We start from the raw sequence: 72,089 nt of genomic DNA on the forward strand, positions 1-72,089 counted from the left end.
TCAACATCTAAACACATTCTTGAGGATATGTGATACTGTAAAGTCCAATGGGGTACACCCTGACACCAACAAGCTACTCTTATTCCCTTTCTCATTTAGAGACAAGGCATCAAAGTGGCTAGAAGCATTCCCCAATGAGAGCATAACCACATGGGAAGATGTTGTGAACAAATTTCTAGCAAGATTTTACCCTCCAAAGAGGATCAACAGGCTAAGAGCTGAGGTGCAAACCTTTAAACAGCTAGATGGTGAAACACTCTATGAGGCCTGGGAGAGGTTCAAGGATATAACGAGAAAATGCCCACCAGAAATGTTTAATAAATGAGTGCAGCTTCACATTTTCTATGAAGGACTAACCTATGAATCAAAGAAGGCTATGGACCACTCTTCAGGTGGTTCACTTAACAAGAAGAAGACCATTAAGGAAGCCATAGATATCATTGAAACTGTAGCTGAGAATGACTACTTCTATGCTTCAGAAAGGGGCCAAAAGAAGGGGGTGCTGGAACTTAACTCTGTAGATGCCTTGTTGGCACAAAACAATGCAATTGCAGCATAACTAGCAGCTTTGACTAAGAAGATGAAGAACAATCAAGTTACAGTGGTTCAAGCTCAAGCACCACCCCAAGAAGGAGATGCACCAGAAGTCGAATGTGAGTAAGCAAACTATGTACACAACCCCTCTCGACCAACATATGACCCTAACTCCAAGACATACAACCCAGGATAGAAGAACCACCCAAATTTTGGGTGGGGAAACCAACAAGGTCACAACCAAGATCATAACAAGCCATACCAAGCCAATCAATACCAAAATCACAACCCCAACCATCAATCAAACAACAACAGACTCTACCACAATCCACCTCACTCATCATACCCTTCCACCCAGCAAACACACCACCATCAAGACACATTAACCTCAACTTCACAACCATGCGAGATTAGAGGTAACTTTGAGAGAGTAGAGGTTGCAATAGCACAGCTATCATCACAACTCAGAGGGCTATTTCCACCCTTTTGGAAAGACAGGAGCGGAGCAGAGAACAAGGTAGCTAACCACCTCTCAAGAATTCCGCAAGAAAAAGAAGAGAATCATCAAGTTGTAGTAAATGAAAGCTTCCCTGATGAGCAGTTGATGATGATCCAAGTGGCCCCTTGGTTTGCAAACATAGCTAACTTCAAGGCTATTGGGGAACTACCAACCAACATCAATAAACACATAAGGAGAAAGCTAATCAAGGATGCCAAACACTGCATCTGGGATGACCCCTATTTGTTCAAGAAGTGTGCAGATGGAATCTTGAAAAGGTGTATCTCCCATGAAGAAGGGCAGGAAGTACTGTGGCAGTGCCATGGATTCGCTTATAGAGGCCACTTCAGTGGAGAAAGAATAGTAGCAAAGGTGCTTTAATCCGGATTTTACTGGACAACAATGTTCAAGGATGCTAAGGAATTGGTGTCAAGATGTGATAAGTGCCAAAGAGCTAGTAATCTAACCAAGAGAAATGAGATGCCACAACAATTCATACTAGAGCTTGAACTATTTGATGTATGGGGGATATACTTTATGGGACCTTTCCCAACCTCCTACTCAAGCAGTTACATATTTATGGCTGTTGATTATGTCTCAAGATGGGTAGAAGCCATAGCCACTGCGACAAATGACAACAAGGTTGTAATAAGCTTCTTGAGAAGGAACATCTTCAGCAGATTTGGTGTTTCTAGAGCCCTCATTAGTAATGGAGGGACACACTTCTGCAACAAACAACTTGAGACACTCCTTCTCAGGTATGGAGTCAAGCATAAGGTGGCAACTCCATACCATCCTCAGACCAACAGGCAAGCAGAGATTTCCAACAGGGAGCTCAAACGAATTCTTGAAATAACTATTGGAAGCTCAAGGAAGGATTGGTCTAAGAAGCTGGATGATGCATTATGGGCCTACAAGACAGCCTACAAGACACCCAATAGGATGTCCCCATACCAGCTGCTATGTGGTAAGGCTTGTCACTTACCAGTTGAGCTTGAGCATAGAGCATTTTGGGCTCTAAAACTACTGAACTTTGATGAGCAAGCTGCTGGAGAAAGGTGACTAAGGCAACTCAACGAGCTGGAGGAATTTAGGAACCAAGCATATGAGAATGCAAAGATTTACAAAGAGAACACAAAAAGGTGGCATAATCAGAGGATAGCAAGGAGAGAGTTCACTGAAGGACAAAGGGTGCTGCTGTACAACTCAAGACTCAAGTTTTTCCCTGGGAAACTTAAGTCTCGATGGTCAGGACCCTTCACCATACTCAGGGTGTTTCCCTATGGTCAAGTGGAACTCATGGAGGACAAAACACAAAGAACTTTCACTGTCAATGGCCATAGACTCAAACACTACTTGGGAGGCTCCTCAGAGGAGCAGAGAGTGAGCTATAAGCTCAACTAAAGATGGAGGAGTTTCGAGATAGTGACAATAAAGAAGCGCTAGTTGGGAGGCACCCCAACACTTTATATCCTTTTGATTTATTGCTTTCATAAAAGCAGATTGTGAATATTAGCTTAGGAAATTTAATTTCAGCTTTGATAGTTAAGATAGCTTTATGAATTATTTTGTCTCCTATTTTTTGAAAGTGCAACTTGATGAGGGCATTTACTCATGATAGGTGATTGAGCTAAGAATTAGCTAGAAAGCTAAGTTTGGTGTGACCACTCACCTACTTAATCTAGGCTTACAACCAATTGGATAAACTAATTTTTGAAGAGTAAGCCCAGAGATTAAGTTTGGTATGGCCACCACCATATGAGGATCACTTAACAAGCCCAATACCACTCAATTTGAAAGCATTTAATATATTGGTGGAGGCTTGAATGTGAATTTTGATGTGTTCAGGGGAGATTAGAAGCAAAAGGATGTGAAAGAATTGGAATTACTTCTTCCCCATGAACAAATTAAAAACCCAATGATGAACCCAATTTATTGAGATGCAAATGAATTAAGTTTAGTGTCCCAAGGGACATCCATCAGTTGCAAATCCATTCACTAGCATTAAAAAGGAATATGGAGGATTATTTTGTCATTACGAATGGGGTCTCAGTTTCGTTTTCAGGAGATTGAATGGGGCCCACTTGATTGATAGAAAAAGAGGTCAAAGTGTACTTGCACTTTAGAACTCAGCACATACGGGAAGCAAAGTGAGATAAGGATTGGCGCCTCTTCCCACGCTAGGCGCCACTCCCCAAGTAGGAAAATATTAAACCCATTTCCACTTCCCACCATTTGAACCACACCCTTCACCCCTATAAATCCCCTCACTTTCCTATTTCCCTCCACCTTCAAACCCCATTCCATACACAAAAGAAAATCTCACAAACCTTTTTTTCTCTCTTCTCTTTTCTCTTTTCATCCCCTTTCTCTCTATCTTTTTACTTGATTGGGACAATCAAGTCCTAAGTTTGGTGTTGGAGCAAAACTTTTGTTTTTCTTGGATTTCTTTGCAACACTCTATTACTATCTCAGAACCTTCAAACACTCTCTCTCTAACCAATGGCACCACCAAAATCCTCAGTCTCAAAGAAAAGAAAGACCAAAGAGCCAACTTCCGGTTCCTCAAGCTCAACCTTCAATGAATATAAATTCCTCTCCGCATTCAACCAAAACTAATTCTATGGTTGGGTGAGTGAGAGGCAGATCATCCCAGAGGTTGGTTTTCAACTGGGAAGGAATGAGCACCCTGAAATTAACATCGAAATAAACAACAGGGGCTGTGCACTCTTCTACAACCCACCAATGAAAGTGGTAGAAGGCTTGGTAAGGGAATTTTATGCCAACACCGTGCGACAGCTAGAGCAACCTTATGGGTACATTAGCTATGTGAGGGGGAAATCTATTGACTATAGTCCCTCTAACAAAGAAAGGGTGCTGATGGTGAAGAGGACAAACTCTACTCGGAGTTATGAGGAGAGGATTAAGCAACCAGACCCAGGATTTGATGAAATCCTGAACGAAATTTGTGTACTAAATGTGTAGTGGATCAATGACAAAGATGGGAAACCCAACCGGTTGAGAAGAAGGGACTTGAGCCCCCAAACTAGAGGGTGGCTGGACTTTGTGAGAAGATCTTTGATCCCTATATTCAACACCTCAGAGGTGACCAAGGAGAGAGCTGTGCTCATATACAGCATTATGAAGGGAGAAAATGTAAATGTTGGGGAGTTGATTGCCAACAACATCAACAAAATACTGAAGAGCACTAATGAAAGCACAAGGCTGGCATTCCCTAGCATCATACAAGAGCTATATGATGAAGCTGGAGTTGAGAAAGTTATTGATGAGGTGCTGGTGAAGCAAGACAAGCCTATAACTGCCAAGAAAATGGCCAAGGTGTTGGCTGTCAACCCACTTTAGAGGGCCAGGGAGCATAGAGCCCATGCACATGTGCCACAACAACACAACAACAACAACAACAAGAAGAGGCAGAGGAACAACCATATTTCCTAGCACTTTAACCACCACAATACCAACAATATCAACAATTTACTGAAGGAGTAAACTAGGAGCAGCTGCAAGGAGACGTGCATCAAATGAAGGGAGATTTGCATCAATTGAGGGAAGATGTCAACCAATTTCAAAATAGCCACAGGGAGCAATGGAACTAAGTGAATGAGAACATACAAAACTTCCAAGGGAGCTTTGAGCAAGCAAGGAAGGAGCAACAAGAGCAGTTCGACTGGGGAGAGGTGCGAAGTGCACTCGACAAAGTAATAGAGCAGAACAAATGGCAGCAGAGGAACCTTACTGAGTTCAGGCATCCGTATGATGCCCGGACCATTTCAAGGAGGCAATATGATATCAACACACAAGCGAAGCTAAATTACTTGTGTAATGTTGTGGCCGATCTTAACCCCGGATACCCAACATTCATGCAAGGACTGGAGGAATTGAGTGCTAGACAAGAGGAGATCCTAGCTAAGCAGAAGGAGGATGAAAGAAATTATATGGTAAGGCTGGGATTCTAGAAGCCCAAGGACAAGAAAGAACAAGAAGGATCTTCCCAAAAGGGTGAAGGTGACTCCTCCCCCTCCAAGAAGAAAGACAAAGGCAAAGGGCCAATGAACTTAAGCTGAAGCTGCACATGGTTGTTAAGTCCCATGGTTGACATTTCCTAGTTTCTGAACTATGTTTAAGTTTCTCTCTGCTTTACTTTATGTTCGAGAATAATTGGTAATGCTAGGATAGTTTATGTTTTATGTTTAGTTCTTTATTACTTGAAGTCTTTTGTGAGTCCTTTGATATGCAAGAAAGAAAATGCAATGTTAACTTTAGTCTTTTTCAGCATCAATAAAGTATAGTTTGTCTCCATAAGAGTTGTTGTGAGTTGAGCAAGAACAAGAGTAAATAAGACTAAGACCAAGAAAGCTCATTCAAAGAACTAAGAAACAAAAAACTAAGTGTAGAACTTTGAATGAACTAAAAAGAAAATGAGTCATGAAAGGCAACTAGTCCTAGAAGGCATGACAAGTAGATGTTGAGGGGTGTTCCTTGAAAATCTATACCAAGAAGTAGTAAGCAACAAAGACCCAAGGCTCTGAGCATCAACTACTAGGAAAGAAAGAAAAACATTGAAAAAAAAACTCAAAAGAGTTAGAGACCCTAGTAGATGCTTGTGGTGAAGATGTGTCAAGAAGAGGCCTTGGCAAGTAAATTCTCAAAGGTCAACACCTAGTACCCTAAAACCAACTGGCTTGGGAGTGTTAATTGAAAGCCTAACTAAAGGGTTGTCTTGAGACAAAACACTTAGAGTCATGGTCAACGAACAGAAAAGAAGCACAACCAAAGAAAAAAAGAGAATGAGTTAACTCTTACTTCAAGGTGACAATCAATGAAAAGGACCCTTGAGGCACATACTTGTAAGAACCCTCAAGGATCTAGGGACTCTTTGTGACATTCAGAACATTCATGCACATGTTGAACACTTAGTCCTATTCTTAGTTATATTTGTATCTATTCAAAGTCAAGTCTCAATTCATAAAAAGACCACTCATAATGATTTGCTTGGGACAAGCAAAGCTTAAGTTTGGTGTTGTGATGACTTACATCATCTACCCTTTTTCTTGCAAAAAAAGGACCATCATAGAGGTATAATCTCATTTGATCATTGCAATACATTCCTTAATTGATGAATATCATAGTACATTGCTTTGAAATGAGTTTGTGTAAAATTTCAGGTGAAAAAGACATAAAAAATGGGAAGAAAACAACAAAACAAGTGGGGCGTGTGAAGCAGGCGTGCCATTAGCAACAAAGCATGGCACGCCAGAAGCTGGGCGTGGCACACCAACTCATTACCTAGAAGAGTCATCACTAGGGTGTGCCACTTTGTATCGAAGGCATTGCACGCCAGTTCCAGAATTTACTCAAGCGTGCCACTTGAGGACCAAGGCGTGGCACGCCAAGCCTAAGAGACCCACAATTGAATGGGCTTGCCACTTGAGCAACATGGCGTGGCACGCTGGTACAAGAATCCAGAGAAGGGGTTGAAGGCTAATGAGATCTAGGCGTGCCACTTGAGCAACCAGGCGTGGCACACCAGTGAACAAGAAGGCAAAGCAAAAGCTGGGCGTGCCACTTAGTGTCGAAGGCGTGGCATGCCAGCTCAAGAGTCCCACTAAGGTGTTCCACTTGAATGTCCAGGCGTGGCACGCCAATACACAGAGAATACCCAAACCAAAGCTAAGCATCCCACTTGGTGTCGAAGGCGTGGCACGCCAGCTCACATATCTCACTTGGGCACGCCACTTACATGATCAGGCGTGGCATGCAAGCACTTAAGGAGGCCAAACAAAGCTGGGCGTGCCACTTGGGTATCGAAGTCATGGCACGCCAACTCAATTATCCCACTTTGGCGTGCCGCATGAATGTCCAAGTGTGGCACGCCAACTCTTGAAACCAAGGCAAGTGAAGGGGTGTGGCACGCCAGTCCCATGGCGTGGCACGCTGGTAGTGTTTTCCAGAGAAGGAGATAAAGGGCCAAATGAACTGGGCGTGCCACTTGGATGATGAATCGTGTCACGCCAGCAAGAAGATGAAGCATTTAAAGGTGCGTGGCACGCCAGATCCCGGGCGTGCCACACTGGTACAAGTTTCCAGAATCATGAAGATATGGGAAAAGGCCTGGGCATGCTACTTCGGCTCGAAGGCGTGGCACACCAAGCTACTTGAGGATTTTAAAGAGGCCTGGGCGTGCCACTTGGTATCAAAGGCGTGGCATGCCAGGGATGTGATGGAGGAAGGCGTGCCACTTGAATGGTGAGGCATGGCGCGCCAAGATTGAAATAAAGGGAGCGTGACACGCCAGAGGAGCGCCAGTCACATGCTAGCTGGAAGATCACGTTTGTTGAGTTTCTTTTCCCTCCAAGTTGTAATTTTCCTTTTCACCTTTGTATTTTTCTCTATTTCTAGATCTAGGAGTAGTATAAATACCCCCTGGAAGTAGTAGAAGAAGAGAGTTAGTCATCTCAGCTGGGGATTGTGGAGTTCTAGTTTTTCACTTTTCACACTTCATCTCTTCCATCTATTGTACTTTCTTTCTGAGCTATGAGTAGCTAAATTTCCTCTCATTGAGAGAGGGAGCTCTATTGTACTTGATGGATTAATGACAGTGAATTTGTTCTTCTCTTCATCTTCTCTTTGATTTGCTAGAAGGAATTTCATTTTTCATTCTTAGTGTTCAATCATCTTGGAAAAGAGGTTGAATGCAAAATGGGTTTCATGAGAACCTTGGAAAAAGAAACATGAAACCATGCTAGAAATCCCTTCTCACACTTGAGTAAGATCTGGGTTTTGGTGTTTGGATATGGTGACATATAATCCTCCCTCTACCTAGACCTACAAGGATGTATGGTATAATCAGGGACCAAGCATATCTCTCTTCATGAGCACTTAGACCAAGGAATTGGCTATTGATCAAGATATGAGAGATTGAGTCACCAAGAGATTGGGGCTCAATCAATCATGATTGCCAAGAGGTCAATGAGTTGCATGATTGAAGAGGATATAAGCTGGATTTAATCCAAAGAGACAATATCTCCTGATCTCAATGAATTTCCCCATTCTTATCTCTCCCATTCTTTTATAGCTTTCATTTACATTCTGCAAATTTTCACTCCCTTTTACATTCTTGTCATTTCTATTTCTGCACCTTATTGCTTTCCTTTATTCTTTCACCATTTATGTTTCTACCATTTATAATTCCGTACTCACAACTTATTCTGTTTAAGCTTGACTAATTCACCAATTAATTAAAATCGTTTAAATCTACCAATCTCTGTGGATACGATCCCACTCCACTGTGCGTTATTACTTGACGATAATTTTGGTGTGCTTGCCAAGGAGCAGATTCATCAATTTTATTGGGAGGGGAGTGAATCTAGACTCATCACCATCCCATCATCACCCCCATGGAAGAGGACCTACATTCATCAATTCAAGAGCAACACGATCCCAATTATGCTACTGACATAGAACAAGAGAGAAGGGATCGTCTTAGGGACGCAATGGATCGGTTGCACGCAGCCTTATTTCCACAGACGCAAGAGGAGACCCAAAGGGTGGAGGTAGTAGAGACCCTTGAAGAAAGTTATCATGAAGTGGAAGACATCAAGTAAGAGTTTGATTTTGTACTAGAGCAAGTAGAGAAAGCCGAAACTATAGAAGAAGAGGAAGTGGTTGAAGACTTGGGAGATGCGGAACCTCCATGGGAAACTCTAGTCGTAGAACCTCCTCCCAAGAAGTTTGAATTTGATGTTCAGGAGGGTGTACATCCTCCAAGGCATATCATGGTTGAAGACTTAGAACAGGTTGATCATGAGATGGACTCAATCATTGATGAATTATTACCTACAATTGAATCCTCCACCACTAGACTGGACATGGAGATTAAAGAAGAAGAAGCACAGCCTCCCATACCCTTGGTAGGCAATGCAGAAGAGATTGAATTGGAAGAATGCTACCAAGAGAAAGTGGTTGAAGTTGAAGATGCTTGCAAAGAGGTGGAAGAATTCAAAGAAGAGCACAAGGGACTGGAGCTTGCAAGACCATTGGAAACACCTCTCCCAAAGCCATTACCATTCAATACAATATTCAAGTGGGTAAAATTATTATCCATAACCTTTACTTTCCCACTTGAATATGGTTTGCTTGAGACGGATGGACAGCTGAGTGCTCTTTGTGGCTTTAAGAGTAAAAGAGAGATGGTTAGTGGTTGACAACACAATCATAGGTTCACTATGGTTGAAAGCTCAGAGTTGAAGTGCAAGGATCGGTATCATGTTTGATTGAATGGGTCAAGGAAGTTGTTTAGCAGCCTCAGTGAGAATTCAAATTTCTTGCCACCCAGTTGAAACAATGGTGATCAACACAAAGACCGGTGCAAAAGCAAGGTTTGGGACCCCGGAATTCGTTCTAGCAATCAATACTCTTAGGGCCTTGTCACTTGCTTTAACTTGCTTGAAGGAGTTATACGCATAGTTAGGGATCCCAGAGGCTATTGCAAGTGCAAACATTGATGGGGATTCCTGGAAGAGTTCAAGCGTAAGCCGCCCTGACAAGGAGCTCACCAAATGTCCAACTTAAGGACTTTAACTAAAAGTGCTAGGTGGGAGACAATCCACCGTGGTATGACCATTCTTTTTCAGTCTTAGCTTTATTTAATTTTGTTTTGTTTTTTGTTTTATGTTATTCTATTTTTATTAGTGTTCATTCATCATGTCTGCATCAGCATCAGCATTCTGTATTCTGCATTTCGCATAAAAAAAGAGAGAAAAGCGTCAGGCGCACGCGTCACATGCGACGTTAAACCATACAGAAGGTTACGCGGGAGTTGTGCAAGAAGGGTGCCTTGCGCACAAGCCAACCCACGCGTATGCGTGGGCGACGCATGTGCGTCACCCGTATTTTAGTCACCCAGGCGTAAGCGTCAGCGACGCGTACGTGTGGAAGGAAAATCGGCGTCAGTGGGTGATTTGGCCGAGAGTTGTGCTGCCTTGGTGCTGGTATTGTGTGTTTAGCACAACCAGTGGCCACGCGTATGTGTGAACGGTGCTTGCGCGTCGATTGGATTTCTACTCACCCACGCATACGCGTGGGCGACGCTTACGCGTCGTTTCGCAGATTCCCTTCTCCTTCTCTCTTCTCTCCCTTCTTATTCTTTTCTTCTTCCTTTCTTACTTCTTTATTCTTCATTTCTTTGACTTATCTTCCTTATACTCTTTCATATTATTTTACTTAATTTATTTCCATATTTTCATTCATTGCATTTTAACTGTATGCATGTTTTTATTTTCTTTTCTATGGGTGTTAAATGTTCTTATTCCACTGTTAGGTAATATTATTTATAGGCCAATGCTACTCTTTTATGACACTTGTATTCCTTTTGCATTGATATGAACTTATGTGGTCTTTCATTACCTATACTCTCTCCCTCATTATTGCAATTTTTGCACTATTCATATGCCATTTGCTTCTATTGTTTTCTCACCTGCATGTTGTAGCTACCATGTCGTTGAGATCCTCATTATTTGGCATCAACACACCCATATTCTATTTGTTTCCTTATCTTTGTTTCTGGGTTACTTTTCTTCCATTTTCTCTTCTTTTAGGATGGCCATCGAGAAGGGATAGGGAAAGCTTCTCAATAGGGCAACAAACAAGTCCATCTACACGAACTTTGGAGAAGGCATCAGTTGGAGCAACCCATCCACTTGTGCATCTCAGCATGGACCGAGGACAGTGCAATCTTTAAGTGTGGGGAGGTCGGCACCGACTTCCGCGGATTAGTTAGTTCCTTCTCAACACCAATGTGGGATTTCCTTTGTTAGTTCATTGTTGCATTTGCATGTTTGATTGCATGTTTGTTTGATTTTGTGCATATTTTACCAACTACTTGGTTGAAGTAATATTTTCTTTTTCAAAAAACTTTTTAGAGTATTTCACTAAATTGAAATAAAATTTTTGTTAAACTTTTTTGAATAAATATTATATTGGAACATGGTTTAGAGCTCGAACACACAAACCCAGTGAGAATTTGAGCCTAATTGATTGGTTGTATTTTATCAACCAATATTTTGTTTTGGTGTGTGTTGTTCTCTCTAAAATTATGGTCTATACCTTGCTTGATTCTATATTTCCATGGTTTAATGTATGTATATACTTATATGATTGAGGCCTTTGTTCACTATAGCTCACATACCCATATGGCCTTAACCTTTTCATTATCCTTTGCAAACCAATTTTGAGCCTAATTTTACCCCTTTGTTCTTTACTTTAGCACATCATTAACTCTAAGCGTAAAACATGTCCCTAATTTGAATCCTTGGTTAGCTTAGACTAGTGAAAGTGCTCATGATCTAAGTGTGGGAAGTTGGGTTTGGAAACATTTGGTTTGAGAATTGGGTGTTATATATTCATGTGAAAATGTGAAAATGTTGAGGACATGTTTATGCATGCAATACTTTAATCATATGCATTGAGAAAAACAAAAGAAAAGAAAAGAGAAATAGAAAAAAATTATGAGAAAAAAAGCAAATAATAAAAAGGGGACAAAATGTCCCAAGTTAAGTAATAATATCAATGCATATAAGTTGTACTTAAATTTGGGATGCATAAATGTGTGGTAAACATAGTTAATGGGCGGTTAGATCTTGCATTGTAATTACATGGATTGTCTTAAGTTAGGTGGGAAGTTCAGGTTAATTAAGGATTCAGATTTTAGTCCACTTGACCAAATACAATCCTACCTTGAGCCTAACCCCATTACAACCCTTAAAAGACCTCTTGATATGTGTATCTGTGCATTAATTCTTTGTTGATTGTTAGATGAAGAGCAAGTCTTAGAAAGCAAGATTAGTAGAGAATTGAGAGAATCGAACCTTAAACACTTGAGCGATTAAATTGTATACACTTCCAGTGAGGGTTCGATACTCGATTCTTTGTTCCCGGCTTTCGTGAGCTATTTTCTTCTGCAAGTCTATTTGTAATTTATTTTTATGATTTGAATTAGTGAAATCCAGTTCATATTTGTTCTTGAAAGGTTTATTTACTTTCAACTAAGTAAGTAGAATCATTTTTTGCATGTAGTTGCATTTAGATAGGTTGCATTGCATAAGTCTTACCATTTTGCCTTCACTCTTTTAGTTCTCTTGAGCTTAGCATGAGGACATGCTAATGTTTAAATGTGGGGAGATTTGATGCACCACTATTTTGTGGTACATCTTGTGCTTAATTGAGTGCATTTTATCCACTAATCTCACACTTATTCATAGAAATCGAATGTTTTACATTTTCCTTCCTGATTTTGTGCTATGATTGAAAACTTGCTTCCTAAGCCTTTAAATTATTAGATTATAATCCCTCTTTATACCATTTGATATCGTGATCTGTATGTTCAGTGTTTTCAAGTTTTATAGGGCAGGAATGGGTTGGAAATGGAAAGAAAGCTTGCAAAAATGGGAGGAATACAAAGAAACAATGAAGCTGACTAGCGAGACTCGATGTGCACGCATGGCCTACGCATGCACGTGATCTGAAGCATTCCATAGCGACGCGCACGCGCACCTGACGCGTACGCGTGACTAGCGCATAATACAAGAGATGCATACGCGTGACTGATGCGTATGCGTGACAAGGAGTTTTGAGAAATGATGCGCACGCGTGACCTACGCATATGCGTGACATGCGCGACGTACAACAGTTGCAGAAAAATGTTAGGGGCGATTTTTGGGTTGTTTTTGACCCAGTTTTTGGCCCAGAAAATACAGATTAGAGGCTGCAGAGTGGGGAAATCATTTATTCATTCAATCAGTTCTCATTCACACAATTTGAAGTTTTAGATGTAGTTTTCTAGAGAGAGAGGCTCTTTCCTCTCTCTAGGTTTTAGGATTTAGGATTTCTCTTAATTTTAGGATTGTTTCTTCTCAATTCCAAATTCAATGTTCCTTTAATTTAATTCTCTTCTACTTTTATTTATTCTAGTACTTTGGTTTATCTATTCTTCTTGTTGAATCTCTTCTTATCCAATTTGGTTTATGAACTCCATGTTAGATTTGATTTCTTTATTTAATGCAAACTGAGGTATTTCATATTTATGATTTAATTTAGCTTTTTACATTCTTAGCTTGAATTGATTAATTGGAAACAGTTGAGTTATCAAAATCCTTTGTTGATTGATAATTGAAAATTACTGGTTGGTTTGGATCCCTCTAAAGCTAGTCTTTCCTTAGAGTTGACTAGGACTTGAAGAATCAAATTGATTAGTCCACTTGACTTTCCTTTATTTACCAAGGGTTAACTAAGTGGGATCAATGAAAAATTCTCATCACAACTGATAAGGATAACTAGGATAGGACGTCCATTTCTCATACCTTGCTAAGAAATTTATTAGTTATTAATTTAATTTCTTGCAATTCACTTTTCTTGTTCCTTATTTCAAAACCCTAAAAAGATACAATTTCATAACCAACAATAACTACACCTCCCTGCAATTCTTTGAGAGATGACCCGATGTTTAAATACTTCGGTTATTAATTTTTATTGGGTTTACTTTAGTGACAAACAAGTTTTTGTACGAAAGGATTCTTTGTTGGTTAGAAACTATAGTTACAACAGGAATTTATTTTTGTGAAATTCTAAACCGTCAAAAATCTGTTCGTCAAAATGGCGCCGTTGCCGGGGAATTACAAACGTGTGCCTTATTATTGGTTATTGTAAATATTTGCTTTTTACTTGTTCTTAGTTTTTATTAGTTTTAGGACTTAGTTACCTATTTTTATTAGTTTTTGTTTTTCTTTTCTACTATGACTTTTCACCCCTCTGGCTACGAGCATGGTTATAATTATGTTATAGGAAGAGGAGATTATAATGCCAACATGCACCATGGTTAGAACAATCAAAGATGGGAGGAGCCACAAGGATTTGATCAACCCTCTTGGCATCAACCCCTCCAATGTACTATAAGCAACAATCATTCCATGATGCATACCAAGACAATGGTTATGGTCACTACAAGAAAACACGTCTTTTGCCACGCTTTTAAAGCATGGCGAAAAGTTGAAAAAAGCGTGGCAATAGCTTTTTGCCACGCTTTTTGAGCTACCGCCACGCTTTTGAAAGGGTGACCTATCAAAGGGTGGCGGTTGCTCTATCGCCACGCTTTTTGCAGCCTATTGCCACGCTTTTTGTTTGCCACGCTTTTTTACAAACTGCCACTTGGAAAAGCGTGGCTGTAGGTGGGAAATACGGCCACGCTTTTAAAGCGTGGCTGTAGGTGGAGATACGGCCACGCTTTTAAAATGTGGATGTAGGTGGAGATACGGCCGGTGGATATACGGCCACGCTTTTAAAGCGTGGTGATAGGTAGAGATACGGCCACGCTCCATAGCAAAATATACAGCCACGCTTTAAAAGCGTGGCGAAAGCCTTGTTAAATTAAAAAAAATTCTTTTTGTTACTTGATCTTCATTGCTACACAATATAAATTTTCAATCCTTTTTTATTACCAAACCTACAAATATAGTATGCAATTTTTATTACAAGACAAATCAAACAATAATTAGTGAGATCAACCATGTCTTCAAGTTTGAACTTTATGCCAGTCTCCTCTTCAACCTGTCAGAGGCACAACTAAGCTATGAAGAGAATTGGAGAGAGAGAGAGAAAGAGAGAGAGAGAGAGAGAGAGAGAGAGAGAGAGAGAGAGAGAAGCCTCACGAACTGCAGTGCCAACGAAATCACCCTTGTCATCATCCAACATTCCAGTAGGCAATTCCAAAATAATTCTTCCAGTAGGAACCCTTGCCTGATAAATAAAAAATAATAAGCATAATATGGAACTCTAGTTAAAATGTTTGAAAAAAAAAACATAGTTCTCTCTGCAAGGATCCAACATCTAAGAACCTGTTCAGTAAGGACAGCATAAGTTTCACCATCTAATTCCAGAAGTATCAACACAGTCACAGCAGGTCCTCTTGCAAATACAATACCTGGAACCTAATCACGGTTTACTTTATTATATATAAAGAAAGAAATCAGCATCAGGTGCAAGTGCAAAGAAATTACAAGCAAAAGAGAAATGATGGATGCCTGAGAACGTAAGGTAAGAAGCAAAAGATCCTAATAGTTGTGCATTTTAGATACCACATACTAGTTCATAGCCCCTTGCTAAAATTAACACAAGAAAATGGAAACATAGACTGGCTTATAAATGTCAGCTTTAAATTTGAGAAACCCAATGCGTTTTCCAAACATGTCTACACCCTGTTTACACCAAAAAGAGTCCAACTAGTTTTGTTGATTTTGATTTGAGAACATGAATAAGACTAGAAGACTAACAGGTTAGTCAGTTACTTAAATTACCACTTAACAAGGCCTAATTATCAAAAATCATATCCACTTTTTAAACACTGATAATGCAATTACCTGAATTAGAACTTGTCTCAGAGCCAAGGTGCCATTAGCTAGAATCCCAATCTCACTTTGCAAGTTATGCAACCATTGCTTGAATAAAGAGGAATCAATAGCATTCCTGCAATGGAAAACAACAAAAACCAAACCAAACCACCACAACTGAGACATGTTTTTTATATAGCATGATAACAAGAAGAAACTGTGTGCCTATCAATTCTCTTTTGCCATTACATCTCATGGAGACTTGTCAAAACCTAGCATCTAATTGAACAAAACCTCCAATATCTAATTTTAGTAGCTGTCAAAACCTGCAGGGTGTGAAAGAGGAAGAAACGAATGCCTAAATCCATCTTTTTATATTGGTGAGAGCATGATCAATCAATTATTGGTGAGAGCATGGAAACAATAGACTGCAGTATTACACAAACTACACCATAAATTACATATGAGCTACAGTTTTCAAAGAAAAAAAGGGGCCAAGAAAAATATGAGCTACACCATAATATGATACTCTATCAAACAAAAGGCCATCCAGCAACCAAATTAGAAGAAAAATTAGATCAGACAATAAGGCCAGCGAACAGTCACGACAACAAGAAAAATGAAAAATAAACACACAAGCTATGCACATTAAATAAAATCAGTCAAGTTCAACCAGATCTTAGATCTCCGCAGTAGAAGATCAGAATCAGAGTTATCAGCATGCTATATACAGTTAAACATAGCACAATTTCTAGATCTACTAGGTCTCTAACACATGGCACGAAGCAGCAACACTTATTAAACAGCAACAGTAAATAGCTGTTTCCCAGGTTCAAGCAAGCAGCAAACAGAATCCATAGACTTAACCAGTTCCACAAACTGAAATCATTGCAGTTCATATAACAGTCCAGATTCTCTAATTAATCACCTAATTCAACTAAACTAAATTAGTTGAACTAAACAAGCTAAACAGAATGAGCTAAACCAGATTAATCAAAAAGAAATATTGGTGAGAGCATGATCAATCAATTATTGGTGAGAGCATGGAAACAATAGACTGCAATATTACACAAACTACACCATAAATTACATATGAGCTACAGTTTTCAAAGAAAAAAAGGGGCTAAGAAAAATATGAGCTACACCATAATATGATACTCTATCAAACAAAAGGCCGTCCAGCAACCAGATCAGAAGAAAAATTAGATCAGACAATAAGGCCGGCGAACAGTCAAGACAACAAGAAAAACCAAAAATAAACACACAAGCTATGCACATTAAATAAAATCAGTCAAGTTCAACCAGATCTTAGATCTCCACAGTAGAAGATCGGAGTCAGAGTTATCAGCATGCTATATACAGTTAAACATAGCACAATTTCTGAATGCTTGTTCTTTACCTGTGTGTGAGTTGCTATGCCTCTCATCTGAGCTTGACTACCTTGAAGGTTAGCAATCTACTGCGTAAGCCTTACCAACTATCGAGCAAGAACTTTAGTTGCAGCCTGAATATTGCACAGGAAAAGAAGAATATATTAGCATGTTTGGCACAATAAATTATCTAAAGACTAGAGAGAAATAATAGTTTTTAATACTTTCAAAACTTTTGACAGAAGGCTATTTCAATATATAAGATGTTTCGAACTAAAGTAAGCCAATTCGAACACATTCAGATCAACGTGACAGCTTCTCAAGTAATTATGCATAAGAAACCTATGAGAAAACGTGGATCATACCTCGGCGACAAATAATTAAGAAATAGAGTAATTAAAATTTATTATTTAGAGTCAAGTTACAAGTGTATTGAATACATTAATATAATTAGGGGTGGTAAAGCTGGATTTTCTCATTGTCAAATAGGGATGACAACTGGAACTAGAGTGGAAAGCATATATAATACAAAATATTTTATTATTAAATCAGAGCAGCAGCAGCACAGCAGACCCAGAAATCAAATAATCATTCAACAAATAATCATCCATAATTGGAATCAATAAATCAACATCACAGTAAAAAATAGCAGCTCTCATTAACACAATAAAAAACACCAGCTGCACAACAGAACCAGAAATCAAATAAATCATCAACAAAAATTCAAAAACAGCAACAAATAATCAACAAAAACCATGAAATCAACAAAAATTCAAAAACAACAGAGCCAGAAATTCAAAAACAGCAGCAGCAGCATAGCAAAGCCATTTTTATCAATAATTTCAACAAAAACACAAAACCCTGTAATCTTATCCATGATTTCACTTCCAGAAACAGAGTTAATCAACTAAGAACAAGCAAGAATGAGGGTATCAATTAATCATCAAGCAGTAAGCCAGTAACAGAGTTAATCAACCAAGAACAAGCCAGTAACTACAAACAAAGCGTTTTCAAGAAGTAGTGGCTTAAGAAAGCAGTAAACAAACACACCTGAGTCGCATAAGTCCGCTGAAAAGGGCTCTTCTCTGCATTGAGCTGAAAGAAAAGATTCAAAAGAACACATTATGCTTCAATTTAGAGAAACTTAAAAACACGATTACTTGATTCACTGCTATCTACGATAGCAAATTTTACCCTAACTATTCTGCACAATCCTTTTAACTTGATCACACACACACACAAAAACTGTTCAACCTTTTATGTAAAAACTATGATCGATACCTACATTCCAGTTGCTAACGAATTCTGAAGTAAAAAATTTTATTCACAGAGACTATGTTCGCCACTTAATTAGCTATAATTAAAGAAGCCTAGCAGGATACTGAAATCCAGTAATCTACCGAGTCTCACGAAAACGACAGAATAAGTTAAAAGGAATCAAGTGAGAGATAAGCGAATTGAGCACGATGAGAGTGAAGCAGAAGTCATTCTCAAACAGGAACTACAGCTTCCTCAGATCAACAAGCACACGCAAATCATCTTTCAAATAACAATCGAAAACGAAGGAAAGTAAAGAAAAACCTAATTATCAAAAGCTAGTAAACGAAACGGCGATCAAAGAGAGAATTGAAGTGAGGAAGGGTTTATGAAAGAGAGAGAGAGAGTACGGACATTTTTGAATTGAAGGAGGCCATAAGGTCGCCGAGGTAGGAGACAGTGCGATGAGCGGATTCGATGAGCGGAAGACGAAGATGAAGATTAACAAGATGAAGAAGGGTGAAGGGCTAAGGGCGAGTGACGAAGATTAACAGTGCGATGAGCGGATTCGATGAGCGGTTTCGAGTGACGAAGGCTAAGGGCGAATGGTGAAGGGCGAAGGGCGAAGGGTTCAGGGCGAAGTGCGAAGGCTGAAGGGTGAAGGGCTAAGGCTAATGGGAGGCGCTCTTCAGGCTTAGGGTTTCGAGTGATTAGGGTTAGTGTCTTTGGGTTGGGGACCGGGTTCGGAGCGGGTCAGGGGCCGGGTTAGGGTCAATGGGTTGGAGCCCCTCTCGCCACGCTTTTAAAGCGTCACTGTTTTGCTCTACAGCCACGCTTTTGAAGCGTGGCAGAAAAGGACCTTTTGGCCACGCTTTTAAAGAGTGCCAAAAGCGTACTAGGATATGGCCACGCTTTGTAAGCGTGGCCGTAATGAAACCCTGTCGCCATGCTTTCAAAACGTCCTTGTTTCTCTTTATGGCCACGGTTTTGAAGCGTGGTAAAAAAAAAGCGTGGCCGTTTCTCTAACCAATTGCCACACATACAAAAGCGTGGCCGTTGATGATTTTCACCACGCTTTTGAAGCGTGGCAATTAAAAAGTGGCCAAATCTCTAATCTATTGCCACCCTCATAAAAGTGTGGCCATTGACCACTTTTGGCCACGCTTTTGAAGTGTGGCAAGAAAAAAGCGTGGACCGTTTCGTGATACTCAATACCCACCACAACACGTCTATGAACCCCTCCTCCTCAACGTCCTTATGAGCCATATGAACCAAACAAAGAGATACCCCAAGTCCAACCCAATTACTCCCAAGAACTACCACACTCACAAGCCCCTAATCCTTGCCCACCATACCAAGAGCTATATGAGCCACATTATGAACCACCACCTCAATATTCACCATCTCCATATCCTTACCAAGAAGAACCACCATCCTATTATGAATCATTTCTCCAAAATAATGAACCATCCTACCTACCCCAATCTCCACTGGATAACAACATCCTCAATGTTATTCACCAGGGGCAAACATCCATGGAGAACATGCTTAACTCTACCAAAAAGGGTCTGAACTCTGCTATACAAGCTCTCGCCTCCTGGATTGAATCACTAACTACCCTCAACAATCAACCCTCAAGCTCTAGTTCACTTCTTTATCAACCACATAATGATCTCTCCATCTCATCACCATCCCCCATGGAAGAGCACCCACATCTATCAATCCAAGAGCAACACGATCCCAATTATGCTACTGACATAAAACAAGAGAGAACGGATCGTCTTAGGGATGCAATGGATTGGTTGCACGCAGCCTTATTTCCAAAGACGCAAGAGAAGACCCAAAGGGTGGAGGTAGTAGAGACACTTGAAGAAAGTTATCATGAAGCGGAAGACATCAAGGAGGAGTTTGATTTTGTACTAGAGCAAGTGGAGAAAGACGAAACTATAGAAGAAGAGGAAGTGGTTGAAGACTTGGGAGATGCGAAACCTCTATGGAAAACTCCAGTCATAGAACCTCCTACCAAGACATTTGAATTTAATGTTCAGGAGGGTGTACATCCTCCAAGGCATATCACGGTTGAAGACTTAGAGGAGGTTGATCATGAGATGGATTTAATCATTGATGAATTCTTACCTAAAATTGAATCCTCCCCCACTAGACTGGACATAGAGATTAAAAAAGAAGAAGCACAGCCTTCTATACCCTTGGTAGGCAATGCAGAAGAGATTGAATTGGAAGAATGCTACCAAGAGGAAGCGGTTGAAGTTGAAGAGGCTTGCAAAGTGGTGGAAGAATTCAAAGAAGAGCACAAGGGAGTGGAGCTTGCAAGACCATTGGAAACACCTCTCCCAAAGCCATTACCATCTAATACAACATTCAAGTGGGTAAAATTCTTATCCTTAACCTTTACTTTCCCACTTGAATATGGTTTTCTTGAGGCGGATGGGCAGCTGAGGGCTCTTTGTGGCTATAAAAGTAAAAGAGAGATGGTTAGTGGTTGGCAACACAATCCTAGGTTCACTATGGTTGAAAGCTCAGAGTTGAAGTGCAAGGATCGGTATCAAGTTCGATTGAATGGGTCTAGAAAGTTGTTTGGCGGCCTCAGTGAGAATTCAAATTGCTTGCCACCCGGTTGGAACAATGGTGATCAACTCAAAGATGGGTAGTCGATGAATTTTAGAGGATGCTAGAAAGGTCTAAGGAATTAGGGTCTAGTCACACATAGTTTGCCATACATTAAATCTTACATGATTAAAATAGTTAGTAAGAAAAGTTAATCTGGAAAAATAGATAACTCTGAAGCCTTAACTATTTTCTCCATATTTTATTTTTCAACTTATTTACTTGCGTGCCTGCCTTCTGATATTTTCAAATTTAAGCCTTTTGAATATCTCAAAACCCCTTTCTGCTTCCCTAACTAAGTGAATCTTTTAACAATTGTTGCTTGATCCATCAATCCTCATGGGATCGACCCTCACTCACCTGAGGTATTACTTGGTACACTTGCGGGTTAGTCTGTGGTTGTTAAATCAACGCACCAAATTTTTGGTGACGTTCCCAGGGATTGATTGTGATTAACAATTATCAGTTGTTTGATTGCTTAGATTAGGCGTTTTAGTTTTAATTTTATTTAAATTTTATTTAAAAAAATTTCGAAACAAAAAAATTAAATAAATAAATAGCACCAATATTTTTCTTAATTTCTGAAATTAAGTTTGGTGTTTCCTAGTTAGTTTTATTTTAATTCTTAGAATTCTGTTCTTTCTTCTTTCCTTTCCTATTTACAACATGGTGCGTTTAATCCTTTTTGGTGTTTTGTGCTAAGGAAAAATAATGGAGAGAGATCACATGGGTTACTACTCACACCCAAGTAGTGATTCATATTATGGTGGATGGAGGAACTATCCAAATTTTGGTTGGCAAAGTCAAAACCAAAGAAACTTTAATACTCCATGTTCCAACTATCAAGAATCACCACCTCCTTCTTATGCATATCAAGAACCATCATCTCCTTATCCATCTCAAATACCATCAGATCTTGAGCTTCTCATGAAAGAATTCCTACATGATATAAAGACAAGTGTCAAAAATGTAGAGAAATATGTGCAGACGATGATCAAGAACCAGGAAGAGGAACAAGCAAATTCCTTCCCAAGAGATACAATGCAAGATCCTACGAAAGAAAGTGAGGAAACTAATCAAAGGAGTTTATACTCCAGTGAATTAGAGAACTTTCCACCCTCACATATGGAAGAAGAGGAAGATGCACAACCTCCCATGCCCTTGGTAAGCAATAAAGAAGAGATTGAATTAGAAGAAAGATACCAAAAGAAAGAGGTTGAAATTGAGGAAGCTTTCAAAGAGGTAGAAGAATTCAAAGAAGAACACAAGGGAGTGGAGCTTGCAAGACCACTTCCAAAGCCATCACCATCCAATACAACATTCAAGTGGGTAAAATTTCTATCCTTAACCCTTACTTTCCCACTTGAATATGGGCTACTGGAGACGGATGGTCAACTTAGAGCTCTTTGTGGAATTAAGGGTAAGAGGAAGATGGTTAGTGGTAAGAGTTGTCAAGCAAGGTTCAATATGGTTGCATGCTCTAAATTGAAGTGCAAGGATTGGTGTAGAGCTCAATTGAATGGGTCTAGATGTAACAACCCCGGTTTTCGAGTACGCGAGATCTTTTCTAAAAGTACGGAGAACTCCGGAGGATCAGTAAGGGGAGAAGCTCTGATATATCATCAAGTATCTCAATCCTCATTGTCATTATGCCATCTTTAAGTTAGAACCTTTTTCCGAGGCAAGCTCGATAACGCGGTCACGAAGAACCTAGTTTTTGAACCGTATCGGTTAGGAGTTTTGATCCAATTTTTTCGTAAATAGTCTCAGTTTGATGAACCGGACTCGATTCATGAGAGAAGAGAGATAATAGGATAATATTATCATTATATTAGTATTAGTAGCTTCATAAATAATATTATAAGATACCTGATTTGTTTTAGTTAAAAATAGAAAATCAGTTTAACTGGGTTCACAGTTTACTGGTGTAGCTTAGCACTAGCACTCTCTGATGACTTTAGCAATGCTATGGCCTCATTATACATGTTTTATTCTCACAATAAATATATTACTAGTGACATTTATGCTAGTACCTCAGAAAATAATTTTTAGAGATGTTTTTACAAGTGTTCCGATACATCTCGTTTTAGTAGTTATACACTTGAGATATTTTAATATTATTTTAATCCACCTCCAAGCCAACCAATCACAAATCACCCTACACCCCCAAGACACTCCAAGGCTGGTCATTTACTCCCTTTTGGCCAAAAATAACAAGAGAGAAAAGAGAGAAACTTTCATGAACATTTAATCTTCAAAGCTTGATTTCTTCTGAACTAAAACTCAAATCAAAATTCCGATTTCACCAAAATGATCCTCTCTTCTTCCTCTACATAACCATTTAACTTACCAAGGCTGGAAATAAGGTGATATGGCTGTTCCTTTCCCCTTTCAATTCGGTTTTCAAGGAAACATGCTTAAACATGTGTTTTCTTGATGTTCTTCCTTAGGAATCATGCTTAACTTGACTTGAGGGCCAAGAAATGTTAATTTCCAGCACGTCTAAGGTGAGATATCTCTTCCTAATGTGATGAGAGAGATTTGGTCAGTTGAGGGTTTGTGGATTTAAATTTGTTCTTGATGTGATTTAGGAGGAAAAAGTGCTTTAAGAACAGTTCAAAGAGTAACCGGATTTGAAGCAGCAAATCAAGGTAGGATTTGACGAATTTAATCTTGATTGATTGTGTTTGAGTTGTGTGATTATGATATGGTTTGTCTGTGTTTGAAATTGATTGTTTGTATGAGTAATTCTTGTTGAAATTTTGGTGAAAATTTGATGAAATTTGATGAAATTCAAGCTATGAATGTGTGTTCTTTTGGCTGTTGGAAAAACGAACCCTAGAGCTTAAATTGAGGTTCAATTTATGTTTAAAACATGTAGAAAATATGGGGTTTTAGTGGCTGGGAATTTATTTTGAATTATGGTAAAAATCGGTTGCTGAAAAGACTGAAAAACGGGTAAAAACAGAGAAAGAACACTTTGAGTGTGATGAAGAACAATGAAGAACAGGCTTTAGATCTTTAAAAGAGCAAGGAAGAAAAAATTTTGGTGTTTAAGGTGTTATTTAGTAATTTCTGAAAGTTAGGGTGGTTAAAGTAGAAATATTAAAAGTTACGGGTGGTAAAAAGTAATTTTTAAATGTTAAAAGTAAAAGGTAAGTTAATTTTGGAAAATTAATAATAAAATAATAAATAATAATGTTTAATTAAAAATAATATTTTAACAAAAATAATAAAATAATGCGGAAAAGGCACTTTTTTGTAAAAGCTTTAGAAAGACAGCTTTAAGCGCATGATCTCATAATTACCTTCATAAGACACTTAGGGAGTGGTAAAAACATATTAGTGAGGCAAAGATAAATAAAAGATAAAAAGTTGAAGAAAAGATAAAAATTAAAGTAAAAGTCTGTAGAGTATTAATGACAGAAAAATAGACAGAAATTAGTGAAGGAACTAGGGCAACATAGTTAGTCCTTGAGTTGCGACTAGGGTTAGGTATAATATGAAAAGTTAAACTATTTCAGTATACACTTAATGAACCTATACTTGGGACAGACTAACTATTCATACCGAAATTTACATAAGCTTTAAATACATACGTTAAACAGAGAAATCAGAGCAGAGTAGAGAGACACAGAGAATAGGGTAATCGAGTAGAGTAAAGAGACAATGAGAAAAGAGTAATATAACAAAGAGAATAGAGGAGAAGAGTGTAAGAATAAAGAGTTAAGCCTTGTGGAATGATGTTCTGTTGTATGTTCATCTACTGCTTTTCCATTGGCCCTAGAGGTCCTATAGGCCCAAGTTCACCTACAGTGAGTTGTTATTCCTGTAGATCGAAGTTCACCTGCAGTGAATATCAATTGTGTATCTCAGGGTGTTGCTCCTGTAGGCCGAAGTTCACCTACAGAGAGTTGTGATACCTGTAGGCCGAAATTCACTTACAAGGGCGCTATTTCTGTAAGCCGAAGTTCACTTACAGAGGTGCCATATCTATAGGCCGAAGTTCACCTACAGAAATAAAGCCATATCTAGGACTAGTTCCTGGGTAATGTCGGGTTGCAAGGTGTAAACCGACACGTGAGCTCATGGCCTGCATAGGACAGACATGCATCATACTTGGTTGTGCATTTCCTCTGTTATGATTGTTGTATAAATGTATGCTTTCCTTATTTGTATTCTATTCTCTGTGTTTGTGTTTTACTTTCTTATATTCTTCTGTTTGTGATCTGTTTTTAGTTTACTCTATTTTCTTTATTCGTCTGCCTTCTATTTACTGCATCTCTATATTCTGCTATATGTTTGCTAAGCGACACAGATTAATGAACTTAACTAATAACCCCGACCCTACTAAGAACTCCCCAGTTCTTATCCCTTCTCTCTCCCTTCTCCCTTCAGATAGAAGCATGAGTACCCTTCCGTAGTTTGCTGATGACCGTCCGTAAAGAGGATTCCGCTCTAGGTAGTCTTTTGAGTCTAGGGAGAATCCCGTTCTCTGTTCATATGTATATACGATGAGACCAGCCAACGTCTACATCCCATTTGTACGCAAACTTTAACCTAAATCTTGTGTACAAGACTCTTGTTATGTGGCTACTTGATGAGGAACTAGAGTGACGTCATATGGCAATGACTGATCGTGCATAGGAGTGATAGACGACCTTCCACCTTTTGATGACGTTCCACCTGACTTGAGTTTTGAAGACTTAGAACGTACTTTCCCTCACTTTAGTAGTTTAGAGGGACTAGGTGAGTATAGAGTCTAGGCTAGCCTGGGTGCCAGCTTAGGGACTTCTTGAACAGGTCAGGGCTTGGGATGTTGTATGTATATATATGTATATAGATATTATTTAGCTATATCTAGAGGTGTTCTAACTAAAGATCTTTACTCTAATAAAGGCTGATTCACGGAATGTTATCAACTGCTTGAGAAGTATTTATGTGTGGTTGTTTATAACTTCTTATTCTATTATTATTTGTGAATTGCTTATGAATGATTCTGTTTATTAATCCAAACGTTTTTTTTTTAAAAGTACCTCGCAAACTAATTACGCTTTTAACAACGAATCAGGCTCATATAATAAATAATAGATAATAATTAGGATGACAAATTGGTAGCACTCAGTTTCCGGTATGTCCTAGGCATATTGAAAATTGGGTCGTTACACTAGAAGGTTGTTTGGATGTCTCTGTGAGAATTCAGATTGCTTGCCACCCGGTGGGAACAATGGTGATCCACAAGAAGACGAGTTTAAAAGCAAGGTTTGGGACCCTGGAATTCATTCCCACAATAAACACTCTTGGGGCCTTGTCATTTGCTTCAACTTGCTCGAAGGCGTTATGCGCCTAGCTTGGAATCACGGTGGCCATTGGAATTACAAACATTGGTGGAGATTCCTGGATCAGTACAAGCACAAGCCACCATGACAAGGAGCTCACCACATGTCCAACTTAAGGACTTTAACTAAAAGTGCTTGGTGGGAGACAACCCACCATGGTATGATCACTCCTTTTCATTCTTAGTTGTTTTTCGTAGTAGTAGTTTTCTTACTTATTTGATTTTTATTAAGTTTTCACTATTTTTCAGATCATGCAGCTATGTTAGAACAGGAACCGGATATTTCAAAAAAAAACGAGCACACGATGCGCAAGCGTCGCTGATGCGTACGCGTCATAGGTGTGTGCGTGAAAAATAATGAGCAAACAGAGAGTTATGCGGGAGTGGCGCAGGAATGATGCCTTACGCACAAATATCCTCACGCGTATATGCGCGTCATTGGTGATGTTAGCACTCCACACATGCGCGTCATCGACGCGTACGCGTGACCTTGAAAATCGGCATCAAAGAATGTTTGGGCAGATAGTTCTGCTGGCTTGGGGCTAGAAGTGTGCTAGAGGAACAAATTTGATGTCATCTGCACAAATGGCCATCCACGCGTGCGCGTGCATGATACGCACGCGTCGTATGAAAATATTGGTTCCCAAGCCATGCGAACAGAGAGTTGTTCGTGCACGCGGGTGGCTTTTCGCGAATCGCGCAAAACCCAGGGGACGCGGACGCGTGCCTGATGCTTATGCGTCATTAAGAAAATTTTGCGACCCACGCGTTTGCGTGCCGTACGCGTACGAGTCGCCTGCGCCACACAACTACACTAGTTCGCCACCCAGTTTTACTTTTCTTTCTCTCTCTCTCCCAATCCTTAATTCTCTCTTGTTCTTTTATCCATTTATTCTTCTTCCATCGTATTATTTGTTTTTTTTTTTTCAGTTCTTCTTTGTTTGAGGACAAGCAAACCTTTAAGTTTGGTGTTGACCCTTCGCTTAGAGTTTTGCTGTCTAATTTTATGGCACCTAGGAAGGCGAATCATCTTCACGGAGGAGCACAACCTGAAGAATAAAACAACCGTTAGAATAACTTAGGTGGTTGAGTTCCTTTCATTCTATATTCCTTTCCACTTCTACTATATTATGTTCCAGGTTTCTGCTATTTTGCTTTGTTTGTTGCATGATCTTTTAGTAGTGAGAATCCTAGGTCTAGTTTAGTTTTCCCTTAATTGCTTTAGTTCTAAAAAGATGTCTCATATTTTACCCACTGAGCTTGAATTCAAATAAAAAATACAGAAGTGATGTATTTCATGAAAAATTGAGTTAATTTTAAGAGTAGTCTTATTTACTTAAATATGGTGGTATTTTCTGTGATTCTGAATGCATGACATGAATAGTGCATATTTAAATTTGAATCAAAGAATGTTGATGTACAAGGAACAGGAATTTAGATAATCATTATGATTTCTATGAAATTAATGAAAGTTTAATCCTTGAAGCAAAAGAAACAGCAAAAGAAAAATAAAAGCAAGGTCCAATGCTCTAAGCATCAATGAATAGGGAGGTCAGACACGATTAAAAGCTCAAAGAGTTGTTTCCCTAGTCACATGCTTATAGTGTTTCTGTGTCAAGTAATCCTCGAGACAAAACATTTAGAGTCGAGATCAATTGCAGAGTACACCAAAGGCTTTGAGCACCACTGTCTGGGTGTAACTGAAAAAAATATAATATTTAGAACTTAAAAAGAGTTCCCCAATTAAGTGCTAGTGGTGTTTCTGTGTCAAGTAAAGCTTGAGACAAAACATTTAAAGTCACGGCTAGGCTCAAGGTGCAAAGCACCAAAGAAAAATTGCTGTGTTCAAGGATTAAATTGAATTACAAAAGATCAGAGAATTCATAATATTATCCGGATTCTAATTCCAGATGACAGTAACATTCTTCTTATTCAAAGGAGAGTGAGATGCCAAAACTATTCAGGATTGCAGTTGTAAACCCCACTATAAGAAGAGACATGAGCTTAGTCGAATTTTCATTCTCATGCAAATTCACATCCTAAGCTTATATTAGTTTTGGTTACTTGAGGACAAGCAACAATTCAATTTTGGTGTTTTGATGCGTGAGCATCTTTCCTATCTTTTCCTAGCGAATTTGCATCTAATTTATTGAGTTTAATAAAGAATTAATTATCTTTTAGCCAATATGGATGCTACTTTGAGTCTTTTACAATTTTGTTTATTTTAGGTAGCATTCAGCTGGATTTGATGGAGTTTCTGCAGCAAGAATGAAAGGAGATGGCAACGAGGAGCGACTCGAATGCGTGACTCACGCATGCACGTGATTTGGAGCTTTCCATGGTGACGCGTGCGCGTGACTCACACGTATGCGTGACTTGTGAAAAAGACCATCGATGCGTATGCATGACTGACGCGTACGCAGACATGCGTGACGTGCAGAAAAATGCTGGGGAAAATTTCTGGGCTGTTTTGACCCAGTTTTCAACCCAGAAAACACAGATTAGAAGCTACAGAATGGACAAAACATGTGGTCCCCACCCATCAACTGAAGACCTGCTGATTATTATGATTTAAATTCAAATTTTATATTTAGAAAAATATATTATTTTTTAATTTTAGATAATTAGATTTCAAATCTATTAGGATTAGATATAAAAGGATATGCAACATTGAACTTTTCATTCAATTCCAGACTACCAAAATACATTTTATCAGAATCCTTATTTTCTTCTTTGAACCATGAGGAACTAATCCTCCATTGTTAAGGTAAGGAGCTCTGTCTATTTATATGGATTGATTTTATTGCTTTTTCTATTTTAATTTATGTATGGATTTATAATTTAAGAATTATTTTCGCTCTTCATCTTATGAATTCAGGTGGAACGGAAGTATGACCTTCTTTCTATTTGAGTTCTTGTAAAACTTGGAAAAGCTCTTTACTTGAACAACAGCTTGAAAACAATTTCTCCTAAATTTTAATTATTTGATTTAACAGGATACGTGACATATAATCTTCTTATTTTTGGGTAATTAGAATTTTTGTGGCATATAAACTGGAATTTAAACTTGATAAACCCCATTTTCAGGGTTTATCTTGTGCTTCATTTAGGGGACTTTATGACCTTTTACCCACATTTATCCAAGGAAATGACATGGTTTTGTGATTCTCCCTTAATTTGTGCTTAAGTGTGAAAACATGCTTTTAGACCTTTAATTTGATGATTTTTAATCCACCTTTGATTCCACTAGATGCCTTGATTTGTTTGTTAAGTGATTTCAGGTTGAAAAGGATAAGAATGGATCAATGGAGTGAGAGAAAAGTATACAAAGTGGAGAAGATCATGAAAAGCCAAAGAATTGAATTCGCCCATGGACGCGCGCCCGCAACAGGCGCTTACGCGCACCCTGCGAAATGGCCCATGGACGCGTACGCGTGCTGTGCGCTTACGCATCGATGCTGATACTTGACTTTTAAGTGAATTCGTGCCTAGCAAATTCTCAGTAGCTGTGGGGCCCACTTTGCAACCAACTTTGGCGCCAAGGTGCTTTAAAAGGGCCAAGGATTGAAGAGCAAAGGGGATTGAATCATTTTTACACATTAGGATTAAGATTAGTTAGTTTCTAGAGAGAGAAGCTCTCACTTCTCTCTAGAATTAGGATTAGGTTTAGAATAAAATTTCTAGATCTAGTTTTAATTCATGCTTTCATCTACTTCTACCTTTCAATTCTTTGTTGTTACATTCATCATTCTTCTATTCTTTTCTTGTAATTCCTTTATGTTGTTCCTATACTTTGTTGTAGATCTACTCTTGTTTCTTCTCTCTTCTTTCAATTCAAGTTGAGGTAATTCATGATAATTGTGCTTTATTTGGTTTTCTATTGTTGATCTCTTGCTTTTGTAGTTGTAGTTTCCTTTAATTCTTGCAATGTTTACCTTTATTGCCTTTTATGTGTTTGATGAAATGTCTCTTCTAGATATGAGTTAGATTTTGTTTCTCTTGGCTTAAGTAAAAACTCACAATAGAGTGAGGTCAAATCCCACAGGGATTGATTGGGCAAGCAACTTTAGTTGGAAGAATGTGCTAGTTGAGCTAAGCAGAAATTGAGTTGAGAGTTGCAGAAATTTAAATGGCGGGAAAGTAAATTACAGAAAGTAAATTACAGAATCTTAAATGGGAATTTGGGGAGATGAACATAAAGATAAATGATAGAAAGTAAAGAGAATGGGTAAGATCAGAAATGGGGGATTCATTGGGCTTAGGAGATGTTGCATTCTCCGGATCAAGTTCATTCTCATCTCTTCCTTAATCAATGCATTCATTGATCTCCTTGGCAATCTTAGGTGATTGGATCCCAATTCCTTGGCAACCCAATCTCTCTAAGCTTAAACAATTGCCCAATTCCTTGATTTAATTTCTCATGAGAAGAGATGAAGTATGGTCACTAATTATACCACATGTATTTCCAAATTAAAATGTTAGGAGGATTATATGTCACTATATCCGTCCAAACCCCAATTTGGTCCAACATGAGAAAGCATTTCTAGCATGATCTCCTCATCCCTTTTCCAAGGCTCAGAGGAGATCTAATTATGGAGAGTTTCTTTTCTAAGACAACTAACCAATTGAATTAAGATCGAAAGCTTTCTAGAAAATCAAGAGAAAAGAAAGAAGAAGAAGAATGAAAACTATAATTGATCCATCAAATTGCAACAAAGATCCCTAACCTAATGAAAGGGGATTTAGTTGTTCATAGCTCTGGAAATGGAAGATGATAGAAAAGAGTACATTCTAAAGTAATCTAGAATTTGCAGAAAAGTAAATATACAGAGTGTAGTTCTCCAAAATACCAAGCTTCTCTCTAGTTCAAAACTACTCCTATATATACTACTCTTCTTGATCTTCTAGTCAGTTCTTCAAGTCTTGGATATGGCCCTTTGATCTTGAGTAGAAGCAGTTACCATCTTTAGTGGGCTCAGCTTTGCTTGCAGAAAAAATGTGAGTTAGGCATGGGTGGATGTTGGTTAGGACGTTAGTGGTGTTAACGTTAAGTGAAAATGTGGGTTCGAGAACGTTAGTGACGATCACCTTTTTCACTAACATTCCAAACCAAAATGATCCACGTTAACTTCAACGTTAGTGGCACTAACGTGACCACTAACGTTGCCACTTGGTCCTTCGCAAACATTATTGGCATTCACCTTTTCCAATAATGTTACCTCTTGGTCCTTCGCAAATGTTATTGGCATTCACCTTTACCAATAACATTGCTGTTGTTTCTTTTCCCCACGTTAGTGTAACTAACTGGCCCTTAACGTGGGCATGCCCAAGCTTCGAGAGTGTTAGCGACACTTACCTTTGTCACTAATGCTTCAAACGCCCCTCTTTCTCACGTTAGTGTCTCACGTTAATTGTGTTAACGTGACCACTAACGTGGTGGTGATTGCCATCTCCAATGTTAGTGACAAAGGTGAGTGTCACTAACGTTGGCCTATCATTTCTTGCTCCACGTTACCCTTCACGTTAGTGGTCTTAACGTGACCACTAACGTGGGCAATATTGGCTTAGTCCAATGTTAGTGACAAAGGTGAGTGTCACTAATGTTGGCGATTGCTTTCTCTTCCCATGTTAGAGTTCACGTTAATTGGATTAACGTGACTCTTAACGTGGCTAAGTGTGCCCTTTTGGAACGTTAGTGGTATTCACTTTTACCACTAGCGTTGGAGCTTCCCTTTTCCTCCACGTTGGCTACCACGTTAATGTAATTAACATGGCAACTAACGTGGGCTATAATGGCTTCAAAGGCGTTATTGGCGATCACTTTTTCCATTAACACTACCAGCTTATTCCCATTCCACGTTAGTGGTCACGTTAATTAGACTAACGTGGCTGCTAACGTGGCTCTTCCTTGCTTCCTTTGTCCTAAAATCAAGCAAATCAAGTTCATTAAAGCTCTGTTCCAAGTCATGAGATCATGCATTATCCATTTTATCATTCAATTCCTGCCTAATTCTCATGAAACCATCTAAAGTTCACAATGTTTGCTTGAATCAAGATGTAAGTGTATTTTTATCCAAAACTTGCTTATTTACTAAGAAAATGCATGAAACTACCCTAAAATAGTAAAGAAAAGGTGACTAAAACTAGCCAAGATGCCCTAGCATCACAACACCAAACTTAAAGCTTGCTTGTCCTTAAGCAAGTACTAAAACATAGGAAAGATGAATGAAAGAACAAGATAAACAAATCATTATTATAGAAGTCAAGTTCTTGGTTTATAGGGTTTCATGCATAGCAACTTAGGTTCATTCCTTTACAGGTCCTTATCATGCCCTTGAACACTCACTTGATTGCATCCTTTGAGACTCCTTATTTATTGATCCTCCCTTCTTTTCCAGGGTTTATTGCATTCTTGGGCTAAGTGCTTTGTGAAGGGGCGACTCTTTAAAATAAACTTTCAGCCAACACTCCCGAACCAGTTGGTTCAAGGTGTTAGGTGTTGAGACACCCCTAAGGACTTACTCCCTCAAGTCCCTTTCCCCTATACATACACACCACAGGCACATAGTTTATTATTTTCTTTCTTGAGACCTTGGTGTCCAGCACCTCTTTGGGTTACTAAGTGTTCTGTAGCAAAGGTTGCTCTTGATAGTGGACTTTCAGCTAATAATCCCAGGTTAGTTAACCCATGTTACCAAGTGATAAGGCACCCCTGAGAGCTTATTCATCCAAGCATGTCCCTTGCACAGGAGCACAACAGACACATGCCTCAAGATTCAAACCCTTGGTGCCTAGCCTTATTTCTTATTATTTTTCTTTCCTTTTCAAACTCTTATTATTCTTTCTCTTTTTCTTATTAGGATCTTGTTGTTTGGCTAGTCTCATAGGATGTGTGTCAAGCATGTGATTTAGAGCATATAGCTTCCTATATACCTTGTTGGTGAACCAACTTAGCTAATCAATTACCATACCACAAACATTCAGAACTTACTTCATAAGATAAACCCCACTCTTGTTTTTCATAACATTTTCTTTTATATGACTTAAAAGGCAAGTATACTGATGAGCGGATAATTTATATGCTTTTTGGCATTGTTTTTATATAGTTTTTAGTATGATTTAGTTAGTTTTTAGTATATTTTTATTAGTTTTTAAGAAAAATTCACATTTCTGGACTTTACTATGAGTTTGTGTATTTTTCTGTGATTTCAGGTATTTTTTGGCTGAAATTGAGGGACCTGAGCAAAAATCTGATTCAGAGGCTGACAAAGGACTGCTGATGCTGTTGGATTCCGACCTCCCTGCACTCGAAGTAAATTTTCTGGAGCTACAAAACTCCAAATGGCGTGCTCTCAATTGCGTTGGAAAGTAGACATCCAGGGCTTTCCAACAATATATAATAGTCCATACTTTGCACAAGTTTTGATGACATAAAATGGCGTCAGAATTGGCATAAAAGTTGGAGTTAAACGCCCAAACTGGCATCAAAGCTGGTGTTTAACTCCAAGGAAGATCTCTACACGTGAAAGCTTCAATGCTCAGCCCAAGCACACATCAAGTGGACCCGAAAGTGGATTTCTGCATCATTTACCTATTTCTGTAAACCCTAGTATCTAGTTTCATTATAAATAGAACTTTTTACTATTGTACTAGGGGTCTTTTTTCCTATTTTCGAATTCACATGTCATTTGGGGAGGTTGGCCATTCGGCCATGCCTAGACCTTGTTCTTATGTATTTTCAACGGTGGAGTTTCTACACACCATATATTAAGGGTGTGGAGCTCTGTTGTTCCTCGAGTATTAATGCAATTACTACTGTTTTCTATTCAATTCAAGCTTATTCTTATTCTAAGATATTCGCTTGCACTTCAACCTGATGAATGTGATGATCTGTGACACTCATCACTATTCTCAACCTATGAACGCGTGCCTGACAACCACTTTCGTTCTACCTTAGATCGAGCGTATATCTCTTAGCCTCTATTCCGAAAGATCGGAGTCTTAATAGTATAAGCTAGAATTATTGGCGGCCATTCCTGAGATCTGGAAAGTCTAAACCTTGTCTGTGGTATAACGAGTAGGATCTGAAAAGGGATGACTGTGACGAGCTTCAAACTCGCGAGTGTTGGGCGTAGTGACAGACACAAAAGAATCACTGGATTCTATTCCAACATGATCAAGAACCGATAGATGATTAGCCATGCGGTGATAGTGCATTTGGACCATTTTCACGGAGAGGACGGGAAGTAGCCATTGACAATGGTGATGCCCTACATACAGCTTGCCATGGAAAGGAGTATGAAGGATTGGATGAAGGTAGTAGGAAAGCAGATATTCAACAGGAACAAAGCATCTCTATGCACTTATTTGAAATTCTCACCAATGAATTACATAAGTATCTATATCTTTACTTTATGTTTTATTTATCTTTTTAGTTATTAAAACTCCATAACCATTTGAATCCGCCTGACTGAGATTTACAAGGTGACCATAGCTTGCTTCAAGCCTACAATCTCCGTGGGATCGACCCTTACTCACGTAAGGTTTATTACTTGGACGACCCAATGCACTTGCTGGTTAGTTGTGCGAAGTTGTGAAAAAGAGTTGAGATTACAATTGTGCATACCAAGTTGTTGGCGCCATTGTGTATCACAATTTCGTGCACCAAGTTTATGGCACCGTTGCCGGGGATTGTTCAAGTTTGGACAACTGACAGTTCATCTTGTTGCTCAGATTAGTTAATTTTCTTTTCAAAATGTTTTCAAAAATCTTTCAAAAATTTTTTATTTGTTTCTGTTTTTCTAAAAAAATAATTTTCAAAAAAAAGAAACCCAAAAAAAATTCATAAAATCATAAAAACTCAAAAATATTTCATGGTTCTTGTTTGAATCTAGGGCCAAATTTTAAGTTTGGTATCAATTGCATGATTTTAATTGTCTTGCAATTTTCGAAACACATACATTGTGTTCTTGATGATCTTCAAGTCGTTCTTGATGAATTGCCTTGTTTGATCTTCATGATTTATTGATTTGCACTGCATGATATTCTACATATGCATTCTTGCATTCATATGGCCCAAACATGAGAAAGTTCTAAGTTTGGTGTCCTCCATGTTTTCTTTTATTAAGAAAACCGAGTTCTTGATGTTCATCTTGTTCTTCAAGATTATTCTTAGTCTTCATCTTGACGTTCATAATGTTCTTGCATATATCTTGTGTTTTGATCCAAGAATTATATGTTTCGACTCATTTTGTTATTTTTCAAAATTGAAAACATATCTTCTTGAATAAAGGATTTAGCAAAATGAAGATCCAAGAACATAAAGTAGAGGAATTACAGAGAAAAAGCTGGGCATTCAAAATGCCCAGTGAAAAAGGAAAACTGGCGTACCCTGGCTGGGCATTTAAATGCCCAAACCATGCAGCAATTAGGCGTTAAACTCCCAAAACATGCAGCTCCTTGGCGTTTAACGCCAGGATGACACAAGGAGAGGAATTTTGTTTTCAAATCAAATCATTTTCAAATCTTCATAATTTTTCAAAATCAAATCTTTTTCAAATCAAATATTTTCAATCATATCTTTTTCAAAATAATATCTTTTCAAACATATATTTTTCAAAAATCAAATCTCTTCCTCATATTTTCAAAAAAAAAATCCTTGATTTCAAAATCTTTTTAACTTCTTATCTTTTTCAAATTTATTTCTTATCTTTTTCAAAACCACCTAACCACTTTTTCACTTTTAATTTTCGAAAAACATTAACCTTTTTTCAAAATTCTTTTCTTTATTTAACTAATTATTTTGAACTTTAATTAAAATTTTCAAAAATTCTTCCCCCCTCTCTTATCTTTTTCTATTTAAACACTAACATTCCTCCTCCATTGTCAATTCGAACTCCATCTCTCTCATTGTGTTCGAATTCTTCTTCACTTACCTCATCCTTCTATTCTTGTTTTCCTCTAACACCTCAAGGAATCTATATACTTTGACATAGAGGATTCTATATTCTCTTTGTTTTCTTCTCTTTCATTTGAGCAGGAACAAATATAAAGGCATACTTGTTGAAGCTGATCCGGAACCTGAAAGGACTCTGAAGAGGAAGCTAAGAGCAGCTAAAGCACAAAACTCTGAAGAGGACCTCACGAAAATTTATGAAAAGGAAGCAGCAAAAGAAACAATTATGGCCGAACCAAACAACAATGCAAGGAAGATGCTTGGTGATTTTACTACACCAACTTCCAACTTCTATGGAAAAAGCATCTCAATCCCTGCCATAGGAGCAAACAATTTTGAGCTAAAGCCTCAATTAGTTTCTCTACTGCAATAGAACTGCAAGTTTCATGAACTTCCATAAGAAAACCCTTATCAATTTTTAACTGAGTTCTTGCAGATCTGTGATACTGTTAAGACCAATGGAGTTGAGCCTGAAGTCTACAAGCTTATGCTTTTCCCTTTTGCTGTAAGAGACAGAGCTAGAACATGGTTGAACTCATAACTCAGAGATAGCCTGGACTCTTAGGATAAGCTGGTCATGGCTTTCTTAGCTAAGTTCTTTCCTCCTCAAAAGCTTAGCAAGCTTAGAGTGGAAGTTCAAACCTTCAGACAAAAAGATGGTGAGTCCCTCTATGAAGCTTGGGAAAGATACAAGCAATTGACTAAAAAGTGTCCTTCTGACATGCTTTTAGAATGGACCACATTAGATATATTCTATGATGGTCTGTCTGAATTTTCCAAGATGTCACTAGACCACTCTGCAGATGGATCCATTCACCTAAAGAAAATGCCTGTAGAAGCTCAGGAACTCATTGAAATAGTTGCAAATAACCAGTTCATGTATACCTCTGAGAGGAATCCTGTGAGTAATGGGACGCCTCAAAAGAGAGGAGTTCTTGAAATTGATGCTCTAAATGCCATATTGGCTTAGAACAAAATATTGACCCAACAAGTCAATATGATCTCTCAGAGTCTAAATGGATTGCAAAATGCATCCAACAGTACTAAAGAAGCATCTTCTGAAGAAGAAGCTTATGATCCTGAGAACCCTGTAATGGTAGAGGTGAATTACATGGGTGAAGCCTTTGGCAACACCTATAATCCTTCATGAAAAAATCATCCAAATTTTTCATTGAAGGATCAACAGAAGCAAGGCTTCAATAATAGTCAACAATAGGTTTAGCAATAGCAAACCTTTCCCATCATCACCTCAGCAACAGACAGAGCATTCTGAGCAGAATCCTTCTAGCTTAGCAAACATAGTCTCTAATTTATCTAAGGCCACTTTTAGTTTCATGACTGAAACAAGATCCTCCATTAGAAATTTGGAGGCACAAGTGGGCCAGCTGAGTAAAAGGGTTACTGAAACTCCTCCTAGCACTCTCCCAAGCAATACAGAAGAGAATCCCAAAGGAGAGTGCAAGGCCATTGATATAATCAACATGGCCGAAACCTTAGAGGAGGAGGGGGACGTGAATCCTAATGAGGAAGACCTCAGGAGACGTCCAATGGTCAGTACGGAATCCCCTAATGAGGAACCAAAGGAATCTAAGGCTCATACAGAGACCATAGAGATTCCCTTGGACCTCCTTCTACCATTCATGAGCTCTGATGACTATTCATCTTCTGATGAGGATGAAGACATTGTTGAAGGGAAAGTTGCCCAATATTTAGGAGCAATCATGAAGCTGAATGCCATGCTGTTTGGTAATGAGACTTGGAAGGAAGAGCCTTCCTTGCTCACCAATGAGCTAAATACATTGGTTTAGCAAACTTTACCTCAAAAGAAACAGGATCCTGGTAAAATCTTAATACCCTGCACCATAGGCACCATGACCTTTGAAAAAGCTCTATGTGACCTGGGGTCAGGGATAAACATGATGCCACTCTCTGTGATGGAGAAACTGGGAATCTATGAGGTACAGGCTGCCAAATTCTCATTGGAGATGGCAGATAAATCTATGAAAAAGGCTTATGGACTAGTAAAGGACGTGCTAGTGAAGGTTGAAGGCCTTTACTTCCCTGCTGATTTCATAGTCTTAGACACTAGGAGGGATGAGGATGAATCCATCATTCTTGGAAGACCCTTCCTAGCCACAACAAGAGCCGTAATTGATGTTGACAGAGGAGAGTTGATCCTTCATGTGAATGAAGAATGCCTTGTAGTAAAGACTCAAGGTTCTCCATTTGTAACCATGGAGGGTAAGCATGAAGAGCTTCTCCCAATACAGAGTCAAACAGAGCCCCCACATTCAAACTCTAAGTGTGGTGTTGGGAGGCCACAGCCAAACTCTAAGTTTGGTGTTGAGATATCTCAACCATACTCTGATCATCTGTGAGGCTCCATGAGAGCTCACTGTCAAGCTATTGATATTAAAGAAGCACTTATTGGGAGGCAACACAATTTTATTCTAATTTTATCTATATTATTTTGTTTTCTTTTAGGTTGATGATCATGTGAAGTCACAAAGACAATTACAAAAATAAAGAAAAAAAAATAAAAAACAGCATTGAAAACAGCACACCCTGGAGGAAGGACTTAGTGGCGTTTAAACGCCAGTAAGGGTAGCAAAACGGGCGTTTACACGCCCAATCTGGCACCTTTCTGGGCGTTTAAACACCAGAATAGGGCACCAGACTGGCGTTTAAATGCCAGAACAGGGCAACAAGCTGGCATTTAGACGCCAGAACAGGAAGGAAGGCTGGCGTTTAAACACCAGAACAGGGCAGTAGACTGACGTTTAAATGCCAAAATTGCACTCTAAGGAATTTTGAACGCCCAATTAGAGCAGGGAAGTGAATTCCTTGACCCCTCAGGATCTGTGGACCGCACAGGATCCCCACCAACCTCAACTCACTCTCTCTCCTCTTCACACCTTTCTACAATACTCTTTCCCAAATACCCTTCACCAATCACCTCCATATCTCTTCCCCAAATACCCTTAACCAATCACTTCTTAACTCTTCCCCAAAAACCCCCCACCCACCTTCAAAATTCAAAATCATCTCCCTCCCAAACCAACCCAAACCATTCGGCCACTCTCCTTATAAATACCCCCTTCACACATTCATTTTCACACATCACAAACACCTTCTTCCCTTCTTGGCCGAACCCTATACACCCTCCATCTCCTCCATTTTCTTCTTCTTCTACATCTTTCCTTCTTCTTTTGCTCGAAGACGAAAAAATATTTTAATTTTGGTGTGGTAAAAGCATTGCTTTTTGTTTTTCCATAACCATTTATGGCACCTAAGGCTAGAGAAACCTCTAGAAAGAGGAAAGGGAAGGCAACTACCTCCATTTCTGAGTCATGGGATATGGAGAGATTCATCTCCAAGATCCATCAAGACCACTTCTATGAAGTTGTTGCCATGAAGAAGGTGATCCCTGAGGTCCCTTTTATGCTCAAAAAGGGCGAATATCCGGAGATCCGACAAGAGATCCGAAGAAGAGGTTGGGAAGTTCTTTCCAACCCCATTCAACAAGTTGGAACCTTAATGGTTCAAGAGTTCTATGCAAATGCATGGATCACTAGGAACCATGATCAACGTATGAACCCAAACCCAAAGAATTGGCTTACAATGGTTTGGGGGAAATACTTAGATTTTAGTCTAGAAAATGTGAGGCTAGCGTTCAACTTGCCAATGATGGAAGAAAATACACGCCCCTACACTAGAAGGGTCAACTTTGATCAAACGTTGGACCAAGTCATCATGGACATATGTGTAGAAGGAGCTCAATAGAAAAGAGACTCAAGAGGCAACCCGGTTCAATTAAGAAGACCGGATCTTAAGCCTGTGGCTAGAGGATGGTTGGAGTTCATCCAACGCTCTATCATTCCCACTAGCAACCGATCTGAGGTAACTGTGGATCGGGCAATCATGATCCATAGTATCATGATTGGAGAGGAATTAGAAGTTCATGAAATCATACCTCTAGAACTCTACAAGGTGGCTGACAAGTCCTCACCTTTGGCAAGATTAGCCTTTCCCCATCTCATATGTCACCTTTGCTATTCAATTGGGATTGTCATAGAGGGAGACATCCTCATTGAAGAGGACAAGCCCATCACTAAGAAGAAGATGGAGCAAACTAGAGAGCCCATTCATGGCACTCAACAAGAGCATGAGGAGGGCCCTCATCAAGAAATCCCTGAGATGCCTCACGGGATGCAATTTCCCCCACACAATTATTGGCAGCAACTCAACACTTCTTTGGAAAGCTTGAGTTACAACATGGACCAATTAAGGGTGGAACACCAAGAGCACTCCATCATTCTCCATGAGATTAGAGAAGATCAAAGAGCTATGAGGGAGGAGCAACAAAGGCAAGGAAAAGACATAAAGGAGCTAAAGAGCACCATTGGTTCTTCAAGAGGAGGAAGACGCCACCCTCACTAAGGTGGACTCATTCATTAATCTCCTTGTCTATTTATTTTCTGTTTTCAGCTTTATGCTGTATGTTCTATCTATGTTTGTATCTTCACTACATGATCATTAGTGTCTAGTGTCTATGCCTTAAAGCTATGAATAACCCCATGAATCCTTTACCTCTCTTAGATGAAAAATGTGCTTAATTACAAAAGAACAAGAAGTACTTGGCTTTCAAATTTAATCTTGAAACTAGTTTAATCATTTTGATGTGGTGGCAATACTTTTTGTTCTTTGAATGAATGCTTGAATAGTGCATATTTTTTATCTTGTTGTTTATGAATGTTAAAAGTTATTGGCTCTTGAAAGAATGATGAACAGAGAGAAATGTTATTGATAATCTGAAAAATCATGGATGTGATTCTTGAAGCAAGGAAAAGCAGTGAAAAAAAAGGGCAAAAAAAAAGAGAAAGAAAAAGAAAAGGAAGCAATAAGAAAAAGCCAATAGCCCTTTAAACCAAAAGGCAAGGGTAAAAAGGATCCAAGGCTTTAAGCATTAATGGATAGGAGGGCCCAAGAAAATAAAATACAGGCCTAAGCGGCTAAATTAAGCTGTCCCTAACCATGTGCTTGTGGCATGCAGGTCCAAGCGAAAAGCTTGAGACTGAGTGGTTAAAGTCATGATCCAAAGCAAAAGAGTGTGCTTAAGAACTCTGGACACCTCTAATTGGAGACTTTAGCAAAGCTGAGTCACAATCTGAAAAGGTTCACCCAGTTATGTGTCTGTGGCATTTATGTATCCGGTGGTAATACTGGAAAACAAAGTGCTTAGGGTCACGACCAAGACTCAAAAAGTAGCTGTGTTCAAGAATCAACGTACTGAACTAGGAGAATCAATAACACTATCTAAAATTCTAAGTTCCTATAGATGCCAATCATTCTGAATTTCAAAGGAAAAAGTGAGATGCCAAAATTGTTCACAAGCAAAAAGCTACAAGCCCCGCTCATCTAATTAGAACTAAGCTTCATTGATACTGTGGGATTCATTGTATATTCTCTTCTTTTTATCCTATTTTGTTTTCAGTTGCTTGGGGATAAGCAACAATCTAAGTTTGGTGTTGTAATGAGCGAAAAATTTATACGCTTTTTGGCATTGTTTTTATATAGTTTTTAGTATGATTTAGTTAGTTTTTAGTATATTTTTATTAGTTTTTAAGCAAAATTCATATTTCTGGACTTTACTATGAGTTTGTGTGTTTTTCTGTGATTTTAGGTATTTTCTAGCTGAAATTGAGGGCCTGAGCAAAAATCTGATTCAGAGGCTGACAAGGGACTGCTGATACTATTGGATTCTGACCTCCCTGCACTCGAAGTAGATTTTCTGGAGCTACATAACTCCAAATGGCACACTCTCAATTGCGTTAGAAAATAGACATCCAGGACTTTCCAGCACTATATAATAGTCTATACTTTGCGCAAGTTTTGATGATGTAAAATGGTGTCAAAATGCCAGCTCTCTGCCCTTTTCTAGCGTCAAAACGCCAGAACTGGCATAAAAGTTGGAGTTAAACGCCCAAACTGGCATCAAAGCTGGTGTTTAACTGCAAGGAAGACCTCTACACGTGAAAGCTTCAATGCTCAGCCCAAGCACACATGTCATTATAAATAGAACTTTTTACTATTGTACTAGGGGTCTTTTTCCCTATTTTCGAATTCACATGTCATTTGGGGAGGCTGGCCATTCGGCCATGCCTAGACCTTGTTCTTATGTATTTTCAACGGTGGAGTTTCTACACACCATAGACTAAGGGTGTGGAGCTCTACTGTTCCTTGAGTATTAATGCAATTACTACTGTTTTCTATTCAATTCAAGCTTATTCTTATTCTAAGATATTCGCTTGCACTTCAACCTGATGAATGTGATGATCCGTGACACTCATCACTATTCTCAACCTATGAACGCATGCCTGACAAACACTTCCGTTCTACCTTAGATCGAGCGTATATCTCTTAGCCTCTATTCTGAAAGATCGGAGTCTTCGTGGTATAAGCTAGAATTATTGGCGGCCATTCCTGAGATCTGGAAAGTCTAAACCTTGTCTGTGGTATTCCGAGTAGGATCTGAAAAGGGATGACTGTGACAAGCTTCAAACTCGTGAGTGTTGGCGTAGTGACAGACGCAAAAGGATCACTGGATTCTATTCCAACATGATCGAGAACCGACAGATGATTAGCCGTGCGGTGACAGCACATTTGGACCATTTTCACTGAGAGGACGGGAAGTAGCCATTGACAACAGTGATGCCCTACATACAGCTTGCCATGGAAATGAGTATGAAGGATTCGATGAAGGCAGTAGGAAAGCAGAGATTCAATAGGAACAAAGCATCTCTATCCACTTATCTGAAATTCTCACCAATGAATTACATAAGTATCTCTATCTTTACTTTATGTTTTATTTATCTTTTTAATTATTAAAACTCCATAACCATTTGAATCTGCCTGACTGAGATTTACAAGGTGATCATAGCTTGCTTCAAACCGACAATCGCTGTGGGATCTACCCTTACTCACGTAAGGTTTATTACTTGGATGACCCAGTGCACTTGCTGGTTAGTTGTGCGAAGTTGTGAAAAAGAGTTGAAATTACAATTTTGTGCACCACATACATGTGAGCAAGATGAAAATGAAGGCCAGGAATTTAGACTAGCATACATAGACCTAAGTAACGAAATTCTAAAGGCAGAATTGAAAATTCCAAAGCTACTATGGAAGCATGTTCTATTTCATACATGATTTTCCATATTTAAAACATGAAAGAGATAGAATGAAGAGGAAACCTCACCACCTTTTACTTATTGGAATGCTCATGCTCTCTTTCTTGTTTGTCTTCTTTGTGTCCACTTGCACTTCCCTGCATCTGTGTTATTCTGGCTCTTTTCCAATCTTCCAATGCCTTCTTTACTGATTCATGATTTCTTTCGGCTCTTTCTCGTTCTTCTCGTGCTAATTCATCCTTTACGTCCTCATATCTTGTGATCCCAGGGTGTTATACAGGCAGTTGTCTGACTAAGTATCCGAGCCTAGCTTGAGTTTTTACATGATATCCAGTCTCACTCATATAGACTCCTTCCGAGAACGTGAAGAGAGAACTTTTGATTGGTCTAGAAATTAGAATAAATTTTTGTTGCAAGTATAGCTTCTAAACCAACAAAAATCCTTTCTTACAAACGTTTTGGTTGTCACAATTAACAAACCCCTTTGAAATTGATAACCGAAGTATTTAAACCTCAGGTCGTCTTCTCAAGGAATTGCAGGGAGGTATGATTTATTATAAAGGATAATTAAATTTAATATTTCTAAAGCATAGAAAACATGTTTTCACATATATCACATCATGAGGAAGGAATTGTAAAACCATGCAAATAGTATGAATAAGTGTGCAAAGGCTTGATAAAAACCACTCAATTGAGCACAAGATAAACCATAAAATAGTGGTTTATCAATCTCTCCACACTTAAATATTAGCATATCCTCATGCTAAGCTCAAGAGAAGCTATAAAGGAATGAAGAGGAATGGTAAAATGTATGAAATGCAACGTATCTATATGAATGCAAAAATGTTTCTATCTACTTGGTTAAAAGTAAGCAAGTTCTTCAAGACAAATATGAATCAATTCCACTAATTCAAATTATACAATGAAAGACAAGTAAACTTGTAAGAAGATAGCTCATGAAAGCAGGGAACATAGAATCAAGCATTGAACCCTCACTGGTAGTGTATATCACTCTAGTCTCTCTAGTGTATAGGGTAATCACTCTACTCTTCCCTAGTCATGCTTTCTAAACTTTGTTCTTCATCTAACCAATCAACAAGTATTTAATGTACCAATGCAAACATCATGAGGTCTTTAATGTACCAATGCTTTCATGATACATTCCCTTATTAACCCATGTTCCCACAGTTTCTCCACACTTAGTTGATACACAATCTTTATCTTAAGCTAACCAAAGATTCAATTGGGATATTTAATTTGTTTTTCTGCTTAAGGACAGTGATGTGGTTATAGAACAGAAGGGGATTAAAAAGTTCAAAGTGGCTAACAAAGGGAATTTAAAGGGTAGGCTTATTTGGGATAAGTGAGCTAAAACAAATAATGGCCTCAATCATATGCAAGCATGTAAATACACTAAATAATGGACATATAGAATGAAACAAAGTAAAGATTGCAATCATAGAGAAGAAAACACACAAGAATAAAATATTTATGGTTAAACAATATAACCATGTAAATAAGCTCAAAGTCTCACAGGTTGTGTGTTCTAGCTTTTAACTATGTTCCAAATACAACTTCCAAACAAGTTTAACACAAATTTTTCAATTTAAATTAGTGAAATACTATAAAAATTTCTTGAAAAAGAAAATATTACTTCAACCAAGTAGTAACTAAATGCATAAAATCAAACAAACATGCAATCAAATATGCAAATGCAGCAATGAACAAACAAAGAAAATAGAATATTGGTGTTGAGAAGAGAATAACTAACCTGTGGAGATCGGTATCGACCTCCCCACACTTAAAGATTGCACTGTCCTTGGTGCATGCTAAGATGTACAAGTGGACGGAGGTTGTTGTTCCTCAGCTGGTGCTCTCTTTGTTCCTTTCCTTGCCGGTGGTTTGGGAGTAGCTTTCTCTATACCCTTCTTGGTGGCCATCCTGAAAAGGGAAAAAGAAAGTAACAAGTAAAGCTAGGGGATCCAACAAGGAAGAGAGCGGGAAAGGTGGTAATCAATGCATAGTAAAGAAGAATGACGTTAACACCTGGTCATGACTACATGTGAAAAGTCATCAATGGAAATATAGCAAGTGCATGTGATGACAGTTAAATGCAAGATGTTTATTGGCATGCTGGCAAAGGCATGAGTAGCATAGATCAAGCATTCAATGTCCAAGTTATATTACCAAGTCTTCCAAACTAACAATATGCTTGTAATAACAGTTATATTTAATTAATAAAATATGAAAAGGGTTTTGTGAAAAGCAAGCATTTAGAGTAGTAGAATAAAGAAATCTAAAAATAGTGCATAATGCCATACGGGCTTTTTCACAACCACATAGCATGCATGGTAAATAAGGTATGGAAAGTATTAAATTGAACATGCAAGCAACCCTATAAAAGAAAATAATATATAATTATTAAACAATTTCTTAACAATCCACAAGCAAAATAATGACCCAAATAAATTTCCAACACCAATTAAAAGAAAAAGAAAGAAAAAGAAAAAGAAAGGAAAGAAAAGATTTAGATATGGGGAAGAAATGATAAGATATTTGGCTGATCTGGAAAGTGGTGCGGCGCATGTGACGTGGACGCGTGGGGGCACGCGTACGCGTGGTAGGGCTTGTGCGTCTAGCACGAGTCCATCCCCATTCTAGCCCAACTTTCGGCCTTACACCCTTTTTACATCGATTTACAAAGCCACGCGATCGCGTGGGTGACTCGAACACGTGCGGAGGCTATTGCGGGCATGACGCGGACGCGTCTTCGATGCGGTCGCGTGGATCAATTTGTGCCAAAGGCACGCCTCCAGCCGCGCTCTCGCGTGACTCTCTGTTCACTTTTCTTTTCTTTCCAATGCACTGGTGACGCGGACGCGTCAGCGATGCTGCCGCATAGCGTGCGTGCTTTTTTTTTATGCAGTATGCAGAATGCAATGCTTAATGTGAATGCTATGCATGATTCCAGGTTCAAAAAAGTAAAATAAAACTCAAAAACAAACAAAACTAAATAAAATTAAAATTGAAAAAGGAACGATCATACCATGGTGGGTTGTCTCCCACCTAGCACTTTTAGTTAAAGTCCTTAAGTTGTACATTTGAGGAGCTTCCTGTTATGGTGGCTTGTGCTTGAACTCTTCCAGAAATCTCCACCAGTGTTTGGAGTTCTAGTAGCCTCCGGGGTCCCAAACTAGGCGCAGAAAGCCTTCAAGTAAGTTAAAGCAAGTGACAAGGCCCCAAGAGTGTTGATTGCCACAATAAATTTCGGGGTCCCAAACCTTACTTTTGCACCTGTCTTCTTGTTGATCCTTAGTGTTCCAACTTGGTGGCAGGCAATCGGAATTCTCACTGAAGCGGCCAAACAACTTCCTAGACCCATTCAGTTGAGCGTTACACCAACCTTTGTGTCTAAATTTTGAGCATACAACCATGTTGAACCTTACAGGACAACTCTTACCACTAACCATCTTCCTCTTACTCTTGATGCCACAGAGAACTCTAAGTTGACCATCCGTCTCCAGTAGCCCATATTCAAGTGGAATTAGAAAGCTAAGGGATATGAATTTTACCCACTTGAATGTTGTGAAGGATGATGGCAACTTAGGGGGAGGGGTTTCTAATGAACTTGCAAGCACTACTCCTTTGTGTTCTTCTTTAACAACTACACACCTCTTTGCAAGCTTCTTCAATTTCAACCTCTTCCTCTTGGTAGCTTTCTTCCACTTTAATCTTTTCTTCATTGCTTACCAAGAGCATGGGAGGTTGTGCTTTTTCTTCTTGAATCTCTATCTTTTGATAAACCTCTTCCAAGTCTTCAACCATGATATGCCTTGGAGGTTGTACACCCTCCTCAACATCAATTTCAAACGTCTTGGAAGGAGGTTCTATAACTTGAGTTTTCCATGGAGGTTCTGCATCTCCTAATTCTTCAACCACTTCTTCTTCTACAACTATTATGGCTTCCTCCACTTATTCCAGTGCAAAGTCATGCTCCTTATTGTCCATTGGAGTCTCTAGTGTCTCTTTCATGCTATGTTCTTCATTAGATTCTCCATATGAAGCCATGGGGTTCCTTGAGTGTTTGAATGTCTGGAAGGTAATTGTTTTATTGCTTGCTCCAATTGATGAAGGGTTGCATGAAATTGATCTACTGTTTCCTGGAAATAATCCCTTGACTCTTGTTCCTCCTTGATGATTACCTTTCCATGACAACTCCCTTCAATTACTCCTTCACCATCAAGGGTCTCTTCTACCTTCACCTTTAGTGCCTCCTCTAGCTCCTTATGAAGTATGGATTCGCGAAGACGATCCTCTTTCTCTTGTTCCATATCAATAGCATAATTGGGATCATCTTGCTCTTAGATTGGTGGATGTGGGTGTTCTTCCATGGATGGTGGTGATGGGATGGATGGATCATTATGTGGTTGAGATGACAATGTATTGGAGCTTGAGGGTTGAATGTTGAAGGTATTTGGTGGTCCGATTTGGGCGGCGAGGGCTTGTATAGTAGAGTTTAGATCGGCAAATGCTTTCTCCATGGAGGTTTGGGGTGGATAGCAGGGTTCATTTGTTGGGAGAAAGGGTTCATGGTAGGAAGGTGGTTCATCTTGATAATGATAAGGAGATGGTGTATAATGAGGTGGTGGTTCTGTGTATGGTTCATTTGGCTCATAAGGTGGTTGGTATGGTGGATACGGGTTAGGGTCATATAGAGGTGAATGGTGGAAAGGGGCTTGTGAGTATGGTGGTTCAAAATTATAATGGGGAGGAGAGGGTTCATGGGCATATGGTGGGTCTTGTTGGTAACTACAAGGGGGTCCACCATATTTATCATCTTGGTATGCATTGTAGAATGGTCTTTGTCCATGATATCTTGGAGGGTGTTGTCGCCTAAAGGTTTGATCAGATCCTCTTAGCTCCGTCCATCTTTGATTGCTTTGACCTTGATGCATATTCCTGTTATAGCTTTCTCTTCCTGCAACATAGTTGTAACCAGACTCATAGCCAAAGGGGTGAGAGTTCATAGTAGTAGGAGAAAATAAAAACAAAAACTAACAAAAATGAAAATATTTTGAAAAAGATTTGATTTTTTGAAAAGTGATAAGATAAGATTTTGAAAAAGATATGATTTTTATTTTTTTGAAAAAGATTTGAAATTTGAAATTTTATTTTGAAATAAGATAAGATATGATAAAAATTTTAAAATCTGAAATTTTTTTTTTGAAAAATATTTACAATAACCAATAATAAGACACACGTTTGCAATTCTTCGGCAACGGCGCCATTTTGAAGAGAAAACTTTTGCGTGGTCTAGAATTCAGAATAAATTTCCGTTGCAAGTATAGCTTCTAAACCAACAAAAGTCCTTTCTTACAAACGTTTTGGTTGTCACAATTAACAAACCCCTTTGAAATTGATAACCGAAGTATTTAAACCTCGGGTCGTATTCTCAAGGAGTTGCAGGGAGGTATGATTTATTATTGGTTACGGAAAAAGGTATGTTTTGGGGTTTTAATGTATAAGATAAAAAGCAACAATAGTAAATGGCAAAAGAAATAAAATAATAACGATAAAAAGCATTGATTAGGAGAGGTTAATTGGAAGTTCTATTCTTGTTGGAAATTTATCTAGATTAATTAATAATTGAAGGTTGCTCTGCTTAGTTATCCCTTACTAGGTAGAGGAAAGTCAAGCAAGTTGGAAGCTATTTCTAGTCACAAGTCCTAATCCTCTCCCTTGGGAGGGACTAGTGTCAATGACTTTAGGGTGATCCAACAATAAACCCAATTACAATTGAACTCTTGAGTATTCCAACTCAAGGTTCTCCTTTTAATCAACTCCCAATCAAACTACGTTTAAACATAAATCCAGATCTAACATGGAAAGGTTTATAAGCTAAATTGAAAAGATAAATATCAATTAAAGTAATAAAATAAAAATAGAAAATAAACTAAAGGAACATTGAACCTGATATGAAGAAATCATAGCCTAATCCTAATAGAAATCCTAAGAGAGAGGAGAGACCTCTCTCTCTAAAAACTACATTTAAATTATGGAAAGTAAATTTTCAATGTATGATAATGAATTAATGGATTCCCCCACTTTATAGCCTCTAATCTGTGTTTTCTGGGCCAAAAACTGGGTCAGAAATAGCTCAGAAATCGCTGTTTACGAATTTAGCTACGCTGGTTTTTTGTCACTGCAATGCGTTCGCGTGGATCACATGTTCGCGTCGCCTAGCGGTATGGCCACTATGGTAAATTATATATCAAATTGAAGCCCCGGATGTTAGCTTTCTAATGCAACTAGAACCGCGTCATTTGGACCTCTGTAGCTCAAGTTATGTCCGTTTGAGTGCAAAGAGGTCAGGTTGACAGCTTAGCAGTTTCTTCAACTTCTTGTATTCCTTCCACTTTTGCATGCTTCCTTTACATCCTCTAAGCCATTCCTGCCCTATAATCCCTGAAATCACTTAACACATATATCAAGGCATCGAATGGTAATAAAAGGATAATTAAATTTATTATTTCTAAAGCATAGAAAACATGTTTTCACATATATCATATCATGAGGAAGGAATTGTAAAACCATGCAAATAGTATGAATAAGTGTGCAAAGGCTTGATAAAAATCACTCAATTGAGCACAAGATAAACCATAAAATAGTGGTTTATCAGAACGTTCTGTATTCATCGAAAAGATCTGAATGTTCTCTTTGTTTCTGATGCATCTCATGAATGTGTGCACCTTGAAGTGCTTGGATGTTGATTAGCTTTTGGATAGCTTCTTGTTGTTGATCTTGCTTTTGGTTCAACTTGTGGAAGGATTCAGCCCACTGTCTCCCTTGTTCCAGTTGCTGCTCCATCAATTGCTTTTGCCACTCCCTTTGTTGATTCATCCATCTAGAGAGTGATTCTTCTTGGTGGTCCATCATTTGCAATTGAAGCTCCTTCTGTTCTCCTTGATTCTCCATGTATTGCCTAGACAAGCCATCAATAGCTTCTTGTAATTGGTGCATGTCTAAAGTGGCTGGGGCTTGCTCCTCCGGGTTTTTTCCTTCTTCAACTTGATGGGCTGGCCTCTTTCTTACTCTTCGTTGAGGTAGGGGAGGTGCAACGGCATGCATCCATCAAAGAGTAATTGGGATGCCGACTTTTATCCACTCGGGGTTTCCATCTTCGAACACCACCCCAGCCTTTGCGCACAGACGGAAAATGGTGCTGGGGTAGCCTAACCTTCCTCCAGAATCACTTTTCTCAGCGAACTTCCGAATGCCTTGAGCTATGAGTTCATGAACCTTGATCTCTCCCCCTTTGAGTATACATTGTACCATTGTTGCTCTCTTAAGGTTTACCTCTGAGTTGTTTCCGGTGGAAAGGATGGATCTCCTTACAATTTCGAACCACCTTTTTGCTTCAGGGGTGAGATCCCCTCTCTTAATGAATTTAGGCTTCCTATGGGAATCTCTTACCCAATCCGCTCCTGGTGTGCAGATATCTTCCACAATCTAGTCATAATTGGGGCTGCTATCTATTCTGGATTGATAGCTCTCTTTTGTGAATAGTATGATTCATAGCTTTAACACCCTTATGATGTTCATGGGACTAAAGTCCACTGTTTCCCCTCTTACGAAGCTTATATAGGATTCATCTGCCCTCTCATGCCTGACCACGTTTGCATAAAACTCTCTTGCAAGAGTTGCGTTCACTCTTGTGATCGGATCAGTGATGAGCTCCCATCTCAATTTTCGTGACTTGAAATCCTAGCTCATATATGATCTCTTTCTCAGCCATCCACCCAAATTGTAATGCATGGTGAAATGTTCTAAATTTCTTCTCATCAAAAGGGGTTGCTCCATAGGCTCATTCCCTTTTCTTCTTTTAGAGCTCGATGATGCCATGAGTAACCTTTTGATTTCAAATATGTAGAAGTGTGGATGATTGCAGCTTAAAAGATGTAGCTATGGGAGTGTGTGAGAAAGCTTTTGATGGGAGAAGAAGTGTTGAGTGTGTATTCCGAAAGTAAGGAATTGGAATGGAAGGGTGTAAAGTGAAGTGGTATATATATATATATATATATATATATATATATATATATATATATATATATATATATATATATATATATAGAAGAATGGTGGGTGATTGAAGGGTGTGGACTGATGGTACGGCTTAATAGGGGATGGTTGGGGTTTGGCATTAGATGGGCACAAGGATCACCACTTTTATGAACTGATTGGTTCGGTCTCCAAAGCTATCCTACTTCCAATGTTGCATGGCAACACTTCCCAAGGTACTCTCCTTGAGGACAAGTGTGTAGTTCCCTTGGTAGAGTGGCCGAACCCCCTTCTTTTGGTTGTCCCATCAGTTCCCTCCAACATTCCCTTCAATTTCCTTGCAAGACAAAAGAAAAGAGAGATTAGTTTGAATTGTGGCGAAAAAATAGGGATGGGAGGCTAACTACTTTTTTTTTTTAATTTTTGCTTTTGACTAACTAGGTGCCCTTCATGAATGCAAACCAACCGACCAACTAAGTGCTCATGCATGCATCATTGGTGACACCAAACTTAGTTTGTGATCATATGGTGTAAAACGATTTGATTAAGGCTCTAAGATTGACATAATATAAATTGTGTTCATGCCCTCTTAGTGTGCCTTGAACACCAAACTTGTTGTTCACTATATGCTGTAGATAGAGATTTTTCTAAGTGCTTGCCAAAGTTGATTTAGAATTCATGAACCTTGCTTTATTAGCTACTTTAAAAATCCTGAAAAAAACTGAACAGATATATAACATGGGTTGCCTCCCATGAAGCGCTTCTTTAGCGTCATTAGCTTGACGTTTGGCCTTTGTCAGGGTGGTTGGTACTGCTTCAAATCTTCCCCTCTTGCAGTGAATTTGTCTCTATTGGCTTTATTAAGAAGCTCCACATGTTCTAGGGAAAGAATTTTGCTGATAGTATACACTTGAGGCAGCTGAGATGGGATGGTGGGAAGATGAGGTGGGATAGGTGGAAGATAAGCAGAGATCACTTCATCTCCTAGAGAGAAATCCTCTATAGGGATCTTCTTGTTCCTCCATCCCCTTGGGGCCTTTTTCCTTCTTTCCCTTGATGTTGCTTTGCTCCTTGTAGTTTCTTTTTCAAGGAAGATTTTGTTGCTGGTCTCATATAACTCTGGTGGGTATAGCTCCTCTTGGGTTATACTTGGCTATTGTTCCTTCTGACCACATTGCTTGTCAACCAGAGGGATTCTCAGGTGTGTTATTTGTGCTTCCGTTCTTGTTTCTTCCACCAGTGCTTTATTGTGATCCTCCCTTGATTCCTTGTTTTCTTGATCTACGTCTTGTGAGGGTTTGAAGACATTGAAGGTGAGTTGTTCATCATGTATCCTCAATATTAGTTGTCCTTGCTCCACATCTATAAGCGCCCTGGCTGTGGCTAAGAATGGTCTCCCCAGGATGATGGGATGGATGTGATTCTCTTCCATCTCCAAGATAACAAAGTCTGTAGGAAGGAAGTAGTTCCTAACCTTCACTAACAAAGTCTATTTTTGAGTTTTGTCGGCCAATTTGATGATTACGTCCGTGGGTGTTAGCTCATTGATTTGAAGCTTTTTCATGAGGGATAGAGGCATTAAGTTGATGCTTGCTCCCTGATGATTGGATTTTTGACGGTTTAGAATTTCACTAATGAATTCTCGTTGTAAAGTATAGTTTCTAAACCAAACAATAATCCTTTCATACAAAAAGTTGTTTGTCACTAGTACAAACCCCTAAAATTTATAAACTGAAGTATTGGAACCTCGGGTCGTTCTCCCTAGGACTTACAATAAAGTGTCTTGTTATTGGTTGTGAGTTATTTTGGGGTTTTTGAGATTTTATACAAGAAATATAAATGGTAAAGGAAATAAACTAACACTAACAAAGCTCTTGGCAAGATATGAGAACTAGAAGTCCTATCCTAGTTATCCTCCTCAATTGTGATGAGAATTGTTCATTGCTCCCACTTAGTTAACCTCTAACCATGGAGGAAAGTCAAGTGGATGAATCAATTTGATTCCTCAAGTCCTAATCAAATCCTAAAGGAAAGACTAGCTTTAGAGGCATTCAAATCAATTAGCAAATTCTAATTAACAATCAACAAAGGAATTAGATAACTCAAGAGTCACTAATCACTCTACCAAAGCCAAGAGGAACAAAATCTATACTAAAATCCAACCAAGCATTTCATCAAACACTTGGAAGGCATAAAAGGAAAGCATAGTAAAATTGCAAGAAAAGTAAATCTACACTACTCAATTGCAAGGAATTAAACAACAACAAATCAAATGAACACAATTATTATGAATTACCTCTAATTGAATTGAAAGAGAATAGGAGGAACAAAAGTAGATCTACAACAAACTATAAGAACAACATAAAGGAAATTACAACAAAAGAATAGAGGAAGATGAATGTAACAACAAAGAATTGAAAGGTAGAAGTAGAAGAAAGCAAAGATTAAAACCCAGATCTAAGAACTAATCCTAATCCTAATCCCAGAGAGAAGTGAGAGCTTCTTTCTCTAGAAACTAACTCTAACTACTAAACTATGACTAATGATCAAAAGTATGTTGATTCCTCTTCAATCCTTGGCTTAAATAGCATCAGAAATGAGTTGGATTGGGCCCACAAGGCTTCTAAAATTGCTGGCCACGTATTGCATTAAGTGGGTCATGTGCCACCATCGGTGCGTCCGCATACGGTGCGCTTGTGCGCCTCTATGCGTGATGAAACTATGGCAAATCTTATATCGTTTCGAAGCCCCGGATGTTAGCTTTCCAACCCAACTAGAAACGCATCAATTGGACTTTTGTAGCTCAAGTTATGATCAATTAAGTGCAAAGAGGTCGGCTTGACAGCATTTTGGTTCCATTATTTCTTCATGAGTTCTCCAACTTTACATGTTTTTTCTTCATTCCCTTGATCCAATCTTTGCCTCCTAAATCTGAAATCACTTAACAAACATATCAAGGCATCTAATAGAATCAAGGTGAATTAAATTTAGCTATTTTAAGTCCTAAAAAACATGTTTTCACTCTTAAGCACAATTAAAGGAGAATATACAAAACCATGCTATTTCATTGCATAAATGTGGGTAAAAGGTTATAAAATCCCCTAAATCAAGCACAAGATAAACCTTACAAATGGGGTTTATCACTCCCAGGTCACAGAGTCCCTTATCAATCATTGTTTCTCCTATAGCACAAGGGATGTGAAAACTCCCTGGTCCTTCCTTTTTGTAGGTGGCTCTGTTTGAATGAGAGCACTGCATTCCCTATTTATCACTATTGTTTGACCACCCTTCAGTGAACTCTTTTTGGTCAGCAACTCCTTAATGTACTTGATGTAGGAGGGCATTGATAAACCCATATTTCATGAGTTCTTTTGTGCTTAATTTGAGTGATTTATTCAATCCTTCACCTACTTATTCACATTAATTGCATGATTTTACTTTCCCTTCCTTATTATGTCATATTGTGAAAAACATGTTTCCTAAGCTTTAAAATTAATTGTTTTAATTACCTTTATTTCCATTCGATGCCATGATTAGTGTGTTGAGTAGTCTCAGGTTTTCTAAGGCTGAATGACTTAAAGGATGAAAAAGGAAACATACAAAAATGGAAGGAGAAGGCAAAATGGAGCTTTAAGGAAACTGGTATCCACGCGATCGCATGGACGACGCGATCGCGTGCCAGAAGCGAAGAAGCAGCGACGCGACCACGCGCCTCAAGTAGAACACCCACGACACGGACGCGTGACCGACGTGACCGCATGGCAAGGAAAAGCTCCAGACGACGCGACCGCGTGACCCACGCGGACGCGTGACAGAGGCCATGTATCAGAATTCACAGAATACGCCCCCAGCGATTTTTGAAGCCCTTTTTGGCCCAGATCCAAACACAGACAGCATAGATTAGAGGTTATAAAGTGGAGGAATGCATCCATTAAGAGAGAGCTCGCCAATTTCTAGTTTTCATGATTTAGATTTAGTTTAGAGAGAGATTCTCTCTCTCTTTAGGATTTAGGATTTCTTCTTGTTTTGAGAGTAACTCTGGATCCAGGTTTAATGTTCTTTTATTTTCAGTTTACTTTTATTTATTTATTTGCTTTTAATATTTGAATTGATTTATGAATTATTCCATGTTACAGATCTCTATTTTGAATTAATGATATTTGAAATATTTTCAGTTAAGATTGTTCCCTTTGATTTAAGTTACTATTGCCTTCCATCTAAGGTCACCTCTATTATTCTAGCAATTTTACTTTTTCCCCTTTTGGTTTTGGTTAAGAAATCAGTAACTCAACAGTTATTAAACTCAACATATTTGATTATCGTTATCTTGCTAATTGAGCTGAACTTAAGTAATCCCAACCTTTTCTTAGAAAATAAATAGGATTCAAAGTTCAATTTAATTAGTCCCTTGACTTTCCTTGGCTTTAGTAAAGGTTGACCAAGTGGAGTTTAGATTCAACTTTCCTTATAGTTGAGAGAGATAACTACGTTGGACCTCCAATTTCTCATACCTTGCCCAAAAGTTTGCTTTACAGTATTTATTCATTTTTAATTGCCATTTAAATTATTTGTCATATAACATATTCCCACCTTACTTCCAAAACCCCAATTTACAAACTCATAACCAATAATAAGAACATATCTTCCTCGCAGTTCCTTGAGAAGACGACCCGGGTTTAATACTCGGTTATCAATTTTAAAAGGGGTTTGTTACTTGTGACAACCAAAACGTCTGTACGAAGGGATTTCTGTCGGTTTAGAGACTATATCTACAACGCGACTGTTTTTATGAAATTCTTTACTGGCAAAAATCCTAACGTCAAAATGGCACCGTTGCTGGGGAACTGCTAACGTGTGTCTTATTATTGGTTATTGTAAATACTTTTCTTTTGCTTGCTTATTTATTTTTATTTTTATTTTTCCTTTTTACCTTTATTTGCTACTATGAACTCTCACTCCTCTCGCTTTGAGTTTGGTTCTATTATTATTAAAGGAAATAGAAGTTACAGTAGGAATGTGCATCAAGGTCAGACCAATCAAGGATGGATGGAACCAAGAGGATCTAATCAACCTCTTTGGCAACAACACCCTCCAAGATATCCTGGACAAAGACCATTCTACCGTGCATACCCAGCTGAAAGACATGGTGGACAACCTTGTAACTACCAACAAGCCCCACCCCGTACATATAGACCGTCCTTTCAACATAACCTCGAACCACCACACTCACAAGCTTCTCTTCACCATTCGCCACCATATGATCCTTCCTTGCCCCAATACCAATCCAATCGTTCCCAATCATCACCACTTTCCTTTGTATCATGTCTAAGTCCAGCAAACCGCGAAGCAGAGGATCGCCTCAAAGAAACAGTAATTAAATTTCAAACAACCGTTCAACAACTGGAGCAAGCATTAATTCAATGGGCTTCTAGGCGCTCAAATATACAAGGATCAACCACAGCTCCATGTGGACAGTCTAACGAAGAGCGTAGCATGAAAGAAATACTAGAGACTCCAGTGGACAAGACAGAGAATGAATTTGTACTAAAACAATTAGAAGAAGCTGTCATTGTTCAAAAAGAAGAGTTGGTTAAAGATCTAGGAGATGCTGAACTTCCATGGGAATCAAGAGTTGAGGAGAACCCCATCAAGGACATCACAGTTGATGCTAAGGAGGATAAAGTACAATCTCCAAAGCAAGTCGTTTATGAGGAATCATACGGAATAATCCAAGAAGCAATTTCCCTTGATGATGATAGTCACAAGTCTAGTTCTCTTAGTGATGAACTTGCATCCGCAAGCGAATTCTCTGAGATCGAAGAATCTTCCCCAAGTGAATATGAAGATGATGTGGAGGTAGATTTCTCTCAACCTCCAATCTATGACTCAAGTGATGAGGAAGACACAGAAGACTTTGACCAGGATACAGATACAATTGAAGATCCTTGCAAGGAAGTGGAGGAATTCACAGAACAGCACAAGGAAACAGAACTTACAGAACCACCAAAAACACCTATCCCAAGGCCATTACCACCTAACAAGCTTCAAGTGGGTACAATCCTTAACTTTTAACTGCATTTTTTCACTTGAATATGGTTTACTTGAAACAGATGGCCAGCTTAGAGCTCTCTGCGGCTTTAAGAGCAAGAGGGAAATGGCTCGTACTCAGAGCTGGTGCAAAAGGTTTAATAAGGTTCCACGCTTCACCTCGAAGTACACTGATTGGTATCATGCTCAATTGCATGGATAACGGAGGACGTTTGGTCACCACGGTGAGATTCTACCTCTTAACCTGCCCGAATGGAAACGTGTAGATCAAAATGGAGGCGGATTTAAAAGCAAGGCTCGGAATCATGGACTCTATCCTGACATTTGTCATCCCGGGAGCCTGAAAATCTGCTTGAAGCTGCTCAGAAGCTTCACATGCCTAGTTTGGGACCCCGGAGGCTATTGGCATTCCAAGCATCGGTGGAGATTTTTGGACGAATTTAAAAATAAGCCGCCATAGCAGGAAGCTCTTCCAATGTCCAACTTAAGGACTTTAACTAAAAGTGCTAGGTGGGAGACAACCCACCATGGTATGGTCACTTGTTTTTCAATTTATTTCTTGTTTATTGTTTTCATTTTTCCTTTTTCATCTTAACATTAACCTGGAATCATGCATAGCATTCATGTTAATCACTGCATCCTACATTTTTCAGTTAAAAAAAAAAGGTGCACGACGCGACCGCATGCCCCATGCAATCGCGTCGAATCGTGAAAACTACCACCCATGCGACCGCGTGATGCACGCGGCCGCGTGATATACATATCGGCGTAAGGATCCGACGAACAAAAAGTTGGGCTGGAATCGTGCGGCTCTTGTGCGATTCGCACAAATTGGCCCACGCGATCGCATGCACCATGCGATTGCGTCACTTACCCAAACCGAATCCCACGCGACCGCGTGAGCGACGCGATCGTGTCGCATGGATTGCCCATCACCCCAAAAGGAGACAGAGAGTTGTGCTGAAACGGCGCTGGAGTCGTGCGTTTAGCACGAATTCCAGCGACGCGATCGCGCGACCCACGCGATCGCGTCACCCCTCTTTTCCCCTCTCATGCGATCGCGCTCCCCACGCGATTGCGTCCCTCTCATTTTTCACCCTAACCACGCGACCGCGTGCCCCACGCGGCCGCATGGATCTGAAAATATAACCCCCCAGCCACGCAAACCCTATCATTCGCGCAGCCCCCAACCCCCAACCCTCCTCCCCTTCTCTCTCCTTCCTTCTTCTTCTCTCCTCCCCTCTCCGCCGCTGCCTACCGCAACCACCGCCCCCCTCTGCCGCCACTGCAACGCCGTGCCCCACCACCGCACCGGACGCCGCCGCAGCCACCTTCTTCCCTGTTCCACCCCTTCCGCTTACCAGGTTCCGCAATACACAGCCCTTTTTATCCGTTCGTCATTTATCTGTATTCTTTTTCCCGTTTATGTTCATGATTAGGATAGATAGTCTTAGTGGATTTTTAGGTTGTTAGGTAGCTTAGGCTGTGGTTAGTGGATCTAGGTTTGTTTACTTGCACTGTTCTTACTTCTGTTTTATCCTATGTGCATCTCTGTGCTGCTATAATCCTAATTCATATGCTACATTTCTTGTATGTTGCTGCTGTTACATTGAGTTTTTATATTTATTTTACATCTATGCACATGCAGCTTTATTTTTAAACTGCTGTGATTGCTGTTTGTTTTCCGGGACAATCCAATTTTAGCCGGAATGCTGCCCGAATTTTTTTAAATTTGTTTTCATTCTTGTTTTGATTTGGCATTTCTAAACTCTGATTTACTCTACTTTACCCAAACCAATTCATGAATGCTATGGCCATCTTTCTTATCCTTTTTGTTTCCTGGTTCATAAACTGCAATTGTGATTCACTGATTCCAATTTTTGCCTTCTTTATTTTTTATTCGAATCAGCATCACCCTGTTTTCTTTCGATTATGAGTACTTCTATTCTTACCTGTGAATCCTTGTTATATGGAATTTTTCTATGCCACTTACTTTACTAACTCCTTATTTTAATTTACTAACTCCTTTTTTTTTACCATACTAACCCTTTTGTTCTCTTGTCTGATTATTTTCCCTTTCTCTAACTTTCTCACCTTGGCATATTGACTATTTCTTCCATTTAACATATATTCTATCACATTTCATTTACTCATTTTCCTTATTCTCCCTTGCCGCTTTGAGTTTCCTTTTTTTATATTGTCTTTTGCTTCCCTATTTTATCCATTCCCTGGTTTTCTGTTTTTCAGGATGTCTGTCTCACAGAGAAAAGGGAAAGGCAAGGCTACTGGAAAGCGCAAGCGAGGCAACTCCTCCCAGTCCATTATTGACCTCATGCACGATTCCTCGTGGCGGGAGAAGAACTTCACACTGCAGGAAAAAGATGACCAGCTGCTCCCTTCGACTGATCCTATAAAATTTGCAAACCGGTATTGTGTGCTGAAGTACCCGGTATTTGCAAACTCCAGGAATCTATACCTGGAAAGAACTCTGAGGATTCCAGAAGCCCTCCAGCAGTACACCACTGAGCAAATCAAGCAGAGAGGCTGGTTCTTTCTGGAAAGAGCACTGACAGAGGTCAATGCATCTTGGGTACGGGAATTCTATTGCAACTACTACCTTAGTACCCTAGATGTAGTAAACCTGAGAGGAAAGCAAATTCTGGTCACTGAGGAGGCCATAGAGGACATTCTTCGGCTCCCAGCCAAATCCGACCAGCCTGATGGTTATGCAAAGGCTGAGGAGGACATGGGCCAGATGAGGTTTGATTGGGATGCTGTAAAGGCCCAGATAGTTCTCGACCCTGCTGTTCCTTGGGAGATGGGTCAGGACACCACTATGCCTCGCAGGATCAAGAGAGTGTACTTAAATGATGAGGCTCGGCTTTGGCATCAGATCTTGAGCAACTTTGTGATGCCAAGTACTCATGAGACAGAGATCCCGGCTGCCATGATCACCCTCCTATGGTGTGTGCTGGAGGGTAAGGACCTGTACTTGCCACGTTTTATCCGGCTTTATATGGCCAGGGTCCACCTCCGAGGAACCCTCCCCTTTCCTTACCTGGTTACACAGCTAGGCCGTCGAGCTGACGTGCCATGGGAGGATGCCGATGAGAGACCACCAGCGGCGGACTGCAGGAAGATCATTCCTCACAGTAGGAACTTCCTCGCTTTGGGCTACAGACCACCACCTTTCACTGCTACTGATAAAATAGCCCCTCCGTCTGCTGGACCCTCTTCATCTACTTCTACATTTGCTGCCACCACTGCACCTCCACCCGCCTCTGAGCCGGTATACCGACTCGTGCACCGCCTATTCCGCCAGCTTAATCAGATGGAGCGCCGTAACAGGCGCCGGTATGAGAGACTGGAGCGTCGCAGCAGGTGACGTTATTTGCATCTGAAGTTGATGATCAGACAGGGCGCCGACATCTCCTCTGAGCCCGACACACCATCAGAGCCATCAGAGGAGGAGGAGGATGAGCACGAGGAGGAGCCTCACCCCCAAGCGGAGACTCATCAGCAGGCAGGTGCAGAATAGCCTGCACCACACCAGGAGGTCCCACATCAGCTTGAGGCTACAGACCCAGAGATCCCGATCCAGTCCGTCCCTCCTCTACAGCAGCCAGACTCTCAGCCCACCACCACCACAGAGACCCCCAGCTACCATCCCTACCAGTGATGACACTCCTTCACACCCGGCTTGATTGAGCATCGGGGACGATGCTTCATTTTAAGTGTGGGGAGGTCGCCATCTCTGGTGTTTATCTTGGTGAACCACTACATACTTTTCTTTTATTTTGGATACTTTTCTGTATTTTTCTCTTTTTTCTTTTATTTGTTATTTTCTGAGTACTTATACATTGCTACTTGTGTATTGTTACTCTATTTTCTGCATTTTGCATTTTTAGTTCATATTTTAAGTTATTTAGTTCATTAGTTTAGCTGCAATTCTAACTTATTAGTGGATCAATTAGTATAGTTTACCCTTTTGACATAAGATAGCTTAATTATAGCTTAGTTTAAATTGACAAAAATAATAAAGAGTAAGCTAGGAACTTGAACATAATAAATTTAGATCCATAAAACCTTGTATATATAGCATTACATGATGTAGTTAAACTGACAACATTTTATCAAAGGAGAAACATTAAAATTTCAAAGGCTACCCTAAATTACTTTTTAAGAGAATAATGAGAATTTTTAAACTTGCATGACATACATAAGTGATAAATGATTTTTCAGCTAGAGAACACATAGCCTGTGAGTTTTGAGCTTAACTGTATGGTTACATTCAAACCATAATTTTTATTCCTATGTGTTCCAATCTTCTTTCTTATTTTGGTGTTCTTTACTTTGTTTTAGTCTATATGTCCGATTGTAGAATATAGGTACATCCCAAAATAATGATTGAGGCCATTATTTGATTTTAGCTCACTTACCCCAGATTAGCCTACCTTTTACATCACCTTTGTTAGTCCCCTTGAGCCTTTTAAAACCTCTTTATTCTATTTAGCCAAATTACTAGCCTTAAGCAGAAAAATAAAAGAAAATCCCAAGTGAATCCTTGGTTAGCTTAAGATAGAAAATTATTAATAGAATAAAATGTGGGAAACCTTATGGGAACATAGTTGATAAAAACAAAAGGCAGAAAAATTAGAAAGAATAAAGCAACTCAAAAATTTTGGGAAGCATGCTCATGAAAATTCAAATTAATTAAAATTACCATGTGTATTCAAAAAAAGAAGGGTTATTTTTCAAGCATGTAAATAAGGGGATACAAAAAGAACTCCCCAATGCAAAATAAAAATAAATGCACATGGGATAAAAACAAGATCTGAAACATGAGCATGTCACATCAAAAGTGAGAAAATAGGGAGAATAGGTAAAGAAGCATTATTTTACTAAATATGTAGGTTAGATGAGATCTTAGTCTAAGTAAGGATTCACTTATTAGCTCACTTAGCCTTATACATATATTCTTACCTTTACCTTGACCCCATTACAACCTTGATTAAAGACCTCATGAGTTTTGGTATGACTATGTTCTATAATTGTTGATTGGTTAGACGAAAAACAAAGTTATAAAAGGGAAGAATAAAAAGAAGAATAGAGTGATTAACCCAATAAACACTGAGTGATTAGAGAGTAAACACAAAATCCAGTAAAGGTTCAATAGCTCATTAACATTTATCTCTATTCAAATTAATAATTGTCTTGCAAGTTTTAATGTTTTCTTTCTCATCTCACTTGCGTTATTATTTGAGGGTTAGCTATATATGTATATATAACTCCTTGAGAATGCAAAATAATTTAACTACATGTAGGCTTTATATATGAGTGGATAAATTAGAATTGCATGACTCATTAGGTAGATGCATTTAGAATAGGTTGCATTTCATAACATTCCATCACTTTAACCTTAATTATTTACCTTGGATTTAGCATGAGGACATGCTAGTGTTTAAGTGTGGGGAGGTTGATAAACCCATATTTCATGAGTTCTTTTGTGCTTAATTTGAGTGATTTATTCAATCCTTCACCTACTTATTCACATTAATTGCACGATTTTACTTTCCCTTCCTTATTATGTCATATTGTAAAAAACATGTTTCCTAAGCTTTAAAATTAATTGTTTTAATTACCTTTATTTCCATTCGATGCCATGATTAGTGTGTTGAGTAGTCTCAGGTTTTCTAAGGCTGAATGACTTAAAGGATGAAAAAGGAAACATACAAAAATGGAAGGAGAAGGCAAAATGGAGCTTTAAGGAAACTGGTATCCACGCGATCGCATGGACGACGCGATCGCGTACCAGAAGCGAAGAAGCAGTGACGCGACCGCGCGCCTCAAGTAGAACACCCACGACGCGACGCATGACCGACGCGACCGCATGGCAAGGAAAAGCTCCAGACGACGCGACCGCGTGACCCACGTGGACGCGTGACAGAGGCCACGTATCAAAATTCACAGAATACGCCCCCAGCAATTTCTGAAGCCCTTTTTGGCCCAGATCCAAACACAGACAGCATAGATTAGAGGTTATAAAGTGGAGGAATGCATCCATTCAGAGAGAGCTCGCCAATTTCTAGTTTTCATGATTTAGATTTAGTTTAGAGAGAGATTCTCTCTCTCTCTTTAGGATTTAGGATTTCTTCATTGATTTGAAGCTTTTTCATGAGGGATAGAGGCATTAAGTTGATGCTTGCTCCCTGATGATTGGATTTTTGACGGTTTAGAATTTCACTAATGAATTCTCGTTGTAAAGTATAGTTTCTAAACCAAACAATAATCCTTTCATACAAAAAGTTGTTTGTCACTAGTACAAACCCCTAAAATTTATAAACCGAAGTATTGGAACCTCGGGTCGTTCTCCCTAGGACTTACAATAAAGTGTCTTGTTATTGGTTGTGATTTATTTTGGGGTTTTTGAGATTTTATACAAGAAATATAAATGGTAAAGGAAATAAACTAACACTAACAAAGCTCTTGGCAAGATATGAGAACTAGAAGTCCTATCCTAGTTATCCTCCTCAATTGTGATGAGAATTGTTCATTGCTCCCACTTAGTTAACCTCTAACCATGGAGGAAAGTCAAGTGGATGAATCAATTTGATTCCTCAAGTCCTAATCAACTCTTAAAGGAAAGACTAGCTTTAGAGGCATTCAAATCAATTAGCAACTTCTAATTAACAATCAACAAAGGAATTAGATAACTCAAGAGTCACTAATCACTCTACCAAAGCCAAGAGGAACAAAATCTATACTAAAATCCAACCAAGTATTTCATCAAACACTTGGAAGGCATAAAAGGAAAGCATAGTAAAATTGCAAGAAAAGTAAATCTACACTACTCAATTGCAAGGAATTAAACAACAACAAATCAAATGAACACAATTATTATGAATTACCTCTAATTGAATTGAAAGAGAATAGGAGGAACAAAAGTAGATCTACAACAAAGTATAAGAACAACATAAAGGAAATTACAACAAAAGAGTAGAGGAAGATGAATGTAACAACAAAGAATTGAAAGGTAGAAGTAGAAGAAAGCAAAGATTAAAACCTAGATCTAAGAACAAATCCTAATCCTAATCCTAGAGAGAAGTGAGAGCTTCTTTCTCTAGAAACTAACTCTAACTACTAAACTATGACTAATGATCAAAAGTATGTTGATTCCTCTTCAATCCTTGGCTTAAATAGCATCAGAAATGAGTTGGATTGGGCCCACAAGGCTTCTAAAATTGCTGGCCACGTATTGCATTAAGTGGGTCATGTGCCACCATCGGCGCGTCCGCGTATAGTGCGCGTGCGCGCCCCTATTCGCGATGCAACTATGGCAAATCTTATATCGTTTCGAAGCCCCGGATGTTAGCTTTCCAACCCAACTGGAACCGCATCAATTGGACCTTTGTAGCTCAAGTTATGATCAATTAAGTGCAAAGAGATCGGCTTGACAGCATTTTGGTTCCATTATTTCTTCATGAGTTCTCCAACTTTACATGCTTTTTCTTCATTCCCTTGATCCAATCTTTGCCTCCTAAATCTGAAATCACTTAACAAACATATCAAGGCATCTAATAGAATCAAGGTGAATTAAATTTAGCTATTTTAAGTCCTAAAAAACATGTTTCCACTCTTAAGCACAATTAAAGGAGAATATACAAAACCATGCTATTTCATTGCATAAATGTGGGTAAAAGGTTATAAAATCCCCTAAATCAAGCACAAGATAAACCTTACAAATAGGGTTTATCACTCCCAGGTCACAGAGTCCCTTATCAGTCATTGTTTCTCCTATAGCACAAGGGATGTGAAAACTCACTGGGTCCTTCCTTTTGTTAGGTGGCTCTGTTTGAATGAGAGCACTGCATTCCATATTTATCACTATTGTTTGACCACCCTTCAGTGAACTCTTTTTGGTCAGCAACTCCATAATGTACTTGATGTAGGAAGGCATTGATAAACCCATATTTCATGAGTTCTTTTGTGCTTAATTTGAGTGATTTATTCAATCCTTCACGTACTTATTCACATTAATTGCATGATTTTACTTTCCCTTCCTTATTATGTCATATTGTGAAAAACATGTTTCCTAAGCTTTAAAATTAATTGTTTTAATTACCTTTATTTCCATTCGATGCCATGATTAGTGTGTTGAGTAGTCTCAGGTTTTCTAAGGCTGAATGACTTAAAGGATGAAAAAGGAAACATACGAAAATGGAAGGAGAAGGCAAAATGCAGCTTTAAGGAAACTGGTATCCACGCGATCGCATGGACGACGCGATCGCGTGCCAGAAGCGAAGAAGCAGCGACGCGACCACGCGCCTCAAGTAGAACACCCACGACGCAGACGCGTGACCGACGCGACCGCATGGCAAGGAAAAGTTCCAGATGACGCCACCGCGTGACCCACGCGGACGCGTGACAGAGGCCACGTATCAGAATTCACAGAATACGCCCCCAGCGATTTCTGAAGCCCTTTTTGGCCCAGATCCAAACACAGACAGCATAGATTAGAGGTTATAAAGTGGAGGAATGCATCCATTCAGAGAGAGCTCGCCAATTTCTAGTTTTCATGATTTAGATTTAGTTTAGAGAGAGATTCTCTCTCTCTCTTTAGGATTTTGGATTTCTTCTTGTTTATAGAGTAACTCTGGATCCAGGTTTAATGGTCTTTTATTTTCAGTTTACTTTTATTTATTTATTTGCTTTTAATATTTGAATTGATTTATGAATTATTCCATGTTACAGATCTCTATTTTGAATTAATGATATTTGAAGTATTTTCAGTTAAGATTGTTCTCTTTGATTTAAGTTACTATTGCCTTCCATCTAAGGTCACCTCTATTATTCTAGCAATTTTACTTTTTCCCCTTTTGGTTTTGGTTAAGAAATCAATAACTCAACAGTTATTAAACTCAACATATTTGATAATCGTTATCTTGCTAATTGAGCTGAACTTAAGTAATCCCAACCTTTTCTTAGAAAATAAATAGGATTCAAAGTTCAATTTAATTAGTCCCTTGACTTTCCTTTGCTTTAGTAAAGGTTGACCAAGTGGAGTTTAGATTCAACTTTCCTTATAGTTGAGAGAGATAACTACGTTGGACCTCCAATTTCTCATACCTTGCCCAAAATTTTGCTTTACAGTATTTATTCATTTTTAATTGCCATTTAAATTATTTGTCATATAACATATTCCCACCTTACTTCCAAAACCCCAATTTACAAACTCATAACCAATAATAAGAACATACCTTCCTCGCAGTTCCTTGAGAAGACGACCCGAGGTTTAATACTCGGTTATCAATTTTAAAAGGGGTTTGTTACTTGTGACACCCAAAACGTTTGTACGAAGGGATTTTTGTCGATTTAGAGACTATATCTACAACGCGACTGTTTTTATGAAATTCTTTACTGGCAAAAATCCTAACGTCAGGCATCTGCTGGAGAGCCTTAATGAATGGTATGTTCACATGAAGAGATACAAACATGTCGAGGAACCTTGAATACACTCTCCTTGCTACACCACCCTTGAGCCTTTGGGGAAAAGGTGCATATGGGTTCAGAGTCTCCTCTTTTTTTAGCTCCTTCCTGTGTGTGGGATTGGGAGCATGATTTCTCTCTTCATGCTTTTCCTTTGGATTGTCTTGAAAGTGTTCCATTTGTGTGTTTGCTTCTTCCAAACTCCTTTCATCACTTATAATGACCATCTTGCATTCTTCCCATCTTACTTTCTTTGTTTCTTCTCTTGGGTTCTTTTCTATGTCACTTGGGAAACTATCAGTAGGCTTGGGAAACTGTTGAGATAGATACCCCACTTGGGACTCCCGCCTCTTGATGGTGTCTCCCTGGTTTTTTATATTGGCTCGCACTTCATCCTTGAACACTCTGTTGTCTCCCTTACATATGCCTTCAAGTAGGGTCTCAATTCTAGAGAGTCTATCTTCGGTTTGTGATGGTGGGTTGAGGTTAGGAGGTTGAGAGTGGTCATGTTGGTTTTGATATAGATGTTGAGAAGGGTGGTTAGGTGGGTGTTGATATGATCTCTGTGAGGGATGTTGGTGAGTTGCATTGTTATTGGGATTGTGGTTGTGGCATCTCTGGTCTTGGCCTTGGTCTTGTTGATTTCCCCACCAAAAATTAGGGTGGTTCCTCCAACCAGAATTATAGGTTTTGGAGTATGAATCATGGGTTTGTCTGGGTGAGTTTCCAACATAGTTGGCTTGTTTTCGGTCACCTTCTTCTCCTGTATTCACTCCTTCTTGAGCTGGTGATGATGTGGTGATTACTGCAACTTAGTTCTCTTCTATCTTCTTGGTAAGATCGGCTAACTGCTTAGTGATCATCTTATTTTGAGCTAGCAGTGCATCCATATGGTTTAGCTCTATCACTCCTCAAGTGTTGCTCCTTTCAGAAGCATAGAAGTAGTCATTCTCAGCTACAGTCTCAATGACATCTATGGCTTCTTCAATGGTTTTCTTCTTCATAGAAAATGTGCAGTTGAACCCATTCATTGAACATGTCTGGTGGGCATCTTCTTGTTAAGTCCTTAAACATCTCCCATGCCTCTTAGAGAGTTTCACCATCTTGTTGCCTGAAGATTTGTACCTCAGCTCTCAACCTGTTGATTCTTTGAGGAGTGTAGAATCTTGCAAAAAACTTGTTCACCACATCTTCCCAATTTGTTAAGCTCTCCTTCGAAAAGGATTCCAGCCATTTAGATGCTTTGTCCCTGAGTGAAAAGGGGAACAAAAGCAGTCTATAGACATCTGGATGAACACCATTAGATTTCACAGTGTCACATATTCTTAGGAAGGTGGTTAGATGTTGATTGGGGTCTTCTTGGGCGCTTCCTCTGAATGAACAGTTGTTTTGAACAAGGGTGATGAGCTGGGGTTTTAATTCAAAGTTATTGGCATGTATGGTTGGCTTTTGGATACTACTTCCACAATTTCTTGGGTTTGGATTGATGTAAGAGCCTAGAACTCTTCTCTCTTGCCCAGCATGATTCATAGGGCCTTCTCTGGAATGGTTATAAGCTTCTTCTTCATGGTTGTTTTCCAAGTTCTCCTCCATGTTTGTTTCAAAGTACTCTTCCTCTTCCTCAGCACCAACGACTCTTTTCCCTCTTGCTTCCCTCCTTAATCTAAGGAAGGTCCTCTCAGGTTCAGAATCAAAGAAAGTTGAAGCTCCGCTTCTTCTCCCTGTCATACAACTAACAAGCCCACAACAAGAAAGAAAATGAAAAGATTATTCTTGTTAAAGTGGCTGTTAGTGTGAGTGGTGCAAATTATCAAACAGTTAATGGGTTCGTGAACAAAATTGTAAATAACAACAAAGAGAAAAAAAACAAAGAGGGGAAAGGGGATAAAGGAAGAAGATAACTGAAACTGAAGGTAAATGACTAGTTAAAATAAACAAGGAGAAGAAAAATCCTCAATCTAGTGATCTTCCAACTTAATCATTGTCAATACAAAATCAATCCCCAACAACGACGCCATAAACTTGATACAGGGGAACTTGTCTCTCAACAAATTCCCTTCGGCAAGTATACCAAATTGTCGTCAAGTAAAAACTCACAATAGAGTGAGGTCGAATCCCATAGGGATTGATTGGTCAAGCAACTTTTAGCTGGAAGAATGTGCTAGTTGAGCTAAGCAGAAATTGAGTTGAGAGTTGCAGAAATTTAAATGGCGGGAAAGTAAATTGCAGAAAGTAAATTGCAGAATCTTAAATGGAAATTTGGGGAGAAGAACATAAAGATAAATGGCAGAAAGTAAAGAGAATGGATAAGATTAGAAATGGGGGATTCATTGGCCTTAGGAGATGTTGTATTCTCCAAATCAAGTTCATTCTCATCTCTTCCTCAATCAATGCATTCATTGATCTCCTTGGCAATCTTAGGTGATTGGATCCCAATTCCTTGGCAACCCAATCTCTCTAAGCTTGAACAATTTCCCAATTCCTTGATTTAATTGCTCATGGGAAGAGATGAAGTATGGTCACTGATTATACCACATGTATTTCCAAATCAAAGTGTTGGGAGGATTATATGTCACTATATCCGTCCAAACCCCAATTTGGTCCAACATGAGAAAGCATTTCTAGCATGATCTCCTCATCCCTTTTCCAAGGCTTAGAGGAGATCCAATTATTGAGAGTTTCTTTTCCTAGACAACTAACCAATTGAATTAAGATCGAAAGCTTTCTAGCAAATCAAGAGAAAAGAAAAAAGAAGAAGAATAGTGAAAATTATAATTGATCCATCAAATTGCAACAGAGCTCCCTAACCCAATGAAAGGGGGTTTAGTTGTTCATAGCTCTGGAAATGAAAGATGATAGAAAATAGTACATTCTAAAGTAAACTAGAATTTGCAGAAAAGTAAATATACAGAGTGTAGTTCTCTAAAATGCCAAGCTTCTCTCTAGTTCAAAACTACTCCTATATATACTACTCTTCTTGATCTTCTAGTCCGTTCTTCAAGTCTTGGATATGGGCCTTTGATCTTGAGTTGAAACAGTTACCATCTTCAGTGGGCTCAGCTTTGTTTGCAGAAAAAGTGTGAGTTAGGCATGGGTGGATGTTAGTTAGGACATTAGTGGTGTTAACGTTAAGTGAAAATATGGGTTCAAGAACGTTAATGACGATCACCTTTTTCACTAACGTTCCAAACCAAAATGATCCACGTTAACTTCAACGTTAGTGGCACTAACGTGACCACTAACGTTGCCTCTTGGTCCTTCGCAAACGTTATTGGCATTCACCTTTTCCAATAACGTTGCCTCTTAGTCCTTCGCAAACATTATTGGCATTCACCTTTACCAATAATGTTGCTCTTGCTTCTTTTCCCCATGTTAGTGTAACTAACGTGGCCCTTAACGTGGGCATGCCCAAGCTTCGAGAGCGTTAGTGACACTTACCTTTGTCACTAACGCTTCAAACGCCCAACTTTCTCACATTAGTGTCTCACGTTAATTGCGTTAACGTGACCATTAACGTGGTGGTGATTGCCATCTCTAACGTTAGTGACAAAGGTGAGTGTCACTAAGATTGGCCTATCATTTCTTGCTCCACGTTACCCTTCACGTTAGTGGTCTTAATGTGACCACCAACGTGGGCAATATTGGCTTAGTCCAACGTTAGTGACAAAGGTGAGTGTCACTAATGTTGGCGATTGCTTTCTCTTCCCATGTTAGAGTTTATGTTAATTGGATTAACGTGACTCTTAACGTGGCTAAGTGTGCCCTTTTGGAACGTTAGTGGTATTCACTTTTACCACTAACGTTGGAGCTTCCCTTTTCCTCCACATTAGCTACCATGTTAATGTAATTAACGTGGCAACTAACATGGGCTATGATGGCTTCGAAGGCGTTATTGGCGATCACTTTTTCCATTAACGCTACCAGCTTATTCCCATTCCACGTTAGTGGTCACGTTAGTTAGACTAACGTGGCCGCTAACGTGGCTCTTCCTTGCTTCCTTTGTCCTGAAATCAAGCAAATCAAGTGCATCAAAGCTCTGTTCCAAGTCATGAGATCATGCATTATCCATTTTATCATTCAATTCCTGCATAATTCTCATGAAACCATGTAAAGTTCACAATCTTTGCTTGAATCAAGATGTAAGTGTATTTTTATCCAAAACTTGCTTATTTACTAAGAAAATGCATGAAACTACCCTAAAACAGTAAAAAAAGGTCAGTGAAACTGGCCAAGATGCCCTGGCATCAATGACACTTGTGTTATCAAACTCTTTTGTTGATTGATAATTAGAGATTGCTAATTGATTTGGATACCACTAAAGCAAGTCTTTCCTTAGGAGTTGGCTAGGACTTGTGGAATCAAGTTGATTCATCCACTAGACTTTCCTCCATGGTTAGAGGTTAACTTAGTGGTAGCAATGAACAATTCTCATCACAATTGATAAGGATAACTAGGGTGGGATTTCTAGTTCTCATTCCTTGCCAAGAGCTTTTCATAGTTGTTAGCTTATTTTCATTTCCATTTACCTTTCATGTCTAATATCTCAAAAACCCCAAACATAGCTCCATAACCAATAACAAAACACTTTATTGCAATTCTTAGGGAGAACGACCCGAGGTTCAATACTTCGGTTTATAGATTTTAGGGGTTTGTTACTTGTGACAAACAAATTTTTGTATGAAAGGATTAGTGTTGGTTTAGAAACTATACTTGCAACGAGGATTCATTTGTGAATTCTAGACACACAAAAATTCATTTATCAAAATGGAGCCATTTCCGGGGAGTTGCAATGGCGTTAGGTTATTGGTTATTGTACATATGTGAATATTGTAAATAGTTTTGCTATTTATAGGATTTTGTTTCATTATTTCTAGTTATTTTTGTTTTATATTTTTTCTTTTCACCTTGATTTCTCACTTTGGCTATGAGTTTGGTCCTAATTGTGTTGTAGGAAATGTGGACTTTAATGGCAACATGTATCAAAGATGGAACACTCCAAGATGGGAGGAGCTTCAAGGAATTGATCACTCCTATTGGCAACAACCTCCGGATACCTATAGGTATAAACACCATCCTAATGCATGTCAATTCAATGGCTATGGTGAATCTTTTTATGACAATCAACAACCACCATCATATGCCTATGACTCTTATCCTCAACATGAACCTCAACCATACTCATAAACCTTTCCATACCAAGCATCTTCTTATGATCCATATCCATCATATGACCAACCATCCATACCATACTCTTATAACCATTATGAGCAAGAATCTTTAGAACCATCACAACCCTATCAAGATTACTACCATGAACCACCTCAATACTCGCCATC

General features: G+C 39.0%; 1 protein-coding gene and 2 non-coding genes across 3 annotated transcripts; all 3 read right to left on the minus strand.

Moving 5' to 3' along the window:
* Positions 1–208: 208 nt before the first annotated feature.
* On the minus strand, positions 209–316 carry LOC112799441 (small nucleolar RNA R71). The gene has a single exon (XR_003201022.1). It is a non-coding gene; the product is annotated as a small nucleolar RNA R71 (small nucleolar RNA).
* A 9,050-nt stretch (positions 317–9,366) lies between these two features.
* LOC112794890 (nudix hydrolase 14, chloroplastic-like) lies at positions 9,367–15,672 on the minus strand. Its single transcript, XM_025836860.2, has 6 exons — positions 15,460–15,672; positions 15,235–15,297; positions 14,938–15,030; positions 14,747–14,839; positions 14,590–14,650; positions 9,367–9,590 (listed from the first exon to the last, which is right to left on the minus strand). The coding sequence occupies exons 1-6, from the start codon at positions 15,613–15,615 to the stop codon at positions 9,367–9,369; spliced, it is 690 nt and encodes a 229-aa protein (XP_025692645.1). The 5' UTR covers positions 15,616–15,672.
* Positions 15,673–36,593: 20,921 nt separating this feature from the next.
* On the minus strand, positions 36,594–36,701 carry LOC112799195 (small nucleolar RNA R71). The gene has a single exon (XR_003200771.1). It is a non-coding gene; the product is annotated as a small nucleolar RNA R71 (small nucleolar RNA).
* Positions 36,702–72,089: the final 35,388 nt, after the last annotated feature.

Source organism: Arachis hypogaea, chromosome 4, assembly GCF_003086295.3.
Source record: "Arachis hypogaea cultivar Tifrunner chromosome 4, arahy.Tifrunner.gnm2.J5K5, whole genome shotgun sequence".
In the NCBI taxonomy this organism is placed as follows: domain Eukaryota; kingdom Viridiplantae; phylum Streptophyta; class Magnoliopsida; order Fabales; family Fabaceae; genus Arachis; species Arachis hypogaea.

Coding starts and splice junctions, on each gene's coding strand:
- LOC112794890 (XM_025836860.2), bottom strand. CDS start 15,615: ATGTCTCAGTTGTGGTGGTTTGGTTTGGTTTTTGTTGTTTTCCATTGC. Junction 15,298..15,459: donor TGAGACAAGTTCTAATTCAG/GTAATTGCATTA, acceptor TGGTGTAAACAG/GGTGTAGACATGTTTGGAAA. Junction 15,031..15,234: donor AAGCTGACATTTATAAGCCA/GTCTATGTTTCC, acceptor AACCGTGATTAG/GTTCCAGGTATTGTATTTGC.